Source organism: Amblyraja radiata, chromosome 1, assembly GCF_010909765.2.
Source record: "Amblyraja radiata isolate CabotCenter1 chromosome 1, sAmbRad1.1.pri, whole genome shotgun sequence".
NCBI classification, from domain to species: Eukaryota; Metazoa; Chordata; class Chondrichthyes; order Rajiformes; family Rajidae; genus Amblyraja; species Amblyraja radiata.
This window is the reverse complement of record NC_045956.1, coordinates 178,095,922-178,168,010: the sequence shown is the minus strand read 5'-3', so window position 1 is coordinate 178,168,010 and position 72,089 is coordinate 178,095,922. Positions and strand designations below refer to the sequence as shown.

The window sequence follows — 72,089 nt, the reverse complement described above, 5'->3', positions numbered from 1 at the left end:
GTCATGATCACAATGAATGGCGGTGCTGGCTCAAAGGTCTGAATGGCCTCCTCCTGCACCTATTTTCTATGTTTCTATGTTATTCTTAAACTGTGGCCCCTGGTTCTGGACTCCCCCAACATCGGGAACGTTTCCTGCCTCTAGCGCATCCAAACTCTTAATAATCTTATATGTTTCATGTAATAATCTTATATGTTATATGTTTCCCTGCCACAGAGGGCTGTGGTCAAGTCACTGGATGGATTTAAGAGAGAGTTAGATAGAGCCCGAGGGGCTTTGGAGTCAAGGGATACGGGGTGAAGGCAGGCACGGGTTATTGATAGGGCACGATCAGCCATGATCACAATGAATGGCGGTGCTGGCTCGAAGGGCCGAATGGCCTCCTCCTGCACCTATTTTCTATGTTTCTATGTTTCTATGTTTCATTCCGCTTATATGTTTTGTAATCTGCTTACTAAATTTTGTAAGGCGTCCTTGGAAGTTCTTGAACAGCGCCCACAAGTATAATGTATAATAATAATAATAATAATAATAATAATAATAATAATAATAATAATAATAATAATAATAATAATAATAATAATAATAATAATAATAATAATAATAATAATATTGAACCAACGACCAAGACATCACACAAACGCTTCTACTTCCTGAGAAGGCTTAGGAAGTTTGGCATAGAAACATAGAAAATAGGTGCAGGAGTAGGCCATCCGGCCCTTCGAGCCTGCACCGCCATTCAATATGATCATGGCTGATCATCCAACTCAGTATCCTGTACCTGCCTTCTCTCCATACCCCCTGATCCCTTTAGCCACCAGGGCCACATCTAACTCCCTCTTAAATATAGCCAATGAACTGGCCTCAACTATCTTCTGTGGCAGAGAATTCCAGATATTCACCACTCTCTGTGTAAAAAATAATTTTCTCATCTCGGTCCTAAAAGACTTCACCCTTATCCTTAAACTGTGGCCCCTTGTTCTGGACTTCTCCAACATCGGGAATAATCTTCCTGCATCTAGCCTGTCCAACCCCTTAAGAATTTTGTAAGTTTCGATAAGATCCCCCGTCAATCTTCTAAATTCTGGCGAGTACAAACCGAGTCTATCCAGTCTTTCTTCATATGAAAGTCCTGCCATCCCAGGAATCAGTCTGGTAAACCTTCTCTGTACTCCCTCTATGGCAAGAATGTCTTTCATAATTAACCTACTTACTGTACCTGCACATCTTTGGAGTGTGGGGGGAAACCGAAGATCTCGGAGAAAACACATGCAGGTCAGAGGGAGAACGTACAAACTCTGTACAGACAGCACCCATAGTCAGGATCGAACCCGGAACTCCAGCGCTGCTTATTCCCTTATCATGTACTGTATCTGTACACCGTGTTTGGTTCAATTGTAATCTAGATTATTGTCACATGTACCAAGATTCAGTAAAAAGCTTTTGTTGCATGCTAACCAGCGAGTGGAAACACAATACTTGATTGTCTAAATATTATTCTTACCCGGACACCTTGTAAACAGACGACACCTCTGCACCTCCTCCAATTTCTGTTTGCCACTCTGGAAATGAAATGTTACTTTACTACCTGGAGATCACTTCTTATATTCCCACTACTGTTCCTCGCCCTTGCTGCTAGCCTATCAAAAATTCATTTCACAGAAGCTGTCTGACCTGCTGAGTTACTCCAGCAATTTGTGTTTTGTCCAAATAAGGATAAAGTGCGATGTTGCAATCTGCAAGATCATATGGAAAAGGATTGTGTAGGAAGGAACTGCATATGTTGGTCCACACTGAAGATAGGAAAAAAGAAAGTGTACGGTCAAACATCCAAATGCTAACTACTGTTTACATATAACTGGAGATCTGGAATTGATAAATGGGCCAGCATTCATTGTGCTTCGTTTGTTGCAAGATTCAGACACAGTTTCTTGCCAGCTGTCGGGACACATTCAGAGACCCAGAACTTCCTGTCCTCTATCACGGAGATCTTGGAGGATAGCAAGCGGAGGAGTCTGGACCAACCACTGACCCTGGAGGAGCTGACTGGCTCCATCCGTTCCTTTGACTCGAGTAAAACTCACGGAAGCGATGGCTTACCAGCCGAGTTGTATTCGGCTCTGTGGGACTGGGTGGGACCGACCTGCTGGAAGTCTACAACGACATGCTCCTAGCCTGCAGCATGTCAGACTCCATGAGGAAGGGCAGTATCTCCCTAATCTACAAGCAGAAGGGAGAGATGAAGGATATAAAGAATTGGAGACCCATAACATTGTTGAATGTAGACTACAAGATCCTGTCTAAGGCCATCGCCAACCGGGTCAAGTCTGCTCTGGGACAGGTGATCCACCCGGACCAAACCTGTGCTGTACCTGGCAGGAAAATCTCAGACAGCCTAGCGCTGCTGGGAGATACCATCGCCTACGTGCAGGACAGACGGGTGGATGCCTGCCTGGTCAGCTTGGACCAGGAGAAGGCCTTCGACAGGATATCGCACACGTACATGAGGAACGTGCTATCCAAAATGGGTTTAGGGGAGGGAATCCGAAATTGGATCAAACTGCTCTACACCAATATCTGTAGTGCAGTACAAATCAATAGGTGGGAAGCAGACAGTTTCCCTATAAGGTCTGGAGTCAGGCAAGGTTGCCATCTCTCCTCTGTCTTGTTTGTCTGCTGTATTGAACCTTTTGCCAAATCCATCAGGAAGGATGCGAGCATAAGAGGAGTGATGTTGCCAGGCAGTGGGGGCATTCAGGTCAAAACCTCCCTGTACATGGACGATGTCGCCGTCTTCTGCTCGGATCCAGGGTGGGTCCGCAGACTGATGAGTATCTGCGACCAGTTTGAGTCGGCCATTCGGAGCCAGGGTGAACAGCAGGAAGAGCGAGGCCTTGCTCTTTGGCAACTGGCCCGACCGATCTTCCGTCCCCTTCACCATCAAGCCTGACTTCTTGAAGGTGCTGGGGATCTGGTTCGGGGGGGCTGAGGCGTGTGACAAGAATTGGCTGGAGCGGATAGCCAAGGTGGGGGAGAAGCTGGAGCTGTGGAGGCAATGCTCCCTCTCCATAACCGGGAATAATTTGGTCATCGGGTGTGAGGTGCTCTCGGGGCTGCTGTACTTGGTGCATGTGGTGGCGCTGGTAAATGGCTGCGGCTCGCCTGCAGTCCGTTTGTCTTTACTTTTTTGTGTTGTTTTTTTTCGTTTTGTCTAGTTAAGTTTTTGTTTTTAGGTTGTGTTTATGTGGGGTGGGGGGTTGAAACGGGGCTTGCTGTCTCTCCCTTCGGGGGAATACGACTTTTTTGTCGTATCCCCCTTCTCTGCCTCCGTCTGTGCTGAGGCCTAATGGCGGAGCTGGCAGCCTCGAGACTCCGGAGGCAGAGCCAGTCTGGACATGCCCTGGGCTCGCTCCCGTGAGGGCGGCCCAGCTCGGGGTGGAATGGTGCTCCTGTGAGGGGCAGTGACGCTCCCGTGCGGGCGGCCTGGCGCGGGGCTGAGACTCTCCCGTGAGGGGCTGTGACGCTCCCGTGAGGGCGGCCCAGCTCGAGGTGGAATGGCGCTCCCATCGGAGCGGCCCAGCTCGAGGGAGGAACGGCGCTCCCGTCGGAGCGGCCCAGCTCGAGGGAGGAACGGCACTCACGTGAGGGCGATCCGGCTAGGGGCTGGAACGGTGCTCCGGTGGCTGGGACGGCGTTCTGGAGGCGGTGACCTGTGTCCGGGGTTCAGCTGCGGGACAGCGGCTGCGTCCGCTGGACTGGAGGGCGGCAGCTTCGACCACCCCGGGCCGCGGTGTTTGAGCCGGCCCGTTCGCGGAGCTCGGTGAGCCGCGGGACTGACTTACCATCGCCCGGTGGGGTATCGCCTCAGCGCAGAGGGAGAAAAGGAGGGAAGAGACTGCAGCCCTAAGATTTTTGCCTCCACCACAGTGAGGAGGTGTTTGGAGGACTCACTGTGGTGGATGTTAATTTGTGTTTAGTGTTGTTTATTATTGTATGATGTATGTATGACTGCAGGCACGAAATTTCGTTCAGACCGTAAGGTCTGAATGACAATAAAGGTATTCAATTCAATTCAATTCAATTCAATTCAATTCAATTCAATTCAATTCAATTCAATTCAATTCAATTCAATTCAATTCAATTCAATTCAATTCAATGTGTGGCCTGTCCTTCCCTCCTACGCCACAGGGATCACCCGGGTCGTCTTCAAGTTCATCTGGGGGTCGACGATAGACCGGGTGCGACGGGCCACAATGTACAAGTCGGCAGACAACGGGGGTAAATGCGTGCCCAACTTCGCCCTCACCCTGATGGCCACCTTCGTGTGTGGCTGCATCAGGTGGAGTGTAGAGCCAAGGCACGTGGGCACCAAGTGTCATTGCCTGCTGAGGTTCTACCTGTCCCCGGTGTTGCGATGGAGGGGCCTGGCGCAGATGCCACGCAATGTGCCAGTCAGCTGGACATTGCCGCCCCATCTGTCGTCTGTGGAAAGGTTCTTCCGGTACAACACCTTTGACCACATGTCCATTGGGCAGTGGTCAGCATGGAACGTCCTGCAGGGAAAGGACTCGATGGATCCAGTGGCGTGGTTCCCAGAGCAGACTTGTCTGGCAAAATGCCTCATCGCCAGAACTTACCAACAAGCACCAAGACCTGGCTTGGCTGGTGGTGAGGGGAGCCCTCCCAGTCAGATCCTTCCTACACCACCAGAACTTCACTGCCAGCGCACGTTTCCCTCGGGACGACTGCTATGGAGAGCAGATGGTTGCCCACTTCTTTGCAGAGTGTGGATTTGCAAAAAGAGTCTGGAGAAATGTGCAAGGGTCCCTGGAACGGTTTATCCTGAATAGCTCCGTCACAGAGGACTCTGTGATTTACAGACTGTTCCCAGGAACACATTCAGAGACTGACATCGAGTGCTGCTGGAGGGTCATCAACTCGGTGAAAGACGCTCTTTGGTCTGCCCGAGCGTTGATCACCACCCAGCAGAGCGAGATGTCCATCGGGGAATGTTGCCCACTGGCCCGCTGCAGACTGCTGGAGTACGTGCTGAGGGACGCACTGAAGCTCGATGCAGCCAACGCCAAGGCTCTGGGGGGGAGGACCACAGTCTAGTGTCCTTCCGCTGGAGGACATGGGGAGCACAGTATGGTGGAGACGCCTCTCAAAATAAGGGAAGGTATCCCACGCCAGGTGGCCACAGGAGTGCCACGGGTGGTGGACAGATTTGAGAACAATTGAACAATGTATTGAACAATTTGTTTAGCCTCCGAAAATGTCGGATGAATTCTTTCGCACGGTTCACGTATTGTATATATTTATTATTTGAATAAAGTCTATTTTGAAATTTAAAAAAAAAAGACATTGAGTGCTGTTGGAAGGTCATCAACTCGGTGAAAGAAGCTCTTTGGTCTGCCTGAGCTTTGATGACCATCCAGCGGAGCGAGATGTCCGTCGGGGAATGTTGTCGACTGGCCTGCTCCAGACTGCAGGAGTACATGCTGAGGGACGCACTGAAGCTCGGTGCAGCCAACGCCAAGGCTCTGTGGGGGTGGACCACAGTCTAGGGTCCTTCCACTGCTGGACATGGGGGACAGGGTGTGGTGGAGAGGATAAGGGAAGGGATTCCACACCAGTGGACCACATGAGTGGCAAGGGTGGGGATAAATTTGGTGGAATTTGTGTAAACAGTATTGAATGTTTGTATAGCCTCCGAGAATGTCGGATGGATTTTTTTTGCGCAGTTCCTGTATTGTATATATTTATTAATTTAATAAAATCTCTATTTACATTTTTTTTAAAGCTGTTATCAGGTAACTGAATCATCCTACCACGACCAGAGAGCAGTCCTGACTTACCATCTACCTCATGGGGACCGTCGACTATCTTTGATCAGAATTTACTGGATTGACTTTTCACTAAATGTTTTTGAGTTCTTTTAGTTTAGTTTTATTTTTAGAGATACAGCGCGGAAACAGACAATTCGACCCACCGTGTCCGCTCCGACCAGTAATTCTAGTGCATTAACACTATCCTACACATACTAGGGCCTCCACTGCTTTCTGTGGCAGTGAATTACATGGATTCCCAACTAGGTGAAAACATTTTTTACTCATCTCAATCCTAAATGGCCGACCACTTATTCTTAAAATGTGGCCCCTGGTTCTGGATTCCCCCAACATTGGGAACATATTTTATGCATCTAACATGTCCAATCCCTTAATAATTGTTTATGTTTCTATAAGATATCCTCTCATCCTTCTAAATTCCAGTGAATGCACGCCCAGTCGCTCCATACAAGACCAGGCAGTACAGTTTCATATTCTTGGAAATGCTGTGACTTACAATCAGATCATTTTCAGTTTCCTCAAAACCTCATTAGCTGCAGATCTCACTCAAGCTGTAAGGGGTGTGTCAGTGTCCAATTTAAACCTGGCTATTGTACTGTCTTTACCTTCGCACGACATGGTAGAGCAGCGGTAGATGCTTTACAGCGCTCACAGTGCCAGAGACCCGGGTTCAATCTCAACCAGGAGTGCTGTCTGTAAGGCGTTTTCTGTGTGAACTGTGAAGAGGATGTTCGGATGTTGCAGGGTGACCTGGACAGGTTGAGTGAGTGGGCAGATGTGTGGCAGATGCAGTATAATGTAGATAAATGTGAGGTTATCCACTTTGGTGGCAAAAACAAGGGGGCAGATTATTATCTCAATGGGGTTAGGTTAGGTAAGGGGGAGGTGCAGCGAGGCCTGGGTGTCCTTGTGCACCGGTCACTGAACGTTGGCGTGCAGGTACAGCAAACAGTGAAGAAAGCTAATTGAATGTTGGCCTTCATAACATGAGGATTTCAGTATCGGAGTAGAGAGGTTCTTCTGCAATTGTATAGTGCTCTGGTGAGACTGTATCTGCAGTATTGTGTACAGTTTTGGTCTCCTAATTTGAGGAAGGACCTCCTTGTGATTGAGACAGTGTAGCGTAGGTTCACAAGATTGATTCCTGGGATGGCGGGATTGTTATTTGAGGAAAGAATGAAAAGACGAGGCTTGTATTGACTGGAGTTTAGAAGGATGAGGGGGTATCTTATAGAAACATATAAAATTACAAAAGGACTGGTCAAGCTAGATGCAGGAAAAATGTTCCCAATGTTGGGTAAGTCCAGAACCAGGGGCCACAGTCTTAGAATAAAGGGGAGGTCATTTAAGACTGAGGTGAGAAAAAACGTTTTCACCCAGAAAGTTGTGAATTTATGGAATTCCCTGACACAGAGGGCAGTGGAGGCCAAATCACTGGATGGATTTAAGAGAGAGTTAGATAGAGCTCTAGGGACCAGTGGAGTCAAGGGATATGGGGAGAAGGCAGGCACGGGTTATTGACAGGGGACGATCAGCCATGATCACAATGAATGGTGGTGCTGGCTCGAAGGGCCGAATGGCCTCCTCCTGCACCTATTTTTATGTTTCTATGTTTCTATAACATTCCGTCATCAATCATATAGACGGGCATGGGAGGATGAACTGGCTCAATCCATAATGAATGACACATGGGATGAAAGTTTACAATATATACATGATTGCTCATTAAACACTAGACATTCCTTAATACTATTTATAATATTACATGGATTACACTATTCGAAGACAAAATTAAACAGGATCTTCCCAAGTATTTCCCCTCTCTGTGATAAATGTCAATTTCAAGAAGCCAACACTTGTAACTTGTACAAAGATGCAACATTTTTGGACGGACATTTAAAAAACTATCTCTAGTTATCGATAATCAAGTTCAAGTTCAAGTTCAAGTGAGTTTATTGTCATGTGTCCCTGATAGGATAATGAAATTCTTGCTTTGCTTCAGCACACAGAACATAGTAGGCATTGACTACAAAACACATGAATAAATAAACTGATGAAGTGCAATAAACAGATAATGGGTTATTAATGTTCAGAGCTTTGTCCGAGCCAGGTTTAATAGCCTGATGGCTGTGGGGAAGTAGTTATTCCTGAACCTGGTCGTTGCAGTCTTCAGGCTCCTGTACCTTCTACCTGAAGATAGCAGGGAGATGAGTGTGTGGCCAGGATGGTGTGGGTCTTTCATGATACTGCCAGCCTTTTTGAGGCAGCGATTTCGATAAATCCCCTCGATGGAAGGAAGGTCAGAGCCGATGATGGACTGGGCAGTGTTTACTACCTTTTGTAGTCTCTACCTCTCCAGGGCGCTCAACTGGACCTAGATCCAAAATTAACAATATTAGGATTATCAGAACATGGCACAAATTTTACGATAAGCCGGAGACACTTTCTTGATTACAGTTTAATAACTGCAAAAAAATGTATACTTAAATTTTGGAAAAAACCAGCAACCCCCAAAATTAAAATGTGGATTATGGAAATGACCGAGACCTTGCATTTGGAAAAAATAAGATTTGTCTTAATTGACAAACTAGAACTATTTTTTTTAATATGTTCTCCATTTAATGAATTTTTTAAAAGTAAACTGGTTTAACACAAAATTAAAGTTAAAACTTGAATTTAGGGCTGGGTGAACAACTATACTCAACATCTCCTGGATCGATCTCCACAACCTTTATATTTGTAATCGCCTTTCTTTCTTGCTTTATTTCTTTCTACTAGTAAAAAAAAATGTATTAATATAAATAAAATGTTTGACTTCCCAAAACTCAATACCTCGGACCTGCCTGAACTAAACTCCATTAGACGACTTGACCAACTGATCAAGATCCTGCTGTCACTTTTGATAACCATCTTCAATCTCTATGATACCACCAACTTTAGTGCTTTCCGCAAACCTACTGAACATGCCTTGCACATTTTAATCTAAATTATTGATATAAACCACAAACAGTAAAGGGCCCAGCACCGATCCCTGAGGCACACCACTAGTCACGGGCCTCTGTCCTGAAAAGCAACCTTCCACCATCACCCTCTTCTTCCTTCCATGAAGCCAATTCTGTATCCAGCCAGCTCGCCCTCCCAGGGTACCATGTAGTCTAAACTTCCAGAGCAGCCAGCCCTGTGGAACATTATCAAAGGCCTTGCCGCTGTTCATATAGACAACGTTTACAGCCTTGCCCTTGTCAACCTTCTTGGTTACATCATCAGCAAACTCAATCTGATTCATGAGACAAGATCTCCACAAGTCAACCAAGGTGGTGTAGCGGTAGAGTTGCTGCCTTTCAGCGCCAGAGGTCCTGGTTCAATCCCGACTACAGGTGCTGTATCTACGGAGTTCCTACATTCTCCCTGTGACCATGTGATATTTTACCAAGTGCCCTGGTTTCCTCCCTTAGTCCAAAGATGTGCAGGATTTTAGGTTCATTGGCTTCAGGAAATTTTTTAAGTTGTCCCTAGCATGTTGGATAATACTTGTGAAAGGGGTGATCGCTGGTCAGCAGGGACTTGCTGTGACTCTCTAACTAACTTCCCTATTCCTCACTTTTCCTGCATTTATATATTGTAAAGTCTCTTAATAGCCATATTAAATCTACCTCCACCACCACCCCTGGCAACACGTTTCAGGAACCTAACAGTCTCTGGGTAAAAATCTGCCTCTCATATCTCCTTTAAAATTTATCCCTCTCACCTTAAAGCTATACCCTCTTGTCTTTCACATTTCCACCCTGAGAAAGGGGTTCTGACTGTCTACCCTATCTACGCCTCTTACAAGTTTATTAGGTCTATCATGTCTCCCCTCAGCCTCCGATGCTACAACAAAAGGATGTGTATAAAATTAGTGAAAATTGCCAGTGCACACACTGTGCTGAACAGCCTATTTTTGTGGTCTGTGCCTCTGTTTCCAGGTCTAGTTGCCTGATACCGGGACGGATGTGGAGGCTTCTGAAAGGGCGCAGGCGATGTTTACCAGAATTCGGCCTGGATTTGTGGTTTGTGGGAATAAAGAAAGTTTGGACAAACATGCATTGTTTTCTCTGGAGTCCATCACACAGATCGGACTCCCCACCACCGACTCCATCTACACCTCACACTGCCTCGGAAAAGCAGCCAACATAATCATCGACCTTTCCCATCCTGGTAATACCTTCTTCACCCGCTCCCACTATGCAGAAGATACAGAGGCCTGAGAGCACGCACTACTGGACAGGAACAGCTACTTCTCTTCTGCATGGGCGGCTTCTGCATGGGCGGCTTCTGGACGTGCTCAGGGACTCAGCCCACATCCGGGGATTTATTCTCCAGCAGGTGCCAGAAGAGGCGTTACCTTCATGGTGACTGACAGGCGAGAAGACCAATCTGCTGATATCACGATTTTTTAACCTTCACAACTTGTGTAATCTTCCACCGATCGGAACAAAACCTAGTGGCTTGGAGCGGAGAAGAGCAAGTTAAGTGGCTAAAAAATCTGAGCCATATAGGGTACCGTTTTCGCGCAAATTTAGATACAATGCAAACCGGAAGTGGGACAGATAGATAGATAGATAGATAGATAGATAGATAGATAGATAGATAGATAGATAGATAGATAGATAGGTAGATAGATAGATAGATAGATAGATAGATAGATAGATAGATAGATAGATAGATAGATAGATAGATAGATAGATAGATAGATAGATAGATAGATAGATAGATAGATAGATAGATTTACATTAAAATCTTAGAGGAGAAATGTTAAGGGAGATAATCTCATTTGTTTGGATCTCGTCTGCTAATGGCGTGGAGGCAATGGGTGAAGCAACAAATGCCTTTGATCAATTAACAGAAAAGTGAGACAGATGGTCAAATCAATGGGTGCAGATATTGGTTTACAAAAGAAAACCCCAATGTGCTGGAGTAATTCAGCGTCTCTGAATGGTGTCTGACTTCATCCAGCACTTTGTTTTTTGTTAGAATAAGATTGAGGATGATTGCAAAACAAGAGCTGAAGAGAGAGGCCCACATACTGACATTACCTAAACACAGTGGAAGAAGGCCCTGCAGAGAGTAGTGCGTTCAGCTGAACGCACTATGGGAACTACACTCGCCCCCCCCCTGCAAGAACTCTACATCAGAAGGTGCAACTCCAGAGCCAACAAGATCATGGGAGACCCCTTCCACCCAAGCAACGGACAGTTCCAGCTGCTACGATCAGGCAAACGCCTCCATTGCCATGCTGTGTGAACGGAGAGGATGAGAAGGAGTTTCTTCCCAGAGGCCATTAGGACTGTAAACTCCTATCTCTCCAGGGACTAACTTTACTGTACCATTTTAATGTTGTGTGGTGTCTTTTTAAAATTGCTGTTTATTTTCCTTTTTCTTCCCTCCCTCCCACAAATATGTAATATGTGAATATGTGATTCTGTTCCATTCTGTTTGTAGTTTGTTTGTTTTTTGCACAATCCGCTAGCATTGCCACTTTTCATTTCACTGCATATCTCGTATGTGTATGTGACGAATAAACTTGACTTGACTTGACCTGAGAGTGTTGAAACTGACATGTTGTTGATCAGGTGCCAATTCTTCCTTCCATTGAGCCAATTCTATCCAGTCGGCTAATCTTCCAGAGCAGCCTACAATACAGAACCTTTTCAATACAATACAATACAATACAATACAATACAATACAATTTATTTGTCATTTTAACCTCATTGAGGTTCAAACAAAATGTTGTTTCTGCAGTCATACACACAAGAAAAAGAACCAAGACACAACACAATTTACACAAACATCCATCACAGCGCATCTCCTCCTCGCTGTGATGGAAGGCAAAGACTTATCTCTCCCCTGCACTCCCCATTCGCCTCCCGATGTCAGAGTCAAAGCCCCCGGCGGGCAATGGTAATTGTCCCGCGGCCATTAATGCCGCGCCGGGTGATGCAAGGCCGTGCTCCGGGTCTTGTTGTTGGAGCCCCCGGCGGGCGCTAGCAAAGTCCCGCAGCCATTCCAAGCCGCGCCGGGCGATGATGTAAGGCCCCGCTCCAGGTACTCTTCAACCCCGCAACTCGGGCGGGTTAGGTCGCCGTTGCGGAAGCCCCGAAAAGCGGTCTCCCAGCAGGGACCTGCGGGCTCCCGGTGTTACTGTCCACCAGACCTGCGGTTGGAGCCTTCGAAACTTCTGGGTCGGGTCGCAGCAGTGCACCACCACAGCTCCACCCGATCCAAACTCGGCCAGCTCCATGATGGTGAGTAGGTCCGCAGCTCCGCGACTGGAGCCCCAGGTCGTTCCTGTTGGAGGCCGCTCCACGGCTCAGCCCCAACCACAACGACCCCGACAGAGAAAAGGTTGGTTTCTCCGTGCAGGGGAAAGATTTTGAAAGTTTCCCCACCCCCCCCCCCCCCCACACACACATCCCCAGTCAAAAATAAATAAATACTACATTCAAACGAGACAAAAAAATAATAAAAAGACAGACGGACTGCAGAGGCCACTGCGACATGAGTCGCGCCCCCCACCGGAATCACTTTCAAGTGATTTGCTGAAGTCCATAGAGATAAATTTGCCCTCATCAATCCTTTTGGTTACTTCTTCCAAAAACTCATTCAGATTTGTAAGAAACTATCTGGCATGTACAAACGCATGCTGAGTTAATGCTAACAGTTGTTTACTTGTTCAATGGGTCGAAGAGAAAGCTCTGAAATAGCTACAGAACTGGAGCAGTTTTGGGAAGTAAGAGGACAGTCTCGAGGGACTTGATACAATTGTGACCATATTAATTTGGATATCAAAACACACAGAATTATGCCAGGTTAACAATTAAATTAATGGTATATGTCGAGTAGGATATGGCTGGCAGACTGAACTGGATAGTATGAATGGATGGCCAGTTAGAAGGAGATTGGAAATAATCAAACCTGAAGAGGGCAGACGACCAAAAGGGTTTATGTGTAAAAATAAGACAAAATGCTGATGTAATGCAGTGGGTCAGACAGCATTTCTGGGCCAGAGGAAGAGGCAACGTTTCCTGTTGGGACCCCTCTTCAGACTGTTTGTAGTGGGGATAGTTGGGTGGGGGAGTGCGGTGAAAGCTGAAAGGGAGAGAGGTGTAGGGCACATTTCCTTGTGTCTATTGTTTATGTGTGAATAGATAACCCCATAGTAAGAGTCTGGGGAGTTAATAGTGGAAAACTTGAGGAGATGAACTAAATAGGTGTTTTGCATCAGTTTTTGTGATGGAGGTAAAGGTAATAAAACAAAACCACTATAAGTGTGTATTAGAAATGGAAGGAGAAACAAACACTGGGGAACTCCAATCATCTGAGTAGAGATAGTGAGCAAATTGTTGGAAATGCACAGTGACAGGTCTTTGGGGCCCGATGGCCTTCGTTCCAGGGTTTACGTGGTTAGACAGATTGATGATTTATGGCTTAGATTATTCACAAATCCAGATATAGGGAAGTTTCCATTAGACCTCAAAATGCAAATTTTAGCTAAAGATTAGACTAAGAAGAAAACTACAAGCCATTTATCTTAATACATTTCCAGGTGAAATATGAATATGAATAGTTATTGAATATAGAAATTCAAGCTAATTAGGCAAGGTTAAATGGGTTTGTGAAAGGGAACTCATATCAACCAATTGATAGTGATCCTGGTTGTCTAATCAATATATTCCTCTCATGATTTTGTACACACTGGAAAGGTTGCTGAGAAGATTTACGAGGATGTTGTCAGGACTCGAGGGCCTGAGCTACAGGAAGACGTTGAGCAGGCTAGGACTCTATTCCTTGGAGCGTGTGAGGGGTGATCTTACAAAATCATAAGAGGAATAGATTGGGTAGATGTACACAGTCTCTTGCCCAGAGTAGGGGAATTGACAACCGGAGGACATAGGTGTAACATGAGGAGAGAAAGATTTAATAGGAACCTGAGTTGGCAACTTTTTTACACAAATGATGGTGGGTGTATGGAATGAGCTGCTAGAGCAGGTAGTTGAAGAAGGGACCATTGCAACGTTTACAAAAAACATTTGGGAAGATACATGGATAGAACAGGTTAAAAGGGATATGAGCCAAACTTGGATGATGGGACTAATGTAAATAGGGCACCTGAAACTGTGTGGGCAAGTTGGGCTGAAGGGCCTGTTTCCACACTGTTGACTCTATGGCTCCAAGCTATGCCCAGCAGGTCAATGTGGGAATGTCTTCCCACTTCCCAGATGAAACAAAAAGGTGAATAGAACAGCAAACCATTTGAGCCAATATCTCAGATAATTTCCCCATCTACCTCTATAAAGCATCCTCCCTGTCACCACCTCAATCCTACGGGTTCTGAGTCCGTTCACTGAATTAAGGAGTGCTAGCTGCTTATCTAATTACCTCAGTGACCTGAAGGAACCAGTTCCTGACGACCACTGAAAATAAAAGTTGAAAGGATGAGCACACAAATAAAGGAAAAAAATAAATCAGTCTTTAACACACCAAAGTCTTCACTCAGTCAACAATGCATCTACTTTTGAGATTGAGTTTGAGTTTAGTTTATTGTTGCGTGTACCATGAAAAGCTTGGTACAGTGAAAAGTTTTTATAGCATGTAAACCAGTCAGCGGAATGACAATACATGATTACAATCAAGCCAACCAGTGTCTATAGAGCTTGCTGTCAACTGATAATAAGTAGCCAATTAGAGGCTGGGTAACCTGAAAAATCCCAGATCAACTGCTTGAACTATCCCATTGCAACCTGTTGTCCTTGGCTCATCTCCCAAGACGAAGAAGGAAACACCTTTCCAAACATGCCCATGAACTGCACCTTAATGCTATTTTTGACAAAGTCAACAACATCAACCACGTAATCAATGAGGACATTGTCAGAGCCAAAGTTGTCAGTGGAGAAGGATTAAAGCTAATGTATGGTGGTGGTACGTTTAAATTACAGGCCATGCAACCCTGTGAATATTAGTGAACTACTCAGTCTGTGGACAGTAGGTAATTTTAATTCAGATAACTTCGTTAAACATCAATCTGGATTACAAAGATACTGTCAATTATGTTGTCCATGAAAACATAACATTGCCCAGAAGACAATTAATTCCCAGAGAATACACATCTTGGGGCACGTGACAATAAACTAAACTAAACTGAAAATAACATAATGTGCATTGGTGACACAAAGGTTCAATCAAATGGCTCTTAAATTTCACAAGAGTCTCTGCCTCCACTACCCTCTCAGTAGACTTGACCAATAGAGGTGTACAAAATCATGAAGGGGTTACATAGAGTGAATGCACAGAATCTGTTACTCAGAGTAGAAGAATCAAGAACCAGAGGACATAGGTTTAAGGTGAGAGGTAAGAATTAATAGCAAACTAAGGGGCAATCTATTCATCAGACAATGGTGGGTTTATGGAACGAGCTGCCAGAGGAGATTGGTGAGGCAGGTGCTAGGAGCGTGCAAAAGGCAATTGGAGAGGTACATGGATAAAAAAGATTTAGTAGTTACTCCCCCTGGAAGAAAGATTCCAAGGGGAGTAAGGGGCAACAGTGGCTGACAAGGGAAGTCAGGGACAGGATAAAAATAAAAGAGGAGAAGTACATTGTAGCAAAGATGAGCGGGAAGCAAGAGGATTGGGTAATGTTTAAAGAACACCAGAAGATAATTAAAAAGGCAATATGGGGAGAAAAGATTAGGTATGAAGGTAAGGTAGCCAAGTATATATAGTAAACGCTTCTTTAGGTTTGTGAAGAGGAAAAACATAGTTAAGACCAAAGTTGGACCCTTTAAGACTGAAAAAGGTGAATTTATTATGGGGAACAAGGAATTGGCAGAGGAGTTGAGCAGGTACTTTGGATCCGTCTTCACTAGGGAGGACGCAAACAATCTTCCTGATGTACTAGTGGCCAGAGGATCTGGAGTGACGGAGGAACTGAAGGAAATGCACATTAGGCAGGAAATGGTGTTGGGTAGACTGATGGGACTGAAGGCTGATAAATCCCCTGGGCCTGATGGTCTGCATCCCAGGGTACTTAAGGAAGTGGCTGTAGAAAACGCATTGGTGATATTTTTCAATTGTTCTATAGATTCAGGATCAGTTCCTGTGGATTGGAGGGTAGCTAATATTATCCCACTTTTTAAGAGAGAGAAAACAGTGAATTATAGACTGGCATTGGTGGTGGGGAAGATGCTGGAGTCAATTATAAAAGATGAAATAGCGGCACATTTGGATAGCAGTAACAGGATTGGTCCAAGTTAGCATGGATTTATGAAGTGGAAATCATGTTTGACTAATCTTTTGGAAATTTTTAACGATGTAACTCAGTAAATGGACAAGGGAGAGCCAGTGGTTGTAGTGTACCTGGACTTTCAGAAAGCATTTGATAAGGTCCCACATAGGAGATTAGTGGGAAAAATTAGGGCACATGGTATTGGGGGTAGAGTGCTGACATGGATAGAAAATTGGTTGGCAGACAGGAAACAAAGAGTAGGGATTAACGGGTCCCTTTCAGAATTGCAGCCAGTGACCAGTGGGGTACCACAAGGCTCGGTGCTGGGATCGCAGCTATTTACAATATACATCAATGATTTAGATGAAGAGATTCATAGAAACATTAGCAAATTTGCAGATGACACAAAGCTGGGTGGCAGTGTGAACTGTGAGGAGGATGCTGTGAGAATGCAGGGTGACTTGGACAGGTGGGGTGTGTGGGCAGATGCATGGCTGATGCAGTTCAATGTGGATAAATGTGAAGTTATCCACTTTGGTAGCTAAAATAGGAAGGCAGATTATTATCTAAATGGTGTCAATTTGGGAAAAGGGGAAGTACAACATGATCTGGGGGGTCCTTGTTCATCAGTAACTGAAAGTAAACATGCAGGTACAGCAGGCAGTGAAGAAAGCAAATGGCATGTTGGCCTTCATAACAAGAGGAGTTGTGTATAGGAGCGAATAGGTCCTTCTGCAGTTGTATAGGGCCCTCGAGAGACCACACCTGGAGTGTTGTGTGCAATTTTGGTTCCCTAATTTGAGGAAGGGCATTTTTGCTATTGAGGGAGTGCAGTGTAGGTTTACAAGGTTAATTCCAGGGATGGCGAGACTGTCATTTGCTGAGAGAATGGAGTGGCTGGGCTTGTATACTCTGGAGTTTAGAAGGATGAGAGGATATCTTATTGAAACATATAAGATTATTATGGTTTTGGACACGTTAGAGACATGAAACATGTTCCCGATGTTGGGGGAGTTCAGAACCAGTGGCCACAGTTTAAGAATAAGTGGTAAGCCATTTAGAACAGAGATGAGGAAATACTTTTTCACACAGAGAGTTGTGAATCTGTGGAATTCTCTGCCTCAGAGGGTGGTGGAGGTCAGTTCTCTGGATACTTTCAAGAGAGAGCTGGATAGGGGTCTTAAAGAGAGCGGAGTCAGGGGATATGGGGAGAAGGCAGGAATGGGGCACTGATTGGGGATGATCAGCCATGATCACATTGAATGGAGGTGCTGGCTCAAAGGGCCGAATGGCCTAATCCTCTACTGTCTATTGTCTATTGTTCTTGATTAGTACAAGTGTCAGTGGTTATGGTGAGAAGGCAGGAGAATGCGGTGGAGAGGGGAAGATAGATCTGCCATGATTGAATGGTGAAGTAGACTTGATGGGCCAAATGGCCTAATTCTGCTGGTAGAACATATGAACACGGAGCATTTGGCATGGCATTGAGAGGTCAGGCTCCATGTGGCAGGAGGCAACTGAAGCTCACATCAAGCGACAGAGTAGGTGCAACATCTCACACTCACAACCCTGAAAGGCATTTCGTGCCCCATCCATGGGACAGGCTGTAGTTACCCCACGGACACTTACTCTTTACTTGGGATGGCGAGGTGGCGCAGTGGTTGAGTTGCTGCCTTACATCGAATGCAACGCCGGAGACCCGGGTTCTATTCCGACTACGGGTGCTGTCTGTACGGAGTTTGTACGTTCTCCCCATGACCGAGTGGGTTTTCTCTGAGATCTTCGGTTTCCTCCCACACTCCAAAGACGTATATTGGCTTGGTAAATTGGCTTGGTAAATGTACAAATTGTCCCTAGTGGGTGTAAGATAGTGTTAGTGTGCGGGGATCGCTGGTTGGTGCGGACCCGGTGGTCTGAAGGACCTGTTAACCGCGTTGTATCCCTAAACTAAACTAAAAAGCTGGCTCACTGCCCCCACTAAATCAAGAATGGACAGCGGTCTCCTGATTTAGATTTAGCTCTTAGGGCTAACAGATTGTTTTAATGTTTTCCCTGTGACCATTGTTGTGTGTGAGGGCTAAATAATTCACAAACTACACTTGGTGTACAGAACCCGAAGTATATTTATTACAAGCCAATCATGACTGCTGCTCCATCCCTGCAGATCCCCCAGGAACCCTCCCTGAGGAAACATTCATTTTGAGACAGAGTCCTCTAGTGGTGACTCCAGGACACAATCATTGATAGAACTGGCTGCAAAGTGCAATTTTGGAGCACTGACTGATGAGCTGGTGAGAGACCAGCTGATCGAAAAGACTTCTGTCCCGGTGGATTAGAGAGCGCCTTCTCATGGAGGGTGATGCTCTCACACTTGAAAAGGCACAAGCGTTAGCTGTGCAAATTGAAAGTGCGATGCATAACGCCGAGGAGCTCAAACAACAGCCCATGGCATGCTCTGAGGGAGCATTTAGTCCTGCATCTCATCAGATGCATACAGCACCAGTGCAGGGCCTTCAGAGGCAATCAAAACACGGTCGCTCTAACAAGCAGTGTCCGAATTGTGGCCTGGACACACGCTCCCAGCATACGGTAAACGATGCAACGCGTGTTCAAAGCGGAATCACTTTGAGAAAGTATGCCGGACATTGAAGGAGAAGGCGTCATCTGTCTGCCATGTAGACGATGAATCTCCGGGTGAACACGATGTATACTCCATAAAGGACAGGGCTGACCAGAATGTTCGGTCAATAGTTGCTTTCAAAGACTGCAGGGTCGAGATCGCTGGGAACTCAGTATCGCTTCTCATAGATGTGGGGGCGCAGGTTTCAATTTTGAGCATCGACCTCTGCAAAAGGTACTTTTCGGATTGCCCACTTGCATCCCGAGGCACACTCTTCACGCTTATGATGGTTCAACCATACCCACGAGAGGGCTAGTGAACGTTCCTGTCTGCTACAAAGGAGTTAAGCTCGATAGCTTCACATTCTACGTCGCAGAAGGAAAGAGTCTGGTGGGAGTCAATTTGTTTGATCGACTAGGGTTCAAGCTTCAGGACTCAACCGGCATGAACATCAATGTGATCAGTGACACGGACTATAGGCATAAGTACCACTCTCTTTTCTCGGGTTTTGGGCTAGTGTAGATACATGAGTCCGGCCTGTTTCACAACGCCTACGACGTCTACCGTTTTCCATTCGCACGGAAGTCTCAACGGAACTGAAACGACTCGAAAAGGATGGTATCATTGAGCGCATTGATTCATCCCCTTGGATATCGAATCTGGTCATAGCGCGATGCAAGAACGGTGAAGCATGCACAATTAGTGAGAAAGCAACAAAACCATGTCCTGCTCCTCTTCAGCCAATCCCATGGCTGGACAAACCATGGAGGCACTTGCAAGTCGACATCTTCGGAGAGGTGCAAGCTGCGCCAAGAAGCCAGCGGTTTCTACTTGTTGTACACGATCTCCACAGCAAGTGGCCTGAGATCGCAACTACTTTCTCAGTCACGACAAGCTCGATCATCGCGATTCTCGAAAAGCTGTTCACTAAGTGGGGACTTCCGGAGGTCATAACGACTGACAACGGCCCTCAGTTCATATCTGAACAGTTCTCCACTTTCCTCGCGAGTTATGACATTCAACATCAGCGGACATCGAGATACAACCCCCAATCGAACGGCGGGGTTGAACGATTCAATCGCGTGATTAAGGAAATAATAAAAGCGAGCATGTCAGAGGGGAAAACGTTCGAACAGTCAATCCATATTCTCCTCCGATCCTACAGATCCACACCACTCACGCTGACTGGGAAATCGCCAGCAGAGCTGATGATAGGGCGAAACCTGCGAGTAAAACTGAATGCTCTTCAACCATCATCGCACCCAAATCCAGACACAAGAGCGAGGGCGGAAATGATAGCACACAGACAAGCGAAAGGGAAAGCGTACTGTGATGCCAAACGCAGAGTACGAGCGCCGCGGTTCAAGGTCGGCGACTGGGTACGAATCAGCCACGCTAACTTACAACATAAGCTCGCAAGCGCACTCTCCAAGCCGATACAGATTAAACGGAGATTCGGCGAGAACGTGTACCTCCTCCAAGATTACACCACATGGAACGCGAGGCGTCTAATTGCAAGTAGACAGGGACAGGAAGAAGATAAATTGGACACATTTCCTTTCCCAATATCCAGTCAAGTCAGTGATTGTGGTCAGCATAAAGCAGAGCATACAGCAGAGCAGTCTATTACTGCTCGACGCTCTCAGCGACAGAAGAGGAGACCTCAGTATCTGCAGGATTATCAACTGTGAAGCCATAAATGTTATGTTCACCAAGCTGTTATTTTGGACTGATTGCATGTGGACATGTTTAGGTGAATAACTGGACTTATATGATAACCTTCATTTACAAGGTGGGAAAAGTGTTGTGTCCTGGAGTCATCACTGGAGGACTCAGCCTCAAAATGAATATTTGCTCAGGGAGGGACCCTGGGGGATCTGCAGGGCTGGAGCAGCAGCCATGTTTGGCTTGTAATAAATACACCGGATTCTGGACAGCAAGTGTAGTTTGTGAATTATTTAGCCCTCGAACACAACAACCACGTGGGTTTTCTCTGGGTGATCTGATTTCCTCCCACACTGCAAAGACGTACAGGTTTGTAGGTTAATTAGCTTTGGTCAAATTAGTAAATTGTCCTTAGTGTGCACTATAATGCTAGTATACGGGGTGAACGCTGGTCGGCACAGATTTGGTGGGCTGAAGGGCCTGTTACTAAGTTGAATCTCTAAAAAAAATTATTGTCATGTGTGCCAAGGTACAGTGAAAAGCTCTTTAGTTGCGTACTATCCAGTCAGTGGAAAGACCATAAATGATTACAATCATGCTGTCCACAGTCTACAGACGTAGGATAAAAGGAATATTGTTTTGTGCAAGATAAAGTCCATTAAAGTTCAATAGTCCGAGATACTTCAATGAGGTAGATGGTAGGTCAGGAGCTCTCTCATGTTGGTGATAGGATGCTTCAGTTGCCTGATAAGGACGGAAAATCAAAATAAACTAATCTTTCCCCATCTATTCAATATTGCAAACTTACCCATCAAGAGGGAAATGCCTCGTTGTCACCCTACCCCAGAAAACATTGATCTGTTTTACATTTTCCTTGACCTTTGACCTTTTTGAACGCCCGTTTTCACATCTTACCCTTCCATATCTCTCGTTTTCCTCTCCCCTGAATCTCAGTCTGAAGAAGGGTCTCGTCCCCCATTCCTTCCATCCACAGATGCTGTCTAACCCACTGAGTTACTCCAGCATTTTGTGTCTATCGCAGGCAAATGAAACCGGCTAAGATGGGACAGCTTGGTCAGCATGAATGAGTTGGGCCGAGTGGCCTGTTTCTGTGCATGAAGTCTAAAGTTTTATAGGGAGCCTTGTGTGGTTTTTCAACATAATTGCATATTGTTGTTTTAATATAGCTGATCATTTTCCCAAGGTGGAGAAATTGTTAACATCTACACAAAGAAGTCGGACTCTGGTCACCCGATGCAAAAAATCTCAGTCTTTAAAAAGCATTCTGCATAACTAATTGTTTCCTTTATTTCAGGAATTAATCGTGTAGAGGAGAAATAAATCATTTAATTCTCAATCACACAAAGCATTACAATTATTTATATCATGTAGCAAAAATGCTGTGTAAGATAATGAGGGGTCTCATAAAATGATCTAAAATGTACAGTTCTGAGGAAATGAAGGTATCAATAACCATTTAACCATATAACCGTATAACAATTACAGCACGGAAACAGGCCATCTCGGCCCTTCTAGTCCGTGCCGAACACGTATTCTCACCTAGTCCCATCTACCTGTACTCAGACCATAACCCCCCATTCCTTTCCCGTCCATATACCTTTCCAATTTATTTTTAAATGATAAAATCAAACCTGCCTCCACCACTTCCACTGGAAGCTCATTCCATACAGCTACCACTCTCTGAGTAAAGAAGTTCCCCCTCATGTTAACCCCAAACTTCTGTCCCTTAATTCTCAAATCATGACCTCTTGTTTGAATCTTCCCCACTCTCAATGGAAAAAGCTTATCCACGTCAACTCTGTCTATCCCTCTCATCACTTTAAAGACCTCTATCAAGCCCCCCTTAACCTTCTACGCTCCAAAGAATAAAGACCTAACTTGTTCAACCTTTCTCCGTAACAGTTGCTGAAACCCAGGCAATATTCTAGTAAATCTTCTCTGTATTCTTTCTATTTTGTTGAAATCTTTCCTATAATTTGGCGACCAAAATTGTACACCATACTCCAGAATTGACCTCACCAATGCCTTGTACAACTTTATCATTACTTCCCAACTTTTATACTTAATGCACTGATTTATAAAGGCCAGCACACCTAAATCTATCTTTACCACCCTATCTACATGAGATTCCACCTTCAGGGAACTATGCACAGTTATTCCTAGATCCCTCTGTTCAACTGCATTCTTCAATTCACTACCATTTACCATGCATCAATAGATAATAATAATAATAATAAATTTTATTTAATGGGCGCCTTTCATACATCTCAAGGACACCTTACATAGTAATCAGAATAAAAACATATAATCGGAATAAAACAAGTAATTAAAGACATCACAGTGACACAAATTAAAAACAGAATTCAATCCAAAAACAGAAAATCAAAAACACAGTGTGAAGAAGAGAGAGCAGCGGCAACCAAAGCGTGCCAGCGTCCACTCTCTCTTCACGGCAGCCATCTTGGACACAGACCTACAGGACTACAATTAGACAAAAAAATCATCCCCCCACAGTGGATAGCACTGTGGAGGAAGGCACAATGTCCAGTCCCCACCCCATGTTCACCCCAAAGTCAGGCCTATTGAGGCCACCGCAGTTACCTCTACGGAGGCCCAATGTCCCTGGCCGTTCTAACCGGGTGGTCTTGCCCCGGCGTCGGGAGAGTCCTTTCGGCGGCTGGGCCACTTGGAACGGCCGCTTCTTGGTTGGAGCCCGCGGCTGCCGAAGCCGACAAGGCCGCGTCGGTTTGGCGCTCCCAGGCTCCAGATGAAAAAGTCGGTGCCCGCTCTCCGCACTGCCGCCTTGCCGCCTCTACGCACGCCGTCTCTCCGCACGCCGCCTCTCCGCTCCGCAAACCCGCAGCCCGGAGATGTTGCTCACGGCGGTCCAGCTCGCCAGAGCTCCAGCGCGGCGACCCAGGCAAGGCATCGCCCGCTCCGCTCCGCTCCAGCGCTCCAATGCTGTGCCGCCACCCAGGCCGAGGTGCTGGGTGGTTCCCGCCAAGAAACGGCGCTCCAAGCCCGCTGGTAGGCCACGAGGACGGGTCGACGGGCAGCCCGGAAAAAAGGCTGCCACACCGACCAGGTAGGGACCTATAAATAAAGTAACACCTACCCCCCCACATTAAAAGACCATATCCCCTACAAACAAAAAAACAGGACTCACTAAAAACTAAAAAAAAACTAATTTAAGACGGACGGCTGCTGGCTAGCAGCCGTTCACCAAGATGGCTCCTCCTCCTCGATACACTAAATAGATACACTAAATATTGACACATTTTGCACGGAAAGACAAGTAACTCAAATGTATTTTTATAAAACACATTTCTTGTTCACAATGCCAGTTTTGGTGAACAAATTGAATAAATCAACTGCATTTTCAACTCTTATAGAGTTATAGTCATAGAGTGATACAGCGTGGAAACAGGCTCTTTGGCCCAACTTGCCCACACTGGCTAACATGTCCCAGATGCACTAATCCCACCTGCCCGTACCTGGTCCATACATCATTACAATTATGGCCAATTGAAAGTTTCGGGAAAACAATCATACTAGTTTCACTGTCCCCGTGATTCATTTTACTGTCTGTAAGCCTCTTTGTCATTTTCCCCTCATCCAACAATGAACAATTGTCCTTTTCCAGATCGGCATCTTCTTTTCACACCTTACATTTTCTTTGTACCCTTCCACATCTCGTTTCCCTCTCCCCTTGATTTTCAGTTTGAACAAGGGTCTTGATCAGATTGTTGAGGCAGAATCACCATTTGAGACTTTTGGACAGACACATTGGTATGCAGGGAATTGATGAAGATGGGTTATGTGCAGGTGGATAAGAGATGGTCTTGGCTTCATGTTCTGCACTGATATTATTGGCTGTCCTTGTGCTGTACGGTTCTATATTCCATGTTCAATGTCCAAGCACCAGTTAAGGTGGATTCCACAGCAGCCCATAACCACAAAAACACTTTGCACCTAGGCCCAGATATTTTAGTTTAGTTTAGAGATACAGCACGGAAAAGGCCCTTTGGCCCACTTAGTCCAATCTGCCCTACGATCCCCGCACACTTAAACCCCTGTCCCACGGTACGAGTTCATTCCAAGAGTTCTCCCAAGTTTGGCCTGATTTAAACTTGGAGATTTACGGTAATGGCCACTCGTCGGTACTCGGGGCTCTCATGGACATTTTTCAACATGTTGAAAAATCTTCACGAGTCTTCCCGTGCTTACCTGCCATTAGCGAGTCTTCCCGAGTACCTGCCGTTAGCGCTAAGAGACGTCCCCGAGCTCCGACGTACACGCTACGTTCATTCTCCGTGTTTACCACTAGTTTGATTTTTTTTAAACTCGGGAGAGCTCTTGGAATGAACTCGTACCTTGGGACAGGGTTTTAACACAATGCTGCACGCACTAGGGACATTTGTACCAAACCAATTAACCTACAAACCTGTACTTCCTTGGAGTGTGGTAGGAAACTGAAAGTCCCGGAGAAAATGCAAACAGGTTACGGGGAGAAGGTACAAATTCTGAACAGACAGCACCCGTAGTCAGGACTCTGGCGCTGTAAGGCAGCAACTCTACCATGCTGTTGTGCTGCTGTGGCAGGTTCTGTGAGGAGCAGTCGGCTTTGGTGGCTTTCTTGATGGTGATGCTCTGGGATCAGTTTAATGGAGACAACAAACTTTATGCTTAAAGAGGAACATTTTGCATAACATCTTAGAGGAGGGAGGTTTGGAAAGCTGGAAAGGATTCTGAGAATATATGAATTTCAACAATAGAATCAAAAACTGAAGCTGCAAAGTATAATGAAGGATAGTTTGTAAAGAATAAGGGAGAGTGTATTCAGAGTAATTAATTTGATCTCTGCATGATAATTAACCAACCAGAATTTCCTACAACTCATCGCACCCCTCGATATCTGAAAGTGTTTTCTCAAAATTGTCCCTTTCCTCCTCCATGATTGTAGCTATCTGTCCGATCATTGTTGATATTTCAGTTATCTTTCTTCCAAGTACTTCCACGTCTTTCATTATGGGAAAGATATCCCATGCTAACCTGAGCTCTGCCTGAATTACTGCCACAGTTCTGATTGTTCTCAATGCATCCTGAGTCCTGTTCACCAGACCCTGGGTGATACTAATAAAGTCTGCAGCTGGTTTCCTCTTCTTTTCAATTTCAATCAAGGATTGGTTGAGCTGAGTTAATATATCTGTCAGGTGTTCGGTCATTTTTAGGTATTGTTCCACAATTTCATTCACTTTTTCCTGTTTATTTTTTTGGTATGCATCATTAGCAGAATCGGACTTGTTATTAGAGGTCCTACCGGCCATGCCCACCGCCATCCCCGCCCCAGTGAGCAATAGCGAGATTCCGAATGTGAAAGGAGCAGCAACTAGTCCTGTGATACCTATGTTTCTCCCCATGGTTTGTGTTTTAGTGCCTTCATTTTTTGCGATGATGACATCTGTATGATGATCGACAATTGCATCAGCAATTGAGCGCAGTTCCACAATGTATTCTGTTGATTGCTTCATCCACCGAGGAACCTCCACTTGAAATTCTTTCCATATTCTTTCTAGAATAATGCAAAGATAATATCTATTTAATGTTTAATCTCTTCCAGTCACATACTAGCATAACATAATTGGAACTCAAATAGAACAAATAAATGCTTGATTTTGAACCCCTCATACACTTTAATGAGAGCTGAGCCCACCATAATGTAGAGCTCTTCTTGCATCGCCTCCACCTCCGCACCTCATTCTGTAGGAAGGATTCCTCATATCCCAGTGACGAGCCCTTCTCTCATCTCCAACATCCCTCCTCCTCTTGGACACCCCGTGCAAGGCTTAAAGGCCTGTCCCACTTGCATGTGATTGCATGCTTTTGGCGCGACCAATCGGAAGCGGAGTTCACGCGAAGTTCGCGCTAAGTCCGCGCTAAGTTCGCGCATGACGTCATTTGGGTGAATTTGGGTGTTGCACTGCGTCGGGTGGTGACGTCATCACACAACGCCACACCGGGCAGTGACGTCATCGCACAATGCCACGCACTAGGCGTACGCCGTGAAGACGCTGCGTATGCCGTCTAGACGCTGCGTACGACCGCAATGCGCCTGCGTGCCGACAGGACGTTGGCGCACAAAGATTTTGGACACTGTCAGATTTTCGGAGCACCGTGCGATGTCGAGACCAGCGCTTCTCCACGCTTCGAAGCAACTCCGCACTTCTAAGAGGGACCGGCCCCGAGCGGCCATATGGTGCCCATACGCCTCAAGCGACCATGTTTCGTCGCGCCAAACGCATCCAATCGCATACAAGTGGGACACGCCCTTTAGTGCAACTGCCGATGCAACATCAATTGTCTTGACTTCTCCACTCCTTTCATCCACTCCAATCTTACCCCAATCACCTTTTACCTGACACACATTGTCCTGCCTCCCCTCTCTTCCAACTTTCTCACCACCCCCCAACAATCAGTCTGAAGAAGGATCCCAACCTGAAACATCACCTATCCATGTTCTCCAGTGACCTACTGAGTTCCTCCAGCACTTGTTTTTTTAATTGCATCTGACCGATGAATGCCAGTGTACAAAATGTCTTCTACACTACCCAGAGGTGGTTCACATCAGAAGGTAAACACAAGAAATTGCAGATGCTGGAGTCTTGTGGAAGAGGGAAGAAAGCTAGAAGAGAGGAGAGGCTCGACAAAGCATGGCAGATAATAGGTGAACATTGGTGAGTGGAGTTTCTGATAGTCGTAGAGTGATGCAGTGTGGAAATGACAAAAAAACATGGAAAATAGGTGCAGGAGTTGGTCATTCAGCCATTCGGCCCTTCGAGCCAGCACCGCCATTCAATATGATCATGACTGATCATCTAAAATCAGTATCCCATTCCGTTTTTTTTCCCATGACTTCAGCCCAACTTGCCCACACCGGCCAACATGTCCCAGCTACACTTGTCCCACCAGACTGCATTTAGCCCGTATCCCTCTAAAGGATCTGTCCCACTTGGGCGACCTAATCTGCGACTATAGAAGAATGTTTTTGACCTTCAAACTCGCAGCATGGTCCACACGTAGTTCTAGGAGGCCCTATGAGATCGCTGGAAATCTCCCTCATGCTCGAGGGAAGTTCCCGAATGCTCGTGGCCTCAGCTAGGTCGCGGAAATTTTTTCAGCATGTTGAAAAATTTTCCCCGAGTAAAATTTGGTCTGCATGGTTCTTTTTAACTCGTAGTGCAGTGGAGTGGGGTCGCTATTTAGTTACAGGCATTCGAGGGCAGCCATAGGCAATCTCGTTTGCTGACCAGGCATTTTGATTGGCTCATTGGCGTTTTCAGGACCAAGGAAGACCTACAGGTAGGTAAAATGCCCGCTAACTTTATTAAACTTCTTAAAAGTGTCTCCACTCTTCCCCCCTTCTACCGCCCCTTCCCTCCTTTTCTCTCCCCTTCTCCCCCCCTTCTACCCTCCTTTTCTCCCCTCTCTCCTTCTACCCGCGGTGCGGGCTCGACGGACCTGGTGGTCTACTCTCGCACCTACTTTCTATGTTTACCCACCCCCCCATCTGCGCTCTCTAAAGGACCGTTACTGTGCAGCTGTTTTACCTTAATCTTGCCATCAGGCAAGAGATACCGTAGCATCAAAGCCCAGACTACAAGACTGCTAAACAGCTTCCTGCCACAGGCTGTGAGGCTGCTAAACAGTCACTCCACCTGATTCTGCGGCTTTGCACTGACATTTTAATGACTCTGACACTGGCCACTCAAACAGCTGCCTGGACATTTTAATGATTGTTTTTACTGTATTTTTATGTTGTCGTTTTACCTGCTTTTAACTATTTATACTGTTTCATCAGGGACTGGATTGTTTTTACTGTTATAATGTGTGAAATGTTTTAAATTTCATGTGCGATGCTCCGGTATTCCCTGGGAAACGTCTTCTCATTTTGCACTGTGCAACTGTTGCTTTGCAAGATGACAATAAAGGTTGATTGATTAATTGATTGATTCAACGTGGGTGTGAATTTCAGACAGCGCTCCCCTGGTTTCCCTGGCCACCTCCATCGCGATGTGTGTGTGTGTGTGTGTGTGTGTGTGTGTGTGTGTGTGTGTGTGTGTGTGTGTGTGTGTGTGTGTGTGTGTGTGTGTGTGTGTGTGTGTGTGTGTGTGTGTGTGTGTGTGTGTGTGCGGTCGGTCGAACCGTCTCGCAGTTTCAACGCGGATGGATTGATCCAGCTCGAGGCTTTTCAGGTGCATGCCCTCGAGCTGGAAGGTCGAAGACACTCTTTTTAACTCGTGGATTAGATCACCCAAAGTGGGACAGCTCCTTTGTTCTGCATTGTCCATGTATGTATCTAATTGATTCTTAAATGTTGCAAACTTCCCTGCCTCAACTATCTCCTCTGGCTGCTCGTTGTGTGAAAGAGTTACCCTTCCGATTCCTATTAAATCTTTTCACCTTCACCTTAAAACTATGTCATCTGGTCCTCGATTACCCTACTCTGGGCAAGAGAGTCTGTGAACCTACCCGCTCTATTGTCTTTTTGACCACCTTCAAGAAATCTTGCATCTGCACTCCTAGATCCCTCTGCTCTACAACACTCTCCAGAGTCTTATCATTCACTGTGTAGGCCCTGTCCATGTTAGACTTTATGAAATGCAGAATGTCACATTTCACAGAATTAAATTCTATCAACCAACTGCCCAATCGATCCAGATCCTGCTGCAATTTTTCACAAATACTATCTGCAACACCACCCACTTTTGGATCATGTGCAAACTTGCTAATCTTGCCATGTCCCTTCTCATCCAAATCTTTGATATAGATGACAAACAGTAATGGGACCATCACAGACCCCTGAAGCACACCACTATTCACAGGCATCCAGTCCGAGAAGCAACCTTCAACCATCACCCTCTGCTGCCTTCCATGATGCTGATTTTCTGTCCATTCCTTGGATCCAATGCAGTCAATTATTAAAGAGGTAATAATGGGGCATTTGGATAGCAGTAAAAGGATTAGTCCAAGTCAATATGGATTTACAAAAGGGAAATCATGCTAGTCTAATCTTCCTAATTTTTTGGAGGATGTGACAAGTAAAATGGATGAAGGGGTGCCAGTGGATGTATCTAGACTTTCAGAAAGCCTTTGATAAGGTCCCGCACGGGAGACTGGTGACTATAATTAGAGCACATGGTATTGGGGTTAGGGTGCTGACACGGATAGAAAATTGGTTGGCAGACTGGAAGCAAAGAGTAGGAGTGAACGGATCCTTTTTAGAATGGCAGGCAGTGGCGAGTGGAGTGCCGCAAGACTCGGTTATGGGGCCGCAACTGGTTACCATATATATTAATGATTTGGAAGAAGGAATTAGGAGCAACACTAGCACGTTCGCGGATGACACAAAGCTGGGTGGCAGTGTAAGTTGTGAAACATAGAAACATAGAAAATAGGTGCAGGAGTAGGCCATTCGGCCCTTCATAGAAACATAGAAAATAGGTGCAGGTAAGGCCATTCGGCCCTTTGAGCCTGCACCGCCATTCAATATGATCATGGCTGATCATCCAACTCAGTATCCTTGTACCTGCCTTCTCTCCATACCCCCTGATCCCTTTAGCCACAAGGGCCACATCTAACTCCCTCTTAAATAAAGCCAATGATCTGGCCAATGAAGATGATGCCAATGAAGCCAATGAAGAGGATGTTAGGCGGTTGCAGAGGTCCCGCATGGGAGACCAGTGACTAAAATTAGAGCACATGCTATTGGGGGTAGGGTATTGACATGGATAGAAAATTGGTTGGCAGACCGGCAGCAAAGAGAAGGAGTGAACGGGTCCTTTTCAGAATGGCAGGCAGTGGCGAGTGGAGTGCTGCAAGGCTCGGTGTTGGGGCCGCAACTGTTTACGATATATATAAATGATTTGGAAGAGGGAATTAGGAGCAACATTAGCAAGTAGGCGGATGACACAAAGCTGGGTGGCAGTGTGAACTGTGAGTGGAAGAGGATGTTAGGAGGTTGCAGTGTGACCTGGACAGGTTGAGTGAGTGGGCAGATGTGTGGCAGATACAGTATAATATAAATAAATGTGAGGTTATCCACTTTGGCGGCAAAAACAAGGGGGCAGATTATTAACTCAATGGGGTTAGGTAAGGTAAGGGGGAGGGTGCAGCGAGACCTGGGCGTCCTTGTACACCGGTCACTGAAAGTTGGATTACAGGTACAACAGACAGTGAAGAAAGCTAATGGAATGTTGGCCTTCATAGCAAGAGGATTTCAGTATAGGAGTAAAGAGGTTCTTCAGCAGTTGTATAGGGCTCTGGTGAGACCACATCTGGCGTACTGTGTACAGTTTTGGTCTCCTAATTTGAGAAAGGACATCCTTGTGATTGAAACAATGCAACGTAGGTTCACGAGATTGATCCCTGGGATGGCAGGACTGTCATATGAGGAAAGATTCAAAAGACTAGGCTTATATTCACTGGAGTTGAGAAGGATGAGGGTGGATCTTATTGAAACATATAACATTTAAAAGGACTGGACAAGCTAGATGCAGGAAAAATGTTCCCAATGTTGGGCGAGTCCAGAACCAGGGGCCACAGTCTCAGAATAAAGGAAAGGTCGTTTAAAGCTGAGGTGAGAAAAAACGTTTTCACCCTGTGAGTTGTGAATTTATGAAATTCCCTGCCACAGAGGGCAGTGGAGGCCAAGTCACTGGATGGATTTAAGAGAGTGTAAGATAGAGCTCTAGGGGCTTGTGGAGTCAAGGGATATGGGGAGAAGGCAGGCACGGATAGGGGACGAAACAGGCCCTTCAGCCCAAATTGCCCACAACAACCAATATGTCCCATCTTCACTAATCCCAACTGCCTGCATTTGGCCCATCTATACTATTATTAAAACTCTCATCTTGACCACTTCCGGTTTGCTTTTTTTACTAAATAGCGCAAAACGGTTCCCTTTATCGCTTGGATTTTTTCGCCACCTTAATCACGGTCCTCCTCTGCACCAAGCGCACCAGGTTTTGTTCCAATCGGTGGAATGTTACAAAAGTTGTGAAGGTTTAAAGAATCGTGAGATTAGCAGATAGGTCTTCTCCCCTGCTAGTCACCATGAAGGTAATGCCCCTTCCGGGGCCCGCTGGAGAATCAAAAAATCACGGAGTCCACAAGTAGCGCTGATTGAGTCCGTAAGAGTGGAGTCCGCAAGAGTGGAGTTAGGAAAGCCACTGTGTGGAGTCGGGAAGCCGCTGTGTGGAGTCGGGAAACCCGCTGTGTGGAGTCGGGAATACTGCTGTGTGGAACCGGGAGGTGCTGTGTCGTGCCACGGCCAGAGGCCGCTGAGTGGAATCCCCTCCTCCCCGACACACCCCCTTCCCCCACACCAACCCCCCTCTCCCACACAATACCCCTCCCCCACACCATACCCCTCCCCCACACCACCGCCCCTCCCCCACACCACCCACCCCCCTCCCCCAGACTGCTGCCTTCCTCCTCACCAACCCCCCTCCCCAACACTACCTCCCCACCCCCACACAACCTACCTCCACCACCCCCCCCCCCTCCCCCACACCACCCTCTCTCCCACACCATGGTGGAATATTGCATTGGGGATTGGGTTGCATTGTGGGACCAGGCCTTCCATGTGAGTGGGACCAAACATGTCCCACTAAGTCTAGTATCCTTCTAAACCTGTCCTGTCCATCTACCTGTATAATTGCTTCATAAAGATTGGGATAGTCCCAGCCTCAACATTCTCATCTGTCAGCTTGTTCCGTAAAAAGTTACAACTCAGATTCCTATTAAATCTTTCCTCCTTCACATTAAACCTATGTTCTCTGTTTCTCAATTCTCCTTCTCTAGGCAAGAAACTGCATTTACCCAATCTATTCCACTTTATACACATCTTATACAATACACATTTTATACACATCTATAAGATCATTCCTCATCCTCCTGCACTCCAAGATATAGAGTCCCAGCCTGTTCAACCTCTCCTCATAGCTCAGGCCCTAAATTATGTGGGGCCCAAAACTGCTCACAATCCTTTTCCTATTCACCAGTGTTATAAAGTACTAAACTAAGCGGAACGCATTGGGTCCCACACACGGGAAGCCTGGTCCCCCAATGCAACTAATTCCCCAACGCAATATTCCACCACTCACACATAGCCCCAAACTGTGCAGACACGGCTCATTTCCCCTGATCCACCATCACTCCCTCCCCCTCATCTTTACGTGGGGCAAGGGGGGGTGGGGGGAGGGGGTGGGAGGGGATGGAGTGTGTGTGAGCGGGGGTGTAGGAGGGGGGAGAGGGTGGCATGGTGGGAGGGGGTGAGTGGGGGTCGGGTGGTTTGTGGGGGAGGGGAGGGGAGGGGTTGGGGGGAGGACTATGGGGAAGGGTGGTTTGGGAGGAGGGGGATGTGGTGGGAGGAGGGTTGTGGGAGGGTGGCGGGGTGTTGGGGGGGGGTTGGAGGGTGAGGTAGGTGGGACGGGGGATGTGGGTTGTGGTGGGGAGGGGTGTGTGGGTGGGGGTTGTTGGGGATGGCGAGGGGGGGTTGTGGGTGTGGGTGGCAGCAAGCGTTGTGGACAGAGAGGGGGATGGAAGGGGAGTGTGGGTGGGGGTAAGGGTGTTTGCAGGGAGGAGGGGGTGTGGGGGGAGGGGGTTGTAGAGGCGGGGGGAGGGGTGAGGAGGTGGGATGGAGCGGGGAAAGACCTCGGAGAAAAGACGGGGTCGTGGGGGAAAATCACGGGGGAGGGGGCAGGAGCCAGCGAGGGGGACCAGAGGGGAAGGGGCTGGAGGACTCACAGCGGGCGCTGGTCACTGGACATTCTCCTCCACCGGGATCAGCAATTCAGTTTTCCGTTTGGCGACATCCCTGACTCCGCACTGGGCCGTACCTGGATGGGCCGCTTCCGGTCCTTCCGAAAATTGTGGAAAACTCCGCCGGCCATCCAGAGCCTCCCTCAGCTCCAGTAAACACGCGATGGCGCAGGAAGGGACGGACCGTCCCGCAGAGTGACCGGGGAAAAGACCAATACACATGTAGTCGACTGACAGGAGAGTAGGCTGCGTATGCACGATTTTTAAACCTCGCTAACTTTTACATTAGACCACCGATCGGAACGAAACTTGGTGCAATCGCAACAGAGGAGAACACTGAGTAAGCTGGCGAAAAATCGTAGCGCTAACGAGTACAGTTTTTACGCAAACAGAATGACCGCGCAAACAGGAAGATAACAAGATCAGAGCTTTAGTTATGTATCGATAGTTGGCAAAAAGAAATGAACCAGTGGTCTGAGATATTCAACATGAAGATTATGTGTAGGAAGGAACTGCAGATTCTGATTTACACCGAAGATAGACACAAGATGTTAGGGAAACTCAACAGGACAGGCAGCATCTCTGGATAGAAGGAATGGGTGACATTGCGGGTCGAGACCCTTCTTCATTCTGATGAAGATTATGATGAAAGTTGTCTTCAATAAATCTCACATAGACCAAAGAAGAGTTACCAGGTGGTTGAACACAGTTCATCGACTGCTGGAAATGGAGGAATTCTAATTGAAACAGGATTCAGGGTGGCAGTTGTGATTGTTCACTGAAAGACCTACCTGTTTCTGCATCCAATCCCATTTTGTTTTCAAGTAATAACGCAGGACTGCAATTGGATGCAATTGGTTTGATGAAAGTCAATTCCAATCTGAGGCAAAATAAATGTTAAACACATTCCAAATTACATTTACGCACAAAATGTACTAATGTTATATACTTCAACTTACTTCACATTACAGCTACCAAGCAGTGCAAGTTGCCAAAGAAATGAGCCAGATATTAGGAGTTTACAAATGTCTATGTAGATCATGCATACTTCAGATAATTTTGAAATAGCAGTTGTTTTAAGTAGCAGTTTAGTGAGTGGAAAGGAATGATATGAGATGGAAGCAGAGCTGTAGAAACAGGAACTTTGGCACAGTGAGTCCACACCAAACATTGATCTATTCACACCTATAATGATGAGAGGAAGGAAACATAGATAGAAACATAGAAAATAGGTGCATGAGTAGGCCATTCAGCCCTTGGACTATCTTTGATTGGATTTTAATGGATATACCCTGCACCAAACGTTTTTTAGTTTTCGTTTTAGAGATACAGCGCGGAAACAGGCAATTCGGCCCACCGAGTCCATGTCAACAAGTGATCCCTGCACATTAACACTATCCTACACATACTAGGGGCAAATTACACTTGTTCCAAGGCAATTTACCTACTTACTGCACCTGCACATCTTTGGAGTGTGGGGGGAAACCGAAGATCTCGGAGAAAACACGTGCAGGTCAGAAGGAGAATGTACAAACTCCGTACAAACAGCACCCGTAGTCAGGATCGAACCCGGAACTCCAGCGCTGCTTAATCCCTTATCATGAACTGTATCTGTACACTGTGTATACTTCGATTGTAATCTAGATTATTGTCACATGTACCAAGGTACAGTAAAATGCTCTTGTTGCATGCTAACCAGCGAGTGGAAACACAATACTTGATTGTCTAAATCTTATTCTTACCCGGACACCTTGTAAACAGACGACACCTCTGCACCTCCTCCAATTTCTGTTTGCCACTCTGGAAATGAAATTTTACTTTACTACCTGGAGATCACTTCTTATATTCCCACTACTGTTCCTCCCCCTTGCTGCTAGCCTATCAAAAATTCCTTTCACAGAAGCTGTCTGACCTGCTGAGTTACTCCAACAATTTGTGTTTTGTCCAAATAAGGATAAAGTGAGATGTTTATCTGCAAGATTATATGAAAAAGGATTGTGTAGGAAGGAACTGCATTTGTTGGCCCACACAGAAGATACGAAAAAAGAAAGTGTACGGTCAAACATTCAAATGATAAACTATTGTTTACATATAACTGGAGATCTGGAGTTGATAAATGGGCCAGCATTCATTGTGCTCCGTTTGTTGCAAGATTCAGACACAGTTCCTTCCCAGCTGTTGGGACACATTCAGAGACTGACATCGAGTGCTGCTGGAAGGTCATCAACTCGGTGAAAGACGCTCTTTGGTCTACCTGAGCTTTGGTAACCATCCTGCGGAGCGAGATGCCCGTCGGGGAATGTTGCCGACTGGCCCGCTGCAGACTGCAGGAGTACGTGCTGAGGGACGCACTGAAGCTAGGTGCAGCCAACGCCAAGGCTCGGTGGGGGTCGACCACAGTCTAGGGTCCTTCCGCTGCTGGACAGGGTGTGGTGGAGAGGATAAGGGAAGGGATTCCACACCAGTGGACCACATGAGTGGCAAGGGTGGGGGATAAAACAAGTGAAATTTGTGTAAACAGTATTGAATGTTTGTATAGCCTCCAAGAATGTCGGATGCATTTTTTCTGCGCGGTTCCTGTATTGTATATATTTATTAATTTAATAAAGTCTATATTTAATTTTTTTTAAAGGTTTTATCAGGTAACTGAATCATCCTACCACGACCAAAGATCAGTCCTGACTTACTATGCACCTCATGGGGACCGTCGACTATCTTTAATCAGATTTCACTGGATTTACTTTTCACTAAATGTTTTTAGTTTAGTTTAATTTTTGGAGATACAGCGTGGACCAGTGATCCTAGCTCATTAACACTATCCTACACATACTAGGGACAATTTACACTTGTACCAAGTCAATTTACCTACATACCTGTGTGTCTTTGGAGTGTGAAAGGAAACCAAAGATCTCGGAGGAAACACACGCAGTTCACGGGGAGAAAGTACAAACACTGTACGGTCAGCAGCTGTAGTTAGGATTGAACTCTCATTTGTATACAGCCAGTGAATTGGCCTCCACTGATTTCTGTGGCAGAGAATTACACGGATTCCCAACTGAGTGAAAACATTTTTTACTCATCTCAATCCTAAATGGCCGACCCCTTATTCTATAAATGTGGCCCCTGATTCTGGATACCCCCAATATCGGGAACATGTTTTGTGCATCTAGCATGTCCAATCCCTTAATAATGTTATATGTTTCTATAAGATGCCCCCTCATCCTTCTAAATTCCAGTGAATGCACGCCCAGTCGCTCCATACAAGACCAAGCAGCACAGTTTCATATTCTTGGAAATGCCGTGACTTACAATCAGGTCATTTTCAGTTTCCTCAAAACCTCATTACCTGCAGATCTCACTCTAGCTGTAAGGGGTGTGTCAGTGTCCAATTTAAACCTGGCTATTGTACTGTCTTTACCATCACACGGCCTGTAGAGCAGCGGTAGAGCTGCTGCTTTACAGCGCTCACAGTGCCAGAGACCCGGGTTCGATCCCAACCAGGGGTGCTGTCTGTACGCCGTTTTCGCGGAGAAAACCCACGTAGGTCACTGGGAGAATGTACTAACTCCATACAGACAGCACCCATCGTCAGGATCGAACCCAGTGTCTCTGCCACTGTTCAGTCCTGGATAGGAAGAATGTATTGGCAATTTGAATATTGCAAAGATGATTTAATTAATTGATTTGCTGGGATAAAGGTGCAGCTGGAAATTAAGTTCTTTCAATACAGGCAAATGTAAGGAATGTAGAACGACAAGGGTGAGGTGATGTTGGCTTCCTTCTCTTCACAATGTTTGACTGAATTCTGCACCCCATGAAATGTCCATGAGATTGAAAGGAAAACTGAAACCAGTTTCTGGTCACTCCCTCCTCCCCTCTCCTGTCGGACAAAAGGTATAGAAGTGTGAAAATGCACTGCTCCAGATTTAGGGATAGTTTCTTCCCAGCTGTTATCAGGCAACTGTACCATCCTACCATTACCAGAGAGCAGGTTTAAACCTCATTGGTGACCCTCGGGCTATCCTTGATCGGACTTTGCTGGCTTTAACTTGCACGAAACATGAATCTGTACACTGTAACCGCTGACTGGTTAGCACGCAACAAAAGCTTTTCACTGTACCTCGGTACACGTGACAATAAACTAAACTGTAAATTGTGATTTCCAAACATATCTATCTGTGGCCCCGTGGGTGCGGCTAAGTTGCAGTCTAGGGATGTGGATGGGAACGTGGAAAGGATAAGCACAGAAATGCACAATATGGGGAGAGACACTTCAGCTCAGAATACCCGTGTATTCATTAAAGCATTAGCATATATAAATCGATGTCATATCTGAATGCATTAATAGTAAGATTAAACGAGAACTTACCAGTTTGAAGTTTGATCTTTATTTTATGAGGAGTTACGTCGAGGGATTGCGTGAAGACCCCGCCAGCACGCATGCACGTCAATCTTCAAAGCAACGGTGTGAAATCACCGTCTACAGTAGATGAACTAAACATAGTAAGATAAGCGAACTAGAATACCAGTTGACCTTTATGATAGAGGGTGGGCGCGGAGGGCACGTAATCCCTCGACGTAACTCCTTATAAAATAAAGATCAAACTTCAAACGGGTAAGTTTTTGTTTAATCTTACTATTTTACTTCAGAGTCACGTGAGTGACTACGTGAAGATTTTAAAGATGTGATTTCATGCCGTGGAACTGTGATTTCATGCCCTGCCTCACACGCTGCCGTAGTTGACCAAAGGAGGAAGTATGTTATCGTATTCAGATATGAATCAGAAATTCAAAACAATAGTAAATTATTTTAACAAACAATAATAATGATCCCTTCCATTCGGGATAAATCATAATACAGAACTTAAATTAGGTTCTGCAAATACCGCAGGTTTGGTAATTGGCTTATTATAAAACTGCTGGAAGGTCCTCTCTCTAGACCATCCTGCTGTACCCAGGATGTGGTCCATTGGAACTTCCATTCCCTTGCTGCCGATGTTGCTGCAGCCCTTGTTGAATGAGATTTGAAAATATCAGTATCCACCCCTGCAGCTCCCAAAACCTGTCTGAGCCACCTAGATATGGTTTGCGCCGATACCCTATTATGAGGCTGTGTATGGCTAATCAACAACGCCTCTAAGATTTTTTGTGGTCTCCATATATTGTAACAGACGTGTCATAATACATAGACGGGTATCTATTGGGTATGCTCGGAACTCTATTTTAAAGCCTGACGATCCTGGCCTGTTTTGTTTCACTAATTCCAAGATGTGAAAAATTATCTTGTTAGTTGATATAACCATTGTGTCCAGTCTTAATTTATGTAGTGACTGGACCCGTTGTGCTGAGACTGGTGCCATCAGCATGACTGATTTTTGTGTCAGTTTTTCCAAGGACAGGGACGTTGCTGGTGACCAACCCCTGAGCAACGTAAGGACAACACTAACATCCCAAATCTGGGAATACCTTGCTCTAGGATGATTCGTATTGAAGATACCCCTCATTAGCTTGGAAACCAGAGTGTGCTGTTCTAACCCCTGCCACAAGTATGCTGATAGGGCACTCCTGGCGCAGTAAATAGCTGAGGCACTCATCAAAATGAAGGCTAGCCAAAAATTCCAGAACATTAGTTACAGAAGCTGTATTGTACGAAATATTAGTCCTTGTACAATATATCTCCCATCTTCTGATGTATGTGAGATATTGCTTAGAAACATAGAAACATAGAAAATAGGTACAGGAGTAGGCTATTCGGCCCTTCGAGCCTGCACCGCCATTCAATATGATCATGGCTGATCTTCCAAATCAATATCCCATACCTGCCTTCTCTCCTTACCCCCCGATCCCTTTAGCCACAAGGGCCACATCTAACTCCCTCTTAAATCTAGCTAATGAACTGGCCTCAACTACCTTCCGTGGCAGAGAATTCCACAGATTCACCACTCTTCTTGGTGGATTCTCTGTATGCCGCCGTGATCATATTCATGGTTTGGTCCATCAGCCTCAGGTCCAGAAGCATTCTTTTTAAATTCTGCAAATTAACAGATTAATCCTGTCATGGCATGGGTGACTCTCGCCTGTCACAGGATGGACCAACAAATCTGGCCGTTTGGGGACGGACATTCATAGTTCAGAGCCCATGTCGAGAACCACAGGGAACCATGGCTGAGTAGGCCAATCGGGTACCACCAAAATACCTGACGCAGAGTCTTGTTGTATTTTGCGTAAGACCCGACTGATAGAAACATAGAAACATAGAAAATAGGTGCAGGAGTAGGCCATTCGGCTCTTCGAGCCTGCACCGCCATTCGATATGATCATGGCTGATCATCCAATTCAGTATCCCATCCCTGCCTTCACTCCATACCCCCTGATCCCTTTAGCCACAAGGGCCACATCTAACTCCCTCTTAAATATAGCCAATGAACTGGCCTCAACTACCTTCTGTGGCAGAGAATTCCACAGATTCACCACTCTCTGTGTAAAAAATGATTTTCTCATCTCGGTCCTAAAAGACTTCCCTCTAATCCTTAAACTGTGACCCCTAGTTCTGGACTTCCCCAACATCGGGAATAATCTTCCTGCATCTAGCCTGTGCAACCCATTAAGAATTTTGTAAGTTTCTATAAGATCCCCCCTCAATCTTCTGAATTCCAGCATGTACAAGCCGAGTCTATCCAGTCTTTCTTCATATGAAAGTCCTGCCATCCCAGGAATCAGTCTGGTGAACCTTCTCTGTACTCCCTCTATGGCAAGAATGTCTTTCCTCAGATTAGGAGACCAAAACTGTACCCAATACTCCAGGTGTGGTCTCACCAAGACACTGTACAACTGCAGTAGAACCTCCCTGCTCATATACTCAAATCCTTTTGCTATGAATGCTAACACATCATCTGCTTTCTTCACTGCCTGCTGCACCTGCATTCCTACGTTCAATGACTGATGTACCATGACACCCAGGTCTCGTTGCATCTCCCCTTTTCCTAATCGGTCACCATTCAGATAATAGTCTACTTTCCTGTTTTTGCCACCAAAGTGGATAACCTCACATTTATCCACATTATACTGCATCTGACATGCATTTGCCCACTCACCCAACCTATCCAAGTCACCTTGCAGCCTCCTAGCATCCTCCTCACAGCTAACACTGCCCCCCAGCTTCGTGTCATACGCAAACTTGGAGATGTTTATGAGTGATGAGGCAGAAGGGGGGAAATGCATAGAAAAACAATTTTCCCCAGTCCAGCGAGAAGGCGTCCATCGCTGCTGCCCCAGGGTCTGGTTCCCAAGCGAAATATGTTGGCAACTGGTGATTCAGCCTAGATGTGAATATAGATCGATATCTGGTGTTCCATATTGCGTTACAATTCCTCTGTATTGAGTTTACCTGGTAGGTAAATAGCTGATATCCAAATATTTCTGTTAATGCACCATCGCCAAATTGTATTAGCCAGATTATCATATGATACCGATTTGATTACACCCATATGATTAATATATGCCACCACTGTGGTATTATCAATTTGTAGGCGAACATGCAGGTGGTGCATGTTTGAGCAGTATGACTTCAGCCCATAGAACGCACCCAACATCTCTAAATAATTTATACCCAGTGTTTGCAGTAAAGATGATTCATGTGCATCCCATCTACCACAACAGCTGGATATGGTATTAGTAGCTCCCCAACCATGAGCGCTGGCATCAGTTTGTAATATAACTGATGTGTTGCTGATAATGATGGGGCTGGAGCAATGCCGTATGTTTTGCCTCCACCATTGTATTTCCCAAATTGCTTTAGCTGGTAATTGCATTGGTCGGTTGAAATGACCAGCATGATTTTTGAGTGCTTGCTCCTTTGCTCTTTGTAAATTTTGGTAATGCCAAGGTCCAAACTGTGTGGCTGGAAAAGCAGCCACAAGTTTTCCAATCACCCTTGCTACTTGTCGAATAGATGGTTGACTGATGATAACAAGGCTGTTGCAGGCCTCCATTAAGTCTGCTGCCTTGCGCCCTGGCAAAGTTACAGACATGTGGATAGAGTCAATAGTGAACCGCAGATAATCCACAGTTGTAGAAGGCGTCTACTTAGATTTATCTGGATGGATGATAAACCCCCATTTTTCAAACTAGAGTTTGGTAGTTGATACAGCTGATTTAGCTAAATCCAGGGTTTTCCCCACAATTAATATATCGTCGAGATATGCCATGACAATATGTTTCTGTTTTCGGAGAAACGCCAAGGCTGGTTTTAATATTTTAGTAAATAGTCTGGGGGCTGATGGTAATCCATTAGGCAACGCTTTATAACGCTGCCCCATCCAGTTAAACCAGATATCGGCGATGATCCTTCTGTATAGGTACCAAATAGTATGCATCTCTTAAATCGATGCAAGCCATGAAGTAACCCCCGGAAATCAATTGTTTGGCAGTAACAAAGGTTTCCATTTTGAAGTGAATGTACTTTACAAATTTATTCAGTTTAGTCAAATCAATGATAATGTGGCATCCACAATTCGTTTTTAGATTTTGTGAAAATATTGGTCACAAATTCTAGAGAGTCGTGTTTGGCTCTCTCAATTACTCCTTTGGCATATAGCCTCACCAGCTCTGTATGACCTTCCAGTTTTTCCTGTTGCGAAAGCACAAACAATCGGCTAGGCGCATGTTGAACTGGGGGAATGTCTTTGTGAATAAATTCAATTTCGTATCCCTGAATACTATGTAGTATATAAGGGTCAGAAGTTATGACCTCCATGCTTCCCAAAACTAGTGTAATCTACCCCCAGTTAGTATGGAACTTACACCCCCTATGTTCTGGAAGGAACCAAACCCAGCAGTGGAGTGTTTATTTCCTCCGCTTCTGTCCCTTCGGAGGTAGAGGCGCTGGAATGAGGGGTTGGCGCATCTTCCACGCAGGTCGCTCTGGGCCGTGGCCTAAAAAAGACCTCTGTGTTGGTTGTGCGGCCTTCGTGCTTTCACCAGCTCCCTGGTATCATGGCCTGCTGGTGGATGCGAAGGGGTGCTGCCGCCGGAGATGTAAGGCCTTGCTCGATGTTGTCGCCTTCATGAGCTCGACGGCTTTTGCCTCTTCGTCAAGCTCTTTAACAGGTTGCCCCCAAATAGCAGTAATGGTGGTTGTGTACTGCTAGTTTTGCACAACCCTGTAAAGTTGGGGTTCAAGGCAGGTCGGATGGCGTTTTTTCTAAGGCAGTTAATTTCAAACTGCGTGTTGCAGTGAAGAGCCAGTGCATCCTGTTGTGTCTCTGACCTGTGCCATCCACCGACTGAGCAAATGCCGTTATTCTCGAAGCCAACAGCTTTAGTATTTTCTGCATCTTTACCTCTTGGGTTCGAATGCCTGCACCGATGTACCCCCAGATAGAACTGTTCACTGCAGGAACATTAAGTGAGACACAGTTCTCTGGTGCCATATATTTGGCAGTTGTATCATTTAGAACTTGTTCCTGCAGCTGGTTAAATGAAAGGTAGTCAATGCTCGCATCCAGCTGTGGCTGTAACGCCTGTCCCGTTTGCGCTGGCATCGCAGACTTTGAGACCATCCCGAGCAGTTTTTGTGGATCCTGCACCCCCAGCACACTCGCGGTGTCTTCGGGGCCAGCCCAGATATGGCCCATAATGCTCCCCTCTGTTGAGGGAGATGCATTATGCAGCCATTGATAATGTGCTGCCATGGGTGTCCCAGGACCCCCATGGTGACAATACTCCATATCGCGGAGCATGTCACGTTGGAGCATTTGCTCCATCAACCGCTCCATGCGGGATATGCGGTCACCTTCACTGCCCGCCGGCAGTGAGTCTTCCTGGCCCGACTCGTCCGAGTCAACGGGTCTGACCGACTTCTGTTTGGTCTTCGACCCAGTCCGCGATGTTGATCCGGACAGTGCAGGTGCCATGTCGGTGACTGCTGATTGCATTGATAGCGATCCAGGTGACTGACTGCCCATACTTCCGTGGTCCCCCGCAGTCAGTTTGGAGGCGACCCATTTGGACTTTGTTTTTGACTTGTCCATTGCTCTCGTCCTGCAACTCAGAAACAGAGCACAAAAAACGACCTCAGATTAGCAAACTTACCTGTAGGTCCCGTTTTTAACCTTACCGCTGTGGGAGAACGCTTCACCCTGCCAGTCACTGCGCAATGCGTTAGACGGTATGACGAGCATGCGTGCTGGTGGGGTCTTCACGTAGTCACTCACGTGACTGCGAAGTAAAATTATTTTCACTCATCCTGGTCAACTGATGCAGTGTGTGACGCATGGACTCTTATCCATGGCATGAAATTACAGCTTTAAAATCTTCACGTAGTCACTCATGTGACTCCGAAGTAAAATAGTAGGATTAAATGAGAATTTACCAGTTTGAAGTTTGATCTTTATTTTATGAGGAGTTACGATGAGCGATTACGTGCCCTCCTCTCCCAACCCTCGTATCATAAAGATCATCTGGTAGTTCTAGTCCTCTCTAATCTTTCTATGTTCAGTTCAACTACTGTTATCTGTGATTTCACACCGCTGTTTTAAAGATTGCTGCGCATGCGGGCTGACGACCTACTTCTTCACGTAATCGCTCATCGTAACTCCTCATAAAATAAAGATCAAACTTCAAACTGGTAAGTTCTTGTTTAATCTTACTATTAACGTAGCGGGAATGTCAGAACTCATGGACGTAACTTAGCGACTCGCAACGCAGGTACACGGGAAACTAGTTAACTCGTGAACATCTTTCAACATGATGAATGATTTCCACGAGTCAAATCTAATGCAGTGAAACTCTTGACGTGAAAGTGAGTACACACTTACTCTTGAAGTGAAAATTTTAAAATTTTAAACTCGTTGTAAGAACGCAGTAGCCCTTGAATTTACCATAGTCACTTGTGAGTCTACCGTGGGTTTGGCCTGAGTGCCAGAAGTGAAATATTGAAGATTAGTCATCTCCGCAGAACTTGGATAGGTGACGTTTTGGGTTGGGACCCTTCTTCAAACTTTAGACTCTTCTTTCACACGGAACGTCACCTGTCCATGTTCTCCACAGATACTGCCTGACAAGTTGAGTTACTCCAGCACTTTGTTTTTTTTCGTAAACCAGCTTCTTTAGTTCCTTGTGTTCCAAAGTAATGCTTTATAAATCTCCAGAGATGCTGCCTGTCCTGCGGTGTTACTCCAGCACTTTGCGTCTGTCTCCCTGGAGACCTCGTTTCCCATGCAATGTGACGTCTACCGTGCATATATTGCCAACTGTTGTTTTGGCAGCAGCAACATAATCTCCCGGTTAGTACACTCAGTGTTGCTGAGGCCTAGTTTATGTAGAGACAAGAAACTGTAGATGCTGGAATCATGATCACACAAAGTGTTGGAGGAACACACACAGCGCTGGAGTTAACTCAGCGGGACAAGCATCATCAGCGGAGGGATTGGACAGACGTTGATTCGGCTCAAAAAGAAGGGACCCGATCCGAAACGTTGCCTATCCATTCCCTCCACAGATGCTGCCTGACCCGCTGGTTTACTTTGACACTTTGTGAGTTCATGTCATAGGAGCAGAATTAGGCCATTCGGCCCATCGAGTTGCTCCAACACTTTGTGTTTCGCTCAACATGCCAGCATCTGTGGTCCCCCATGTCTCCATTTGACAGCTGGAAGAACTCAGCAGGTCATGTAGTCTGAAGAAGGACCCTGACCCGAAACCTTGCCGGCCCATATAACCATATAACCATATAACAATTACAGCACGGAAACAGGCCATCTCGACCCTTCTAGTCCGTGCCGAACACATAATCTCCCCTAGTCCCATATACCTGCGCTCAGACCATAACCCTCCATTCCTTACCATAACCCGTTTCCTTCCACTGATTTCATGTTGTCATTTTTCGATAAAACCCCACCGCCCCAGTTATTCCAAGTCCATTTAATTCCGCGTGTCTCCATTTCATTCATTAAGTCGCCGGTACTGACACATTGTTTGTTTTCGGTCAATACAACGGAACAGTCTGAAGAAGGGCGGCGATAGACACAAAAAGCTGGAGTAACTCAGCGGGACAGGCAGCATCTCTGGAGAGAAGGAATGGGTGATGTTTCGGGTCGAGACTCTTCGACAGACTGGCAAGGGAAACGGAAGATATAGATGATGATGGATTGTAGAGACATAAAAAACAATGAATGCAAAAAAGTTACGATGATAAAGGAAACAGACCTTTGTTCGCTGTTCGTTGGGTGAAAACGAGCAGCTGGTGCGACTTGGGTGGAGGAGGGATAGACAGAGAGGGAATGCCGGGGCTACCTGAAGTGAGAGAAATCAATATTCATACCACTGGGCTATAAGCTGCCCAAGCGAAACATGAAATGCTATTCATCCAATTTGCATATAGCCTCACTCTGACTGGAGGAGACCTCGTACAGAAAGGTCAGTGTGGGAATGGGAAGTGTTGGCAACTGGGAGATCAGGTAGGTCCAGGGAGCAAACGGGAGAGTCGTGATCCAAAACGTCACCCATTCCTTCTCTCCAGAGATGCTGTCTGACCCTCTGAGTTACTCCAGCTTGTGGTGTCTATCGTCGAGGTAAACCAGCATCTGCAGTTCCTTCCTACACAACAGAACAGTATGAGGAGTGGTTAATGTTAGAGACTGCTCACTAACCTCACTATGTTTACATCGTCCTCTCTAGCAATTAATAAATATCATTTGGTTACCGTATTATTGACTACAACCGCCCGTTTAAAATGACTGCTCTTTAATTCTCAACCACTGGATATTTTCCTGGAAACATATTGCATGTTTTCGTTCAGTGAGATTAGTCAATTTTAATAGACTGATGTGTTAAATCTGGCACCACCTCACAACAAACTAAACGGCCTATAATTTAAATAAAGCATTTAGGATCGATAATAAAATTCCCAAGCCTATTTCACATATATAATTCCAGCACCACTTTGGGCTAAGATTTGATCCCTGCACAAAGCGCAATGTAAACGGAATGGAATCTCTATTAACATTCTGAGACTCTCTAAATAATTGATGTGATCACATTCGGCCCTTCGAGCCAGCATTGCCATTCAATATGATCATGGCTGATCATCCAAAATCAGTACCCAGTTTCTGCTTTCTCCCCATATCCCTTCATTCCGTAACCCTAAGAAATTTAAACATGGGAGGCTTTTTATAATGAAAAGAAAACTGCATGGCATCATTTTTACCATATGATGATTTTTCCACACGTCGGTGGTCATTGTGGCTCAAGAGTAACTCGGGAAAGGAACTTGGTAACGCAGGAGAGGAACTTGGTACATCGCAGAAATGAGAAGTAAATGGAAAACTTAGACATACACGTGGGAACTCGTTTTAACTCGTGAACATAAACTTGGAATCTCGTAGAAAACCACGAGTTTGATTTTTTCTTTCACTCGGTATCACTCGTGGGTGGACTCGCACTGTGAGACAGGGGAGATAGATAGATAGATAGATAGATAGATAAATAGATAGATAGATAGATAGATAGATAGATAGATAGATAGATAGATAGATAGATAGATAGATAGATAGATAGATAGATAGATAGATAGATAGATAGATAGATAGATAGATAGATAGATAGATAGATAGATAGATAGATTTACATTAAAATCTTAGAGGAGATAATCTCATTTGTTTGGATCTTGACTGCTAATGGTGTGGAGGCAATGGGTGAAGCAACAAATGCCTTCAATCAATTAACAGAACTTTGTGACAGATGTTCAAATCAATGGGTGCAGATATTGGTTTACAAAAGAAAAACACAATGTGCTGGAGTAATTCAGCGTCTCTGAATGGTGTCTGACTTCCTCCAGCATTTTGTTTTTTATTAGAATAAGATTGAGGATGATTGCAAAACTAGAGCTGAAGAGAGAGGCCAACATACTGGCGATAAACATTACCTAAACACAGACCTGAGAATGTTGTTGATCAGGAGCCAATTCTTCCTTCCATTGAACCAATTCTATCCAGTCGGCTAATCTTCCAGAGCAGCCTACCATACAGAACCTTATCAAGTGATTTGCTGAAGTCCATAGAGATGAATTTGCCCTCATCAATCCTTTTGGTTACTTCTTCCAAAAACCTCATTCAGATTTGTAACAAACTATCTTGCATGTACAAAAGCATGCTGAGTAGGGAACAGGTATTAGTGTGAACAGGTAATTGATGATTGGCAAGGACTCAATGGGGTGAAGTACTCACTGTATCTCTAAACTAAACTAAACCAATAATGTTTCAACGTAGCAATATCGTGGTATCATCATTTTTTAAAGAATGTACAAAAATACTTACCCATGTTTGAACTCAACACCATTTTGTTTCAAGAAAAAAAAAGCAGACCTATAATTTGGACAAAGTCAGTTTTCTTCTCATCTGAGACAAAAAATAAAGTTAAATAATGTTAAAGGTTGCATTATGCAACAATTAAAGATTAGCAAATACTCCAATTATCAAAGATATCTGAAAAAGTTTCATAATGTCAGTGTTAATGCTAACAACAGTTGTTTACTTGTTCAATGGGTGGAAGAGAAAGTTCTGAGATAGCTACAGAACTGGAGCAGTTTTGGGAAGTAAGAGGACAGTCTCAAGGGACTTGATACAATTGTGACCATTTTAAATTGGATATCAAAACACACAGAACTATGCCAGGTTAACAATGAAATTAATGGTATATGTCTAGTAGGACATGGATGCTGACTGAACATGGATAGTGTGAATGGATGGCTAGTTAGAAGGAGATTGGGAATAATCAAACCTGAAGAGGGCAGACGAGCAAAAGGGTTTATGTGTAAAAATAAGGCAAAATGTTGATGTAATGCAGTGGGTCAGACAGCATTTCTGGACCAGAGGAAGAGGCAACGTTTCCTGTTGGGACCCTTCTTCAGACTGTTTGTAGTGGGGATAGTTGGGGTGGGGGAGTGTGGTGAAAGCTGAAAGGGAGAGGAGTGTGGGTCAAATTTCCTTGTGTCTATTGTTTATGTGTGAATAGATAACCCCATAGTAAGAGTCTGGGGAGTTAATAGTGGAAAACTTGAGGAGATTAAGTAAACAGGCGTTTTGCATCAGTTTTTGTGATGGAGGTAAAGGTAATAAAACAAAACCACTATAAGTGTGTATTAGAAATGGAAGGAGAAACGAACACAGGGGAACTGTGATAGAGATAGTGAGCAAGAACACAAGAGATAGTGAGCAAGTTGTTGGAAATGTACAGTGACAGGTCTTTGGATCCCGATGGCCTTCATTCCAAGAATTACGTGGTTAGACAGATTGATGATTTATGGCTTAGATTATTCAAAAGTCCAGATATAGGGAAGTTGCCATTAGACCTCAAAATGCAAATTTTAGCTAAAGAATAGACGAAGAATAATACAACAAGCCATTTATCTTAACACATGACACAGGTGAAATATGAATATGAGTAGTTATTGAATATAGAAATTCAAGCTCATTGGGCACGGTCAAATGGGTTTGTGAAAGGGAACTCATATCAACCAATTGATAGTGATCCTGGTTGTCTACCCAATATATTCCTCTCACGCTGGAAAGGTTGCTGAGAAGATTTACGAGGATGTTGCCAGGACTCGAGGGCCTGAGCTATAGAGAGAGGTTGAGCAAGTTAGGACTCTATTCCTTGGAGTGTGTGAGGGGTGATCTTACAAAATCATAAGAGGAATAGATTGGGTAGATGTACACAGTCTCTTGCCCAGAGTAGGGGAATTGACAATCAAAGGACATAGAAGTAACGTGAGGAGAGAAAGATTTAATAAGAACCTGAGTTGGTAACTTTTTTACACAAATGATGGTGGGTGTATGGAATGAGCTGCTAGAGCAGGTAGTTGAAGAAGGGACCATTGCAATCTTTAAAAAACACGTTTGGGCAGATACATGGATAGGACAGGTTGAAAGGGATATGAGCCAAACTTGGATGGTGGGACTAATGTAAATAGAGCACCTTAAACTGTGTGGGCAAGTTGGGCTGAAGGGCCTGTTTCCACACTGTTGACTCTATGGCTCCAAGCCATGCCCAGCAGGTCAAGGTGGGAATGTCTTCCCACTTCCCAGAGGAAGCAAAAAGGTGAATAGAACAGCAAACCATTTGAGCCAATATCTCAGATCATTTCCCCATCTACCTCTATGAAGCATCCTCCCTGTCACCACCTCAAACTTACGGGTTCTGAGTCCGTTCACTGAGTTAAGGAGTGCGAGCTGCTTATCTAATTACCTCAGTGACCTGAAGGAACCAGTTCCTGACGACCACTGAAAATAAAAGCTGAAAGGATGAGCACACAAATAAAGGAAAAAAATAAATCAGTCTTTAACACACCAAAGTCTTCACTCAGTCAACAATGCATCTACTTTTGAGATTGAGTTTGACTTTAGTTTATTGTTGCGTGTACCGTGAAAAGCTTGGTACAGTGAAAAGTTTTTATAGCATGTAAACCAGTCAGCGGAATGACAATACATGATTACAATCAAGCCAACCAGTGTCTATAGAGCTTGCTGTCAACTGATAATAAGTAGCCAATTAGAGGCTGGGTAACCTGAAAAATCCCAGATCAACTGCTTGAACTATCCCATTGCAACCTGTTGTCCTTGGCTCATTTCCCAAGACGAAGAAGGAAACACCTTTCCAAACATGCCCATGAACTGCACCTTAATGCTATTTTTGACAAAGTCAACAACATCAACCACGTAATCAATGAGGACATTGTCAGAGCTAAAGTTGTCAGTGGAGAAGGATTAAAGCTTATGTATGGTGGTGGTACGTTTAAATTACAGGCCATGCAACCCCGTGAATATTAGTGAACTACTCAGTCTGTGGACAGTAGGTAATTTTAATTCAGATAACTTCGTTAAACATCAATCTGGATTACCAAGATACTGTCAATTATGTTGTCCATGAAAACATAACATTGCCCGAAGACAATTAATTCTCAGAGAATACACATCTTGGGGCACGTGACAATAAACTAAACTAAACTGAAAATAACATACTGTGCATTGGTGACTCAAAGGTTCAATCAAATGGCTCTTAAATTTCACAAAAGTCTCTGCCTCCACTACCCTCTCAGTAGGCTTGACCAATAGAGGTGTACAAAATCATGAAGGGGTTACATAGAGTGAATGCGCAGCATCTGTTACTCAGAGTAAAATAATCAAGAACCAGAGGACATAGGTTTAAGGTGAGGGCTAAGAATTAATAGCAAACTAAGGGGCAATCTATTCATCAGAGATTGGTGGGCTTATGGAACGAGCTGCCAGAGGACATTGGTGAGGCAGGTGCTAGGAGCATGCAAAAGGCAATTGGAGAGGTACATGGATAAGAAAGGGTTAGTAGTTTAGTTGGGGCAACCGTGGCTGACAAGGGAAGTCAGGGACAGGATAAAAATAAAAGAGGAGAAGTACAATGTAGCAAAGATGAGCGGGAAGCAAGAGGATTAGGATAATGTTTAAAGAGCACCAGAAGATAATTAAAAAGGCAATATGGGGAGAAAAGATTAGGTATGAAGGTAAGGTAGCCAAGTATATATAGTAAAAGCTTCTTTAGGTTTGTGAAGAGGAAAAAAATAGTTAAGACCAAAGTTGGACCCTTTAAGACTGAAAAAGGTGAATTTATTATGGGGAACAAGGAAATGGCAGAGGAGTTGAGCAGGTACTTTGGATCCGTCTTCACTAGGGAGGACACAAACAATCTTCCTGATGTACTAGTGGCCAGAGGATCTGGAGTGACGGAGGAACTGAAGGAAATGCACATTAGGCAGGAAATGGTGTTGGGTAGACTGATGGGACTGAAGGCTGATAAATCCCCTGGGCCTGATGGTCTGCATCCCAGGGTACTTAAGGAAGTGGCTCTAGAAAACGCATTGGTGATATTTTTCAATTGTTCTATAGATTCAGGATCAGTTCCTGTGGATTGGAGGGTAGCTAATATTATCCCACTTTTTAAGAAAGGCGGGAGAGAGAAAACAGTGAATTATAGACTGACATCGGTGGTGGGGAAGTTGCTGGAGTCAATTATAAAAGATGAAATAGCGGCACATTTGGATAGCAGTAACAGGATCGGTCCAAGTTAGCATGGATTTACGAAGTGGAAATCAAGTTTGACTACTCTTTTGGAAATTTTTAACGATGTAACTCAGTAAATGGACAAGGGAGAGCCAGTGGTTGTAGTGTACCTGGACTTTCAGAAAGCATTTGATAAGGTCCCACATAGGAGATTAGTGGGCAAAATTAGGGCACATGGTATTGGGGGTAGAGTGCTGACATGGATAGAAAATTGGTTGGCAGACAGGAAACAAAGAGTAGAGATTAACGGGTCCCTTTCAGAATGGCAGCCAGTGACTAGTGGGGTACCACAAGGCTCGGTGCTGGGACCGCAGCAATTTACAATATACATCAATGATTTAGATGAAGAGATTCATAGAAACATTAGCAAATTTGCAGATGACACAAAGCTGGGTGGCAGTGTGAACTGTTAGGAGGATGCTGTGAGAATGCAGGGTGACTTGGACAGGTAGGGTGTGTGGGCAGATGCATGGCAGATGCAGTTCAATGTGGATAAATGTGAGGTTATCCACTTTGTTAGCAAAAATAAGAAGGCAAATTATTATCTAAATGGTGTCAAGTTGGGAAAAGGGGAAGTACAACATGATTTGGGGGTCCTTGTTCATCAGTGACATGCAGGTACAGCAGGCAGTGAAGAAAGCGAATGGCATGTTGGCCTTCATAACAAGAGAAGTTGTGTTTGGGAGCAAAGAGGTCCTTCTGCAGTTGTATAGGGCCCTCGAGAGACCACACCTGGAGTGTTGTGTGCAATTTTGGTTCCCTAATTTGAGGAAGGGCATTTTTGCTATTGAGGGAGTGCAGTGTAGGTTTACAAGGTTAATTCCAGGGATGGCGAGACTGTCATTTGCTGAGAGAATGGAGTGGCTGGGCTTGTATACTCTGGAGTTTAGAAGGATGAGAGGATATCTTATTGAAACATATAAGATTATTATGGTTTTGGACACGTTAGAGACATGAAACATGTTCCCGATGTTGGGGGAGTTCAGAACCAGTGGCCACAGTTTAAGAATAAGTGGTAAGCCATTTAGAACAGAGATGAGGAAATACTTTTTCACACAAAGAGTTGTGAATCTGTGGAATTCTCTGCCTCAGAGGGTGGTGGAGGTCAGTTCTCTGGATACTTTCAAGAGAGAGCTGGATAGGGGTCTTAAAGAGAGCGGAGTCAGGGGATATGGGGAGAAGGCAGGAATGGGGCACTGATTGGGGATGATCAGCCATGATCACATTGAATGGAGGTGCTGGCTCAAAGGGCCGAATGGCCTAATCCTCTACTGTCTATTGTCTATTGTTCTTGATTAGTACAAGTGTCAGTGGTTATGGTGAGAAGGCAGGAGAATGCGGTGGAGAGGGGAAGATAGATCTGCCATGATTGAATGGTGAAGTAGACTTGATGGGCCAAATGGCCTAATTCTGCTGGTAGAACATATGAACACGGAGCATTTGGCATGGCATTGAGAGGCCAGGCTCCATGTGGCAGGAGGCAACTGAAGCTCACATCAAGCGACAGAGTAGGTGCAACATCTCACACTCACAACCCTGAAAGGCATTTTGTGCCCCATCCATGGGACAGGCTGTAGTTACCCCACGGACACTTACTCTTTACTTGGGATGGCGAGGTGGCGCAGTGGTTGAGTTGCTGCCTTACATCGAATGCAACGCCGGAGACCCGGGTTCTATTCCGACTACGGGTGCTGTCTGTACGGAGTTTGTACGTTCTCCCCATGACCGAGTGGGTTTTCTCTGAGATCTTCAGTTTCCTCCCACACTCCAAAGACGTATATTGGCTTGGTAAATTGGCTTGGTAAATGTACAAATTGTCCCTAGTGGGTGTAAGATAGTGTTAGTGTGCGGGGATCGCTGGTTGGTGCGGACCCGGTGGTCTGAAGGACCTGTTAACCGCGTTGTATCCCTAAACTAAACTAAAAAGCTGGCTCACTGCCCCCACTAAATCAAGAATGGACAGCGGTCTCCTGATTTAGATTTAGCTCTTAGGGCTAACAGATTGTTTTAATGTTTTCCCTGTGACCATTGTTGTGTGTGAGGGCTAAATAATTCACAAACTACACTTGGTGTACAGAACCCGAAGTATATTTATTACAAGCCAATCATGACTGCTGCTCCATCCCTGCAGATCCCCAAGGAACCCTCCCTGAGGAAACATTCATTTTGAGACAGAGTCCTCTAGTGGTGACTCCAGGACACAATCATTGATAGAACTGGCTGCAAAGTGCAATTTTGGAGCACTGACTGATGAGCTGGTGAGAGACCAGCTGATCGAAAAGACTCCTGTCCCGGTGGATTAGAGAGCGCCTTCTCATGGAGGGTGATGCTCTCACACTTGAAAAGGCACAAGCGTTAGCTGTGCAAATTGAAAGTGCGATGCACAACGCCGAGGAGCTCAAACAACAGCCCATGGCATGCTCTGAGGGAGCATTTAGTCCTGCATCTCATCAGATGCATACAGCACCAGTGCAGGGCCTTCAGAGGCAATCAAAATACGGTCGCTCTAACAAGCAGTGTCCGAATTGTGGCCTGGACACACGCTCCCAGCATACGGTAAACGATGCAACGCGTGTTCAAAGCGGAATCACTTTGAGAAAGTATGCCGGACATCGAAGGAGAAGGCGTTATCTGTCTGCCATGTAGACGATGAATCTCCGGGTGGACACGATGTATACTCCATAAAGGACAGGGCTGACCAGAATGTTCGGTCAATAGGTGCTTTCAAAGACTGCAGGGTCGAGATCGCTGGGAACTCAGTATCGCTTCTCATAGATGTGGGGGCGCAGGTTTCAATTTTGAGCATTGACCTCTGCAAAAGGTACTTTTCGGATTGCCCACTTGCATCCCGAGGGACACTCATCACGCTTATGATGGTTCAACCATACCCACGAGAGGGCTAGTGAACGTTCCTGTCTGCTACAAAGGAGTTAAGCTCGATAGCTTCACATTCTACGTCGCAGAAGGAAAGAGTCTGGTGGGAGTCAATTTGTTTGATCGACTAGGGTTCAAGCTTCAGGACTCAACCGGCATGAACATCAATGTGATCAGTGACACGGACTATAGGCATAAGTACCACTCTCTTTTCTCGGGTTTTGGGCTAGTGTAGATACATGAGTCCGGCCTGTTTCACAACGCCTACGACGTCTACCGTTTTCCATTCGCACGGAAGTCTCGACGGAACTGAAACGACTCGAAAAGGATGGTATCATTGAGCGCATCGATTAATCCCCTTGGATATCGAATCTGGTCATATCGCGATGCAAGAACGGTGAAGCATGCACAATTAGTGAGAAAGCAACAAAACCATGTCCTGCTCCTCTTCAGCCAATCCCATGGCTGGACAAACCATGGAGGCACTTGCAAGTCGACATCTTCGGAGAGGTGCAAGCTGCGCCAAGAAGCCAGCGGTTTCTACTTGTTGTACACGATCTCCACAGCAAGTGGCCTGAGATCGCAACTACTTTCTCAGTCACGACAAGCTCGATCATCGCGATTCTCGAAAAGCTGTTCACTAAGTGGGGACTTTCGGAGGTCATAACGACTGACAACGGCCCTCAGTTCATATCTGAACAGTTCTCCACTTTCCTCGCGAGTTATGACATTCAACATCAGCGGACATCGAGATACAACCTCCAATCGAACGGCGGGGTTGAACGATTCAATCGCGTGATTAAGGAAATAATAAAAGCGAGCATGTCAGAGGGGAAAACGTTCGAACAGTCAATCCATATTCTCCTCCGATCCTACAGATCCACACCACTCACGCTGACTGGGAAATCGCCAGCAGAGCTGATGATAGGGCGAAACCTGCGAGCAAAACTGAATGCTCTTCAACCATCATCGCACCCAAATCCAGACACAAGAGCGAGGGCGGAAATGATAGCGCACAGACAAGCGAAAGGGAAAGCGTACTGTGATGCCAAACGCAGAGTACGAGCGCCGCGGTTCAAGGTCGGCGACTGGGTACGAGTCAGCCACGCTAACTTACAACATAAGCTCGCAAGCGCACTCTCCAAGCCGATACAGATTAAACGGAGATTCGGCGAGAACGTGTACCTCCTCCAAGATTACACCACATGGAACGCGAGGCGTCTAATTGCAAGTAGACAGGGACAGGAAGAAGATAAATTGGACACATTTCCTTTCCCAATATCCAGTCAAGTCAGTGATTGTGGTCAGCATAAAGCAGAGCATACAGCAGAGCAGTCTATTACCGCTCGACGCTCTCAGCGACAGAAGAGGAGACCTCAGTATCTGCAGGATTATCAACTGTGAAGCCATAAATGTTATGTTCACCAAGCTGTTATTTTGGACTGATTGCATGTGGACATGTTTAGGTGAATAACTGGACTTATATGATAACCTTCATTTACAAGGTGGGAAAAGTGTTGTGTCCTGGAGTCATCACTGGAGGACTCAGCCTCAAAATGAATATTTGCTCAGGGAGGGACCCTGGGGGATCTGCAGGGCTGGAGCAGCAGCCATGTTTGGCTTGTAATAAATACACCGGATTCTGGACAGCAAGTGTAGTTTGTGAATTATTTAGCCCTCGAACACAACAACCACGTGGGTTTTCTCTGGGTGATCTGATTTCCTCCCACACTGCAAAGAAGTACAGGTTTGTAGGTTAATTAGCTTTGGTCAAATTAGTAAATTGTCCTTAGTGTGCACTATAATGCTAGTATACGGGGTGAACGCTGGTCGGCACAGATTTGGTGGGCTGAAGGGCCTGTTACTAAGTTGAATCTCTAAAAAAAATTATTGTCATGTGTGCCAAGGTACAGTGAAAAGCTCTTTAGTTGCGTACTATCCAGTCAGTGGAAAGACCATAAATGATTACAATCATGCTGTCCACAGTCTACAGACGTAGGATAAAAGGAATATTGTTTTGTGCAAGATAAAGTCCATTAAAGTTCAATAGTCCGAGATACTTCAATGAGGTAGATGGTAGGTCAGGAGCTCTCTCATGTTGGTGATAGGATGCTTCAGTTGCCTGATAAGGATGGAAAAATCAAAATAAACTAATCTTTCCCCATCTATTCAATATTGCAAACTTACCCATCAAGAGGGAAATGCCTCGTTGTCACCCTACCCCAGAAAACATTGATCTGTTTTACATTTTCCTTGACCTTTGACCTTTTTGAACGCCCGTTTTCACACCTTACCCTTCCATATCTCTCGTTTTCCTCTCCCCTGAATCTCAGTCTGAAGAAGGGTCTCGTCCCCCATTCCTTCCATCCACAGATGCTGTCTAACCCACTGAGTTACTCCAGCATTTTGTGTCTATCGCAGGCAAATGAAACCGGCTAAGATGGGACAGCTTGGTCAGCATGAATGAGTTGGGCCGAGTGGCCTGTTTCTGTGCATGAAGTCTAAAGTTTTATAGGGAGCCTTGTGTGGTTTTTCAACATTATTGCATATTGTTGTTTTAATATAGCTGATCATTTTCCCAAGGTGGAGAAATTGTTAACATCTACACAAAGAAGTCGGACTCTGGTCACCCGATGCAAAAAATCTCAGTCTTTAAAAAGCATTCTGCATAACTAATTGTTTCCTTTATTTCAGGAATTAATCGTGTAGAGGAGAAATAAATCATTTAATTCTCAATCACACAAAGCATTACAATTATTTATATCATGTAGCAAAAATGCTGTGTAAGATAATGAGGGGTCTCATAAAATGATCTAAAATGTACAGTTCTGAGGAAATGAAGGTATCAATAACCATTTAACCATATAACCGTATAACAATTACAGCACGGAAACAGGCCATCTCGGCCCTTCTAGTCCGTGCCGAACACGTATTCTCACCTAGTCCCATCTACCTGTACTCAGACCATAACCCCCCATTCCTTTCCCGTCCATATACCTTTCCAATTTATTTTTAAATGATAAAATCAAACCTGCCTCCACCACTTCCACTGGAAGCTCATTCCATACAGCTACCACTCTCTGAGTAAAGAAGTTCCCCCTCATGTTAACCCCAAACTTCTGTCCCTTAATTCTCAAATCATGACCTCTTGTTTGAATCTTCCCCACTCTCAATGGAAAAAGCTTATCCACGTCAACTCTGTCTATCCCTCTCATCACTTTAAAGACCTCTATCAAGCCCCCCTTAACCTTCTACGCTCCAAAGAATAAAGACCTAACTTGTTCAACCTTTCTCCGTAACAGTTGCTGAAACCCAGGCAATATTCTAGTAAATCTTCTCTGTATTCTTTCTATTTTGTTGACATCTTTCCTATAATTTGGCGACCAAAATTGTACACCATACTCCAGAATTGACCTCACCAATGCCTTGTACAACTTTATCATTACTTCCCAACTTTTATACTCAATGCTCTGATTTATAAAGGCCAGCACACCTAAATCTATCTTTACCACCCTATCTACATGAGATTCCACCTTCAGGGAACTATGCACAGTTATTCCTAGATCCCTCTGTTCAACTGCATTCTTCAATTCACTACCATTTACCATGCATCAATAGATACACTAAATATTGACACATTTTGCACGGAAAGACAAGTAACTCAAATGTATTTTTATAAAACACATTTCTTGTTCACAATGCCAGTTTTGGTGAACAAATTGAATAAATCAACTGCATTTTCAACTCTTATAGAGTTATAGTCATAGAGTGATACAGCGTGGAAACAGGCTCTTTGGCCCAACTTGCCCACACTGGCTAACATGTCCCAGATGCACTAATCCCACCTGCCCGTACCTGGTCCATACATCATTACAATTATGGCCAATTGAAAGTTTCGGGAAAACAATCATACTAGTTTCACTGTCCCCGTGATTCATTTTACTGTCTGTAAGCCTCTTTGTCATTTTCCCCTCATCCAACAATGAACAATTGTCCTTTTCCAGATCGGCATCTTCTTTTCACACCTTACATTTTCTTTGTACCCTTCCACATCTCGTTTCCCTCTCCCCTTGATTTTCAGTTTGAACAAGGGTCTTGATCAGATTGTTGAGGCAGAATCACCATTTGAGACTTTTGGACAGACACATTGATATGCAGGGAATTGATGAAGATGGGTTATGGGCAGGTGGATGAGAGATGGTCTCAGCTTCATGTTCTGCACTGATATTATTGGCTGTCCTTGTGCTGTACGGTTCTATATTCCATGTTCAATGTCCAAGCACCAGTTAAGGTGGATTCCACAGCAGCCCATAACCACAAAAACACTTTGCACCTAGGCCCAGATATTTTAGTTTAGTTTAGAGATACAGCACGGAAAAGGCCCTTTGGCCCACTTAGTCCAATCTGCCCTACGATCCCCGCACACTTAAACCCCTGTCCCACGGTACGAGTTCATTCCAAGAGTTCTCCCAAGTTTGGCCTGATTTAAACTTGGAGATTTACGGTAATGGCCACTCGTCGGTACTCGGGGCTCTCGTGGACATTTTTCAACATGTTGAAAAATCTTCACGAGTCTTCCCGTGCATACCTGCCATTAGCGAGTCTTCCCGAGTACCTGCCGTTAGCGCTAAGAGACGTCCCCGAGCTCCGACGTACACGCTACGTTCATTCTCCGTGTTTACCACTAGTTTGATTTTTTTTAAACTCGGGAGAGCTCTTGGAATGAACTCGTACCTTGGGACAGGGTTTTAACACAATGCTGCACGCACTAGGGACATTTATACCAAACCAATTAACCTACAAACCTGTACTTCCTTGGAGTGTGGTAGGAAACTGCAAGTCCCGGAGAAAATGCAAACAGGTTACGGGGAGAAGGTACAAATTCTGAACAGACAGCACCCGTAGTCAGGACTCTGGCGCTGTAAGGCAGCAACTCTACCATGCTGTTGTGCTGCTGTGGCAGGTTCTGTGAGGAGCAGTCGGCTTTGGTGGCTTTCTTGATGGTGATGCTCTGGGATCAGTTTAATGGAGACAACAAACTTTATGCTTAAAGAGGAACATTTTGCATAACATCTTAGAGGAGGGAGGTTTGGAAAGCTGGAAAGGATTCTGAGAATATATGAATTTCAACAATAGAATCAAAAACTGAAGCTGCAAAGTATAATGAAGGATAGTTTGTAAAGAATAAGGGAGAGTGTATTCAGAGTAATTAATTTGATCTCTGCATGATAATTAACCAACCAGAATTTCCTACAACTCATCGCACCCCTCGATATCTGAAAGTGTTTTCTCAAAATTGCCCCTTTCCTCCTCCATGATTGTAGCTATCTGTCCGATCATTGTTGATATTTCAGTTATCTTTCTTCCAAGTACTTCCACGTCTTTCATTATGGGAAAGATATCCCATGCTAACCTGAGCTCTGCCTGAATTACTGCCACAGTTCTGATTGTTCTCAATGCATCCTGAGTCCTGTTCACCAGACCCTGGGTGATACTAACAAAGTCTGCAGCTGGTTTCCTCTTCCTTTCAATTTCAATCAAGGATTGGTTGAGCTGAGTTAATATACCTGTCAGGTGTTCGGTCATTTTTAGGTATTGTTCCACAATTTCATTCACTTTTTCCTGTTTTTTTTTTTGGTATGCATCATTAGCAGAATTGGACTTGTTATTAGAGGTCCTACCGGCCATGCCCACCGCCATCCCCGCCCCAGAGAGCAATAGCGAGATTCCGAATGTGAAAGGAGCAGCAACTAGTCCTGTGATACCTATGATTCCCCCCACGGTTTGTGTTTTAGTGCCTTCATTTTTTGCGATGATGACATCTGTATGATGATCGACAATTGCATCAGCAATTGAGCGCAGTTCCACAATGTATTCTGTTGATTGCTTCATCCACCGAGGAACCTCCACTTGAAATTTTTTCCATATTCTTTCTAGAATAATGCAAAGATAATATCTATTTAATGTTTAATCTCTTCCAGTCACATACTGGCATAACATAATTGGAACTCAAATAGAACAAATAAATGCTTGATTTTGAACCCCTCGTACACTTTAACGAGAGCTGGGCCCACCATAATGTAGAGCTCTTCTTGCATCGCCTCCACCTCCGCACCTCATTCTGTACGAAGGATTCCTCATATCCCAGTGACGAGCCCTTCTCTCATCTCCAACATCCCTCCTTCTCTTGGACACCCTGTGCAAGGCTTAAAGGCCTGTCCCACTTGCATGTGATTGCATGCTTTTGGCGCAACCAATCGGAAGCGGAGTTCACGCGAAGTTCGCGCTAAGTCCGCGCTAAGTTCGCGCATGACGTCATTTGGGTGAATTTGGGTGTTGCACTGCGTCGGGTGGTGACGTCATCACACAACGTCACACCGGGCAGTGACGTCATCGCACAATGCCACGCACTAGGCGTACGCCGTGAAGACGCTGCATATGCCGTCTAGACGCTGCGTACGACCGCAATGCGCCTGCGTGCCGACAGGACGTTGGCGCACAAAGATTTTGGACACTGTCAGATTTTCGGAGCACCGTGCGATGTCGAGACCAGCGCTTCTCCACGCTTCGAAGCAACTCCGCACTTCTAAGAGGGACCGGCCCCGAGCGGCCATATGGTGCCCATACGCCTCAAGCGACCGTGTTTCGTCGCGCCAAACGCATCCAATCGCATACAAGTGGGACAGGCCCTTTAGTGCAACTGCCGATGCAACATCAATTGTCTTGACTTCTCCACTCCTTTCATCCACTCCAATCTTACCCCAATCACCTTTTACCTGACACACATTGTCCTGCCTCCCCTCTCTTCCAACTTTCTCACCACCCCCCAACAATCAGTCTGAAGAAGGATCCCAACCTGAAACATCACCTATCCATGTTCTCCAGTGACCTACTGAGTTACTCCAGCACTTGTTTTTTTAATTGCATCTGACCGATGAATGCCAGTGTACAAAATGTCTTCTACACTACCCAGAGGTGGTTCACATCAGAAGGTAAACACAAGAAATTGCAGATGCTGGAGTCTTGAGGAAGAGGGAAGAAAGCTAGAAGAGAGGAGAGGCTCGACAAAGTGTGGCAGATAATAGGTGAACATTGGTGAGTGGAGTTTCTGATAGTCATAGAGTGATGCAGTGTGGAAATGACAAAGAAACATGGAAAATAGGTGCAGGAGTTCGTCATTCAGCCATTTGGCCCTTCGAGCCAGCACCGCCATTAAATATGATCATGACTGATCATCCAAAATCAGTACCCCGTTCCGGTTTTTTTCCCATGACTTCAGCCCAACTTGCCCACACCAGCCAACATGGCCCAGCTACACTTGTCCCACCAGACTGCATTTAGCCCGTATCCCTCTAAAGGATCTGTCCCACTTGGGCGACCTAATCTACGACTTTAGAAGAATGTTTTTGACCTTCAAACTCGCAGCATGGTCCACACGTAGTTCTAGGAGGCCCTATGAGGTCGCTGGAAATCTCCCTCATGCTCGAGGGAAGTTCCCGAATACTCGTGGCCTCAGCTAGGTCGCGGAAATTTTTTCAGCATGTTGAAAAATTTTCCCCGTGTAAAATTTGGTCTGCATGGTTCTTTTTAACTCGTAGTGCAGTGGAGTGGGGTCGCTATTTAGTTACAGGCACTCGAGGGCAGCCGTAGGCAATCTCGTTTGCTGACCAGGCATTTTGATTGGCTCATTGGCGTTTTCAGGACCAAGGAAGACCTACAGGTAGGTAAAATGCCCGCTAACTTTATTAAACTTCTTAAAAGTGTCTCCACTCCTCCCCCCTTCTACCGCCTCTTCCCTCCTTTTCTCTCCCCTTCTCCCCCCCTTCTACCCTCCTTTTCTCCCCTCTCTCCTTCTACCCACCCCCTATCTGCGCTCTCTAAAGGACCGTTACTGTGCAGCTGTTTTACCTTAATCTTGCCATCAGGCAAGAGATACCGTAGCATCAAAGCCCGGACTACAAGACTGCTAAACAGCTTCCTGCCACAGGCTGTGAGGCTGCTAAACAGTCACTCCACCTGATTCTGCGGCTTTGCACTGACATTTTAATAACTCTGACACTGGCCACTCAAACAGCTGCCTGGACATTTTAATGATTGTTTTTACTGTATTTTTATGTTGTCGTTTTACCTGCTTTTAACTATTTACACTGTTTCATCAGGGACTGGATTGTTTTTACTGTTATAATGTGTGAAATGTTTTAAGTTTCATGTGCGATGCTCCGGTATTCCCTGGGAAACGTCTTCTCATTTTGCACTGTGCAACTGTTGCTTTGCAAGATGACAATAAAGGTTGATTGATTAATTGATTGATTCAACGTGGGTGTGAATTTCAGACAGCGCTCCCCTGGTTTCCCTGGCCCCCGCCGTCGCGATGTGTGTGTGTGTGTGCGGTCGGTCGATCCGGCTCGCAGTTTCAACGCGGATGGATTGATCCAGCTCGAGGCTTTTCAGGTGCATGCCCTCGAGCTGGAAGGTCGAAGACACTCTTTTTAACTCGTGAATTAGATCACCCAAAGTGGGACAGCTCCTTTGTTCTGCATTGTCCATGTATGTATCTAATTGATTCTTAAATGTTGCAAACTTCCCTGCCTCAACTATCTCCTCTGGCTGCTCGTTGTGTGAAAAAGTTACCCCTCCGATTCCTATTAAATCTTTTCACCTTCACCTTAAAACTATGTCGTCTGGTCCTCGATTACCCTACTCTGGGCAAGAGAGTCTGTGAATCTACCCGCTCTATTGTCTTTTTGACCACCTTCAAGAAATCTTGCATCTGCACTCCTAGATCCCTCTGGTCTACAACACTCTCCAGAGTTTTATCATTCACTGTGTAGGCCCTGTCCATGTTAGACTTTACGAAATGAAGAATGTCACATTTCACAGAATTAAATTCTATCAACCAACTGCCCAATCGATCCAGATCCTGCTGCAATTTTTCACAAACACTATCTGCAACACCACCCACTTTTGGATCATGTGCAAACTTGCTAATCTTGCCATGTCCCTTCTCATCCAAATCATTGATATAGATGACAAACAGTAATGGGACCTTCACAGAACCCTGAAGCACACCACTAGTCACAGGCATCCAGTCCGAGAAGCAACCTTCAACCATCACCCTCTGCTGCCTTCCATGATGCTGATTTTCTGTCCATTCCTTGGATCCAATGCAGTCAATTATTAAAGAGGTAATAATGGGGCATTTGGATAGCAGTAAAAGGATTAGTCCAAGTCAATATGGATTTACAAAAGGGAAATCATGCTAGACTAATCTTCTGAAATTTTTTGAGGATGTGACAAGTAAAATGGATGAAGGGGTGCCAGTGGATGTTATGTATCTAGACTTTCAGAAAGCCTTTGATAAGGTCCCACATGGGAGACTGGTGACTAAAATTAGAGCACATGGTATTGGGGTTAGGGTGCTGACACGGATAGAAAATTGGTTGGCAGACTGGAAGCAAAGAGTAGGAGTGAACGGATCCTTTTTAGAATGGCAGGCAGTGGCGAGTGGAGTGCCGCAAGGCTCGGTTATGGGGCCGCAACTGGTTACCATATATATTAATGATTTGGAAGAAGGAATTAGGAGCAACACTAGCACGTTCGCGGATGACACAAAGCTGGATGGCAGTGTGAACTGTGAAACATAGAAACATAGAAAATAGGTGCAGGAGTAGGCCATTCGGCCCTTCATAGAAACATAGAAAATAGGTGCAGGTAAGGCCATTCGGCCCTTTGAGCCTGCACCGCCATTCAATATGATCATGGCTGATCATCCAACTCAGTATCCTGTACCTGCCTTCTCTCCATACCCCCTGATCCCTTTAGCCACAAGGGCAACATCTAACTCCCTCTTAAATAAAGCCAATGATCTGGCCAATGAAGATGATGCCAATGAAGCCAATGAAGAGGGTGTTAGGCGGTTGCAGAGGTCCCGCATGGGAGACCGGTGACTAAAATTAGAGCACATGCTATTGGGGGTAGGGTATTGACATGGATAGAAAATTGGTTGGCAGACCGGCAGCAAAGTGAAGGAGTGAACGGGTCCTTTTCAGAATGGCAGGCAGTGGCGAGTGGAGTGCTGCAAGGCTCGGTGTTGGGGCCGCTACTGTTTACGATATATATAAATGATTTGGAAGAGGGAATTAGGAGCAACATTAGCAAGTAGGCGGATGACACAAAGCTGGGTGGCAGTGTGAACTGTGAAGAGGATGTTAGGAGGTTGCAGTGTGACCTGGACAGGTTGAGTGAGTGGGCAGATGTGTGGCAGATGCAGTTTAATATAGATAAATGTGAGGTTATCCACTTTGGCGGCAAAAACAAGGGGGCAGATTATTAACTCAATGGGGTTAGGTTGGGTAAGGGGGAGGGTGCAGCGAGACCTGGGCGTCCTTGTACACCGGTCACTGAAAGTTGGATTACAGGTACAGCAGACAGTGAAGAAAGCTAATGGAATGTTGGCCTTCATAACAAGAGGATTTCAGTATAGGAGTAAAGAGGTTCTTCAGCAGTTGTATAGGGCTCTGGTGAGACCACATCTGAAGTATTGTGTACAGTTTTGGTCTCCTAATTTGAGAAAGGACATCCTTGTGATTGAAACAATGCAACGTAGGTTCACGAGATTGATCCCTGGGATGGCAGGACTGTCATATGAGGAAAGATTCAAAAGACTAGGCTTGTATTCACTGGAGTTGAGAAGGATGAGGGTGGATCTTATTGAAACATATAAAATTTTAAAAGGACTGGACAAGCTAGATGCAGGAAAAATGTTCCCAATGTTGGGCGAGTCCAGAACCAGGGGCCACAGTCTCAGAATAAAGGAAAGGTCGTTTAAAGCTGAGGTGAGAAAAAACGTTTTCACCCTGTGAGTTGTGAATTTATGAAATTCCCTGCCACAGAAGGCAGTGGAGGCCATGTCACTGGATGGATTTAAGAGAGTGTAAGATAGAGCTCTAGGGGCTTGTGGAGTCAAGGGATATGGGGAGATGGCAGGCACGGATAGGGGACGAAACAGGCCCTTCAGCCCAAATTGCCCACAACAACCAATATGTCCCATCTTCACTAATCCCACCTGCCTGCATTTGGCCCATCTATACTATTATTAAAACTCTCATCTTGACCACTTCTGGTTTGCTTTTTTTTACTAAATAGCGCAAAACTGTTCCCTTTATCGCTTGGATTTTTTTGCCACCTTAATCACGGTCCTCCTCTGCACCAAGCGCACCAGGTTTTGTTGCAATCGGTGGAATGTTACAAAAGTTGTGAAGGTTTAAAAAATCGTGAGATTAGCAGATAGGTCTTCTCCCCTGCTAGTCACCATGAAGGTAATGCCCCTTCCAGCACCCGCTGGAGAATCAAAAAATCACGGAGTCCACAAGTAGCGCTGATTGAGTCCGTAAGAGTGGAGTCCGCAAGAGTGGAGTCAGGAAAGCCGCTGTGTGGAGTTGGGAAAGCCACTGTGTGGAGTCGGGAAGCCGCTGTGTGGAGTCGGGAAAGCCGCTGTGTGGAGTCAGGAAAGCCACTGTGTGGAGTTGGGAAAGCCGCTGTGTGGAACCGGGAGGTGCTGTGTCGTGCCACGGCCAGAGGCCGCTGAGTGGAATCCCCTCCTCCCCGACACACCCCCTTCCCCCACACCAACCCCCCTCTCCCACACAATACCCCTCCCCCACACCATACCCCTCCCCCACACCATACCCCTCCCCCACACCACCGCCCCTCCCCCACGCCACCCACCCCCCTCCCCCAGACTGCTGCCTTCCTCCTCACCAACCCCCCTCCCCAACACTACCTCCCCACCCCCACAAAACACCCCTCCACCACCCCCACCCCCCTCCCCCACACCACCCTCTCTCCCACACCATGGTGGAATATTGCATTGGGGATTGGGTTGCATTGTGGGACCAGGCCTTCCATGTGAGTGGGACCAAACATGTCCTACTAAGCCTAGTATCCTTCTAAACCTGTCCTGTCCATCTACCTGTATAATTGCTTCATAAAGATTGGGATAGTCCCAGCCTCAACATTCTCCTCTGCCAGCTTGTTCCGTAAAAAGTTACAACTCAGATTCCTATTAAATCTCTCCTCCTTCACATTAAACCTATGTTCTCTGTTTCTCAATTCTCCTTCTCTAGGCAAGAAACTGCATTTACCCAATCTATTCCACTTTATACACATCTTATACAATACACATTTTATACACATCTATAAGATCATTCCTCATCCTCCTGCACTCCAAGATATAGAGTCCCAGCCTGTTCAACCTCTCCTCATAGCTCAGGCCCTAAATTATGTGGGGCCCAAAACTGCTCACAATCCTTTTCCTATTCACCAGTGTTATAAAGTACTAAACTAAGCGGAACGCATTGGGTCCCACACACGGGAAGCCTGGTCCCCCAATGCAACTAATTCCCCAACGCAATATTCCACCACTCACACATAGTCCCAAACTGTGCAGATACGGCTCATTTCCCCTCATCCACCATCACTCCCCCCCCCTCATCTTTACGTGTGGGAGGGGAGGAGGGGAGAGGGGGTGGGAGGGGATGGAGTGTGTGTGAGCGGGGGTGTAGGAGGGGGGAGAGGGTGGCATGGTGGGAGGGGGCAAGTGGGGGTCGGGTGGTTTGTGGGGGAGGGGTTGGGGGGAGGACTATGGGGAAGGGTGGTTTGGGAGGAGGGGGATGTGGTGGGAGGAGGGTTGTGGGAGGGTGGCGGGGTGTTGGGGGGGGGTTGGAGGGTGAGGTAGGTGGGACGGGGGGTGTGGGTTGTGGTGGGGAGGGGTGTGTGGGTGGGGGTTGTTGGGGATGGCGAGGGGGGGTTGTGGGTGTGGGTGGCAGCAAGCGTTGTGGACAGAGAGGGGGATGGAAGGGGAGTGTGGGTGGGGGTAAGGGTGTTTGCAGGGAGGAGGGGGTGTGGGGGGAGGGGGTTGTAGAGGCGGGGGGAGGGGTGAGGAGGTGGGATGGAGCGGGGAAAGACCTCGGAGAAAAGACGGGGTCGTGGGGGAAAATCACGGGGGAGGGGGCAGGAGCCAGCGAGGGGGACCAGAGGGGAAGGGGCTGGAGGACTCACAGCGGGCGCTGGTCACTGGACATTCTCCTCCACCGGGATCAGCAATTCAGTTTTCCGTTTGGCGACATCCCTGACTCCGCACTGGGCCGTACCTGGATGGGCCGCTTCCGGTCCTTCCGAAAATTGTGGAAAACTCCGCCGGCCATCCAGAGCCTCCCTGAGATCCAGTAAACACGTGATGGCGCAGGAAGGGACGGACCGTCCCGCAGAGTGACCGGGGAAAAGACCAATACACATGTAGTCGACTGACAGGAGAGTAGGCTGCGTATGCACGATTTTTAAACCTCGCTAACTTTTACATTAGACCACCGATCGGAACGAAACTTGGTGCAATCGCAACAGAGGAGAACACTGAGTAAGCTGGCGAAAAATCGTAGCGCTAACGCGTACAGTTTTTACGCAAACAGAATGACCGCGCAAACAGGAAGATAACAAGATCAGAGCTTTAGTTATGTATCGATAGTTGGCAAAAAGAAATGAACCAGTGGTCTGAGATATTCAACATGAAGATTATGTGTAGGAAGGAACTGCAGATTCTGATTTACACCGAAGATAGACACAAGATGTTAGGGAAACTCAACAGGACAGGCAGCATCTCTGGATAGAAGGAATGGGTGACATTGCGGGTCGAGACCCTTCTTCATTCTGATGAAGATTATGATGAAAGTTGTCTTCAATAAATCTCACATAGACCAAAGAAGAGTTACCAAGTGGTTGAACACAGTTCATCGACTGCTGGAAATGGAGGAATTCTAATTGAAACAGGATTCAGGGTGGCAGTTGTGAATGTTCACTGAAAGACCTACCTGTTTCTGCATCCAATCCCATTTTGTTTTCAAGTAATAACGCAGGACTGCAAATTGGATGCAATTGGTTTGATGAAAGCCAATTCCAGTCTGAGGCAAAATAAATGTTAAACACATTCCAAATTACATTTACGCACAAAATGTACTAATGTTATATACTTCAACTTACTTCACATTACAGCTACCAAGCAGTGCAAGTTGCCAAAGAAATGAGCCAGATATTAGGAGTTTACAAATGTCTATGTAGATCATGCATACTTCAGATAATTTTGAAATAGCAGTTGTTTTAAGTAGCAGTTTAGTGAGTGGAAAGGAATGATATGAGATGGATGCAGAGCTGTAGAAACAGGAACTTTGGCACAGTGAGTCCACACCAAACATTGATCTATTCACACCCATAATGATGAGAGGAAGGAAACATAGATAGAAACATAGAAAATAGGTGCATGAGTAGGCCATTCAGCCCTTGGACTATCTTTGATTGGATTTTAATGGATATACCCTGCACCAAACGTTTTTTAATTTTCGTTTTAGAGATACAGCGCGGAAACAGGCAATTCGGCCCACCGAGTCCATGTCAACAAGTGATCCCTGCACATTAACACTATCCTACACATACTAGGGGCAAATTACACTTGTTCCAAGGCAATTTACCTACTTACTGCACCTGCACATCTTTGGAGTGTGGGGGGAAACCGAAGATCTCGGAGAAAACACGTGCAGGTCAGAAGGAGAACGTACAAACTCCGTACAGACAGCACCCGTAGTCAGGATCGAACCCGGATCTCCAGCGCTGCTTAATCCCTTATCATGAACTGTATCTGTACACTGTGCATACTTCGATTGTAATCTAGATTATTGTCACATGTACCAAGGTACAGTAAAATGCTCTTGTTGCATGCCAACCAGCGAGTGGAAACACAATACTTGATTGTCTAAATCTTATTCTTACCCGTACACCGTCTTGTAAACAGATGACACCTCTGCACCTCCTCCAATTTCTGTTTGCCACTCTGGAAATGAAATTTTACTTTACTACCTGGAGATCACTTCTTATATTCCCACTACTGTTCCTCCCCCTTGCTGCTAGCCTATCAAAAATTCCTTTCACAGAAGCTGTCTGACCTGCTGAGTTACTCCAACAATTTGTGTTTTGTCCAAATAAGGATAAAGTGAGATGTTTATCTGCAAGATTATATGAAAAAGGATTGTGTAGGAAGGAACTGCATTTGTTGGCCCACACAGGAGATAGGATAAAAGAAAGTGTACAGTCAAACATTCAAATGATAACTATTGTTTACATATAACTGGAGATCTGGAGTTGATAAGTGGGCCAGCATTCATTGTGCTCCGTTTGTTGCAAGATTCAGACACAGTTTCTTCCCAGCTGTTGGGACACATTCAGAGACTGACATCGAGTGCTGCTGGAAGGTCATCAACTCGGTGAAAGACGCTCTTTGGTCTACCTGAGCTTTGGTGACCATCCTGCGGAGCGAGATGTCCGTCGGGGAATGTTGCCGACTGGCCCGCTGCAGACTGCAGGAGTACATGCTGAGGGACGCACTGAAGCTTGGGGTCGACCACAGTCTAGGGTCCTTCCGCTGCTGGACAGAGTGTGGTGGAGAGGATAAGGGAAGGGATTCCACACCAGTGGACCACATAAGTGGCAAGGGTGGGGGATAAAACAAGTGAAATTTGTGTAAACAGTATTGAATGTTTGTATAGCCTCCAAGAATGTCGGATGCATTTTTTTTGCGTGGTTCCTGCATTGTATATATTTATTAATTTAATAAAATCTATATTTAATTTTTTTTTAAGATTTTATCAGGTAACTGAATCATCTAGTTCCTCATTTACTGGTGCGCTCCCCTAATTCCTCATTTACTGGTGCGCTCCTCTAATTCCCCATTTACTGGTGCGTTCCCCAAATTCACCATTTACTGGTGCCCTCCCCTAATTGACCATTTACTGGTCCCCTCCTGTATTGTTCCATTTTCTGTAAAATCACCCTTCCCATTCCCAGGTTTAAAGCTGGGCTGGGATATTAAAACACACGCAGACAGGGAATTTTGGAACGGCACTGCGGCACAATAGTGGAGTTGCTGCCTAACCCAGAGATTAGTGCGGGTGTCACAGGTTATGGGGAGAAGGCAGGAGAATGGGGTATGAGGGAGAGATAGATCAGCCATGGTTGAATGGCGTAGACTTGATAGGCCGAATGGCCTCATTCTACTCCTATCAGGGAGAGTTAGATTTCGCTCTCAGGGCTAACGGAATCAGGGGAGATGGGGAGAAGGCAGGACGGGGTACTGGTTTTGGGTGATCAGCCATGATCATAGTGAATGGCGCTGCTGGCTCGGAGGGCCAAATGGTCTACTCCTGCACCTATTTTCTATGTTTCTAAAGCCACACCATCATCTCTCATGGATGGACGGATGCTAGCCACAAGGTAACCTCTAACAACCTCTCTCTCTTCCCATTTCTTACCCTTCCCTCGCCTGCACCCCACCCCACCCCATCCCACTGTGGCCCATCTAGACTCGCACCTCTTTCAGCCCTCCCCTCACCCCTCTCACCCCCCCCCCCCTAAACATTCCTTCCCCATGCTTCACAACCCTATTTTACAGACTATGCTTTAATCTAGGGTCTTTGTTCAAACCATCTGTCCCCTCGCCCGTGTCCATCTATTACCTGAGATAGACACAGAATGCTGGAGTAACTCAGAGGAACAGGCAGCATCTCTGGAGAGAAAGAATGGGTTTAAGGAATGGGTGAGTTTGGGAAACCCATTCCTTCCATCCAGAAATCAAAATGCTGGAGTAACTCGCTGAGTTACTCCAGCATTTTGTGTATCTTCGATTTAAAGCAGCATCTGCAGTTCCTTCCGACACCTGCCACGCTTGATCCTGCCTCCTCTTTCCCAGCTGGAACCGAAACGTCACCTATCCATGTTCTCCAGAGATGCTTCCTGCCTGAGTTATTCAAGCATTTTGTGTCGAAAAGTGGAACTTGCTACGAAAAGTGGAATCAGATACAATCAGCATGTTTGAGAGACATTTGATTTGAAGTTTGAAATTTCCAAACACTTTTTAATCAACTCGCACCGAACGACTAGTTCCAAAGTTTTCGCCAGTTAAAGGATGTTGAGAACACCTTTTTTACTCACCTTCTGTCCCCTCTGTCCAGCTTCCGGGTTTACCGTTCGCAGGCGTTCCCATGGTAACCGCAAGAGTTATTACGGATATCGCACGGATATCGCACTGGCCACTACGTTCATATAAAGTTGCAATGCTCAACCACAAGTGTACAAGTCACTCTTGGAGAAATTCAAGCTTGCTTGAATTTTCTCCCGAGTCACCAAGTTACACGATTACCTGCCGTTAGCGCCACGGTGGTCCACGGTGGTCCACGAATGCCGTACTGTTATCGCACGAGGTTCCCACGATGTTAAACACTGGTTAACTCTTGCGTCAAGTCGCCCCGTGAAAAAGGCCTATTATTCTATAAATGTGGCCCCTGGTTCTGGATACCCCCAATATCGGGAACATGTTTTGTGCATCTAGCATGTCCAATCCCTTAATAATGTTATATGTTTCTATAAGATGCCCCCTCATCCTTCTAAATTCCAGTGAATGCAAGCCCAGTCGCTCCATACAAGACCAAGCAGCACAGTTTCATATTTTTGGAAATGCCGTGACTTACAATCAGGTCATTTTCAGTTTCCTCAAAACCTCATTACCTGCAGATCTCACTCCAGCTGTAAGGGGTGTGTCAGTGTCCAATTTAAACCTGGCTATTGTACTGTCTTTACCTTCGCACGACATGGTAGAGCAGCGGTAGAGCTGCTGCTTTACAGCGCTCACAGTGCCAGAGACCCGGGTTCGATCCCAACCAGGGGTGCTGTCTGTACGCCGTTTTCGCGGAGAAAACCCACGCAGGTCACTGGGAGAATGTACTAACTCCATACAGACAGCACCCATCGTCAGGATCGAACCCACGGTCTCTGCCACTGTTCAGTCCTG

At 45.7% G+C, this 72,089-nt stretch overlaps 1 protein-coding gene and 1 long non-coding RNA gene across 2 annotated transcripts in view; both read right to left on the bottom strand.

Moving 5' to 3' along the window:
* The window catches only part of LOC116982402, a 14,163-nt gene extending 12,598 nt beyond the window's left edge, over positions 1–1,565 (bottom strand). The window contains exon 1 of the long non-coding RNA XR_004414454.1: positions 1,513–1,565. This is a non-coding gene — a long non-coding RNA (uncharacterized LOC116982402). The remainder of the gene's footprint in view (positions 1–1,512) is intronic.
* Positions 1,566–59,452: 57,887 nt separating this feature from the next.
* Positions 59,453–69,152, bottom strand: LOC116985957. The gene is made up of 3 exons (XM_033041136.1): positions 69,020–69,152; positions 68,068–68,157; positions 59,453–60,135 (listed from the first exon to the last, which is right to left on the bottom strand). Exons 2-3 carry the CDS (start codon positions 68,087–68,089, stop codon positions 59,453–59,455), a joined length of 705 nt encoding a protein of 234 aa, XP_032897027.1. The 5' UTR covers positions 68,090–68,157; positions 69,020–69,152.
* Between the last annotated feature and the right edge of the window lie 2,937 nt (positions 69,153–72,089).

What these genes read in the sequence shown, in the direction of transcription:
- LOC116985957 (XM_033041136.1), bottom strand. Translation starts at nt 68,089, where the DNA reads ATGGGATTGGATGCAGAAACAG. An exon ending in GGGATTGGATGCAGAAACAG is followed by an intron (nt 60,136 to 68,067) that starts GTAGGTCTTTCA and finishes GCATTATTCTAG; the next exon opens with AAAGAATATGGAAAAAATTT.